Below are 70,943 nucleotides of genomic sequence, written 5' to 3'. Positions count from 1 at the left end.
CAAACTAATCAAATTTCTTTGGACAAGGTAAGTTACTTATGACATTGACAAACGATGAGTCTCACCTTTAATCTCTTATTTTCTTCAACTCTTATCATCTAGTTACCACACTCTATTTGAGTTTGTAAGTTTAATAGAGTATATGATGACTTTTGTCTAATGCATATAATACTAAACTAACAAGGATTTATACTTCTTCCTTGGAAGCCAAAACCCCAAACAATTATACAATTAAAATCTTTTCTCATTCCATTCCATGGATCACTTTATTCCCTTAAAAGCATCACATTTCCATAGAATAATACTTTCTCAACATATTCTCCATAATATCAAACCACAAATAGGTACCTAGCATTGAACCACATCAAAGTAATAATGCATTTCAAAGTTGACAAACCAAGAGAAGCAAAAATTATAGAGCAATCGTGAACGATTAATTAGTATAACTACACACCTCAAATCAAAGATCTTAATGATCAAAGCAAAAAATCATATGTCTAAGACATATTTTCAAAATTTCAGCTTAATTTGACAATTAATGAAGCGAGAATCTCATTTTTTCGAGATGACTCATACTAGAAAAATAGGGTGGTGCCTTATATTGGATAAGTGGCGCCTTATATTGGAAAAGTGGCGCCTGAAGCTACAACTCCATGGAACCTACTGTTTTAAAAGTGCCCACCAGTCCAAAAGTGGTGCCCAATGTCCCAAGTAAGTGGCCAGTGACCAGTGGTGGCCACAGTATAAGTGTTGCTTCGTGATGTTACAACACCACTCGACAATATACTAGAACTCTAAACTTTCTCTTTGAGCTTTTAATTAATTAATGTGACACTTCTTGAGTTCATCAGTATTTAATAAAACTCATAGTACTTTAAAATTCAAATTCTTAACTCAAAGGGTGTCAAATTAATTCAATTCAAAGATCTCACAAAAAATTCTTTATCAGAGACAAAAATCAAGACTTTTCATGCTTCTTACAACTCACAGTTGCAATAAAACATGTTGAAATCATTTATCTTAGCCAATATCACCAGTCTCACCATTTTTACTCTCATTCCAATCCTAATATCAAATTAGACATACCAAAAGAGATTCTACATTCAACAATGACTATCATATAAAATCCCACGAAATAAACCGTTAAATAAAAAACTTTCATCTCATTTTCAATAATAACAACCATAAAACATTTCAATTTGGTCATTCAATCACAATTTTAACTAGGAAAATTAATAATCACAAACATGTTTTATTTATACATAGAAAAATTACAAACATAATCAAACTATATTATTATGATCACCATTCATATTAAAAACTCTATTATCATATGCAAACTGAACAAACCTATGTACAAGAAGAAAATAGATTGAAGCAACAAAATTGTAGAAAATCAACTTACCTAAATAAAGAAATTGATTAATTGAATTTGAAAACTTGCTGAGAAAATCATTCCTACGTTTTCAAATATTCGTAAATTTGTTATAGAAATATTAAAATGACTGTAAATTTATGTTATAGAAATATTAAAATGACTAAATTCGTAATTTAACATAAATACAAAATAAAATTTTCACAATAATCACAAAATATGAATTGAAAGTATTGAATATTTCAGTTAATATATTAAATTACTGTATTCATCGTTTTAAATTTATATTTCATTTTAACAAATACTTCCAAACATTGGTTTATAGTAATATTTTTTTACCTAACATAATATTATTAATTTAAAAAAAATATTTCTTTCTAGCAAAATTGTATTAATTTAACTGTTCATATATTTATGATTTGATTTATTTCATTAGTTTAGTTCTGCAATATTATTTAATTATACTTAAATTCATAATAAATCATATTACTTTACAATGTTATTATTTTATCATTTTACTAATACGATTTTTATTTATTGTGGAAATATTTTCTTGAATATTAATTTAGTAATATTATTGAATAATTTAATAGTTACAATTAGAAAAAAAAAAAACAATACAAATTTATATAGCATTTTATATAAATGTATTTCTTTATTGATAAAAAATAAGTATCATTGTTATACCTCTAAATTAATTAATATTATTATTGTAAAGTCAACCACTTTATCATTATAAGACAATAGAATACATGTATGATTCTCTCAAAGTGAAACTGTGGAATTATATACATACTTTATGAATTTAAGTAATTCGAAAATATTTAACAATTTAGCATCACTATAAAATCATTTTCATTTTATTATTTTATAATTATTAATAATAATGTAAATTAACCACTAACACAAAAAATAATTTTAACCATATTATTTTAGGTTTTCAAGATTAGTTGAAGATTTAAAGTCATCAACGAAGACGTAGTCTGTTATCTCAAACAAACCTTAAAAACTGTGGGTTTATTTTATCTCTTTAAAATTTTTTGTTAATATTTTGTCTTTTACTGAAACCATGAAGAATGAATATATAATATAAAATACATAAATTTTTTTATAAAATTTTAGTAGTACGGATATCTAAAATAAAAGTAAAAAAATATAGAAAAATGGTTAAGAAATACGAAATAGATAAAAGAAAATATATTTTAAACTATGAATTTTTGAAAATTCTAAAATATTATAAAAAAACCTTTAAACAATAGTATTGTTACTCATTTCTAAAAACTTTTATATTTTCATCTAAAAGATTAAAGTTTTAGTCAGTAACAAGATAAAGTAAAATAAATTTAATAACTTCTTTTACAAATTTGACGTCACATAACACACTTTAGTGAGAGTTTTACACAAAAAAATGAAAGAAAAATACAAAAGCATTCATGCTGATTTTTGAAATTTAAAAAGAAAATTAACATCAAAGACTCTTTCTCAAAATATCAATTTGCCATTTAATATCTGTTAGCTCTATGACTAAAATTAAATTACAAATTAACATATTTTGTGATCCAACCTAAAGTTAATTTGGACAAAAAGATTTAAAAAATAGGTTAAATATGTTTTTCGTCTCCCAATTATTGGCCATTTTTGTGTTTAGTCCCTCTTTCAAACTATAGTACAATTTAGTCCTTCAACTTTAGAAAACTCTGGTTTTAGTTCTTTTTACCAAATTTTTTAAACTTTATTTACATTATAGTATTTGAATTTTTTACAAACGTGTCAAACAATGTAAACAATTCAAATACTATAATGTAAATAAAGTTTAAAAAATTTGGTAAAAAAGACTAAAACTTATAGTTTTATAAAGTTGAAGGACTAAATTGTACTATAATTTGAAAGAGAAACTAAACACAAAAACGATCAATAGTTAGGGGACGAAAAACATATTTAATCCTTAAAAAATTATGACTACTTATTTTTAAGTTCGACATAGAGGCACTCATATGATATAAATAAAATTTGTCCGACAGCTTTTACTTTTTTTTTTTTTCTGACGTTAATTATTCATTTTTCATACATAAAAGTAATATTGATAAATATTTTTTTGAAAGAAAAATGTGTCAATTTTCTACGTACATTTCGAGTGTCAACATTTTGTGGGAGATAATTACTATGATTTTCCATAAATTTAAACTAAAATCAGATATATTTTCTTACAGTATAACATTTATAAATAGCATTTACCAATTTCAAGTAAAATTGATAAAAATTAATCATGAGAAAGTTAATGGATTTTAAAATGATTATAAAATAATATTCAGTATTCAATAATATAACAGCAAACTAATTAAATAAATAAAATTTCCTTAGTTTTGGAGAGTCATTTCCTTTTCCTTTCTTTTCTTTTTCAAATTAGTTTACAGAGAGACGCAGTAAAGAATAGAAGACCGAAGATTCCGATGAGGATCAGTAGCAGTACGGACTTCCGTCAACTTTTCCGCTGAATCGCCAAATAAAGCAACAACTCGCAACTTTTCGATTCGCAGAGAGTAACGAGTGAGTGAGATTTTATGCTTTCTCTGGATGTTGCAATTTTGCCATTTTTTCAAATGCGCGGAATTTCATCTCAAATTGCTTGAATGAAAATGCTGGATCGCATCAGATCTTCTTCTTTTGTACGTGCATTTTGAGTTGTTGAACTCTTGCACATGAGCATACTTGGGAATTAGGATTTGTGTGTGTATACTACTTTTTTTTACTTACATTACATAGGGTAGGGTTACCTTGTGTGTTAGACATTTACATGCCGTGGTGCTGAATTGAATCTGAAGCGTTCTCAGTTTGTGTTTCTTGTGTTTGTATTTCGTGCTTCTTTTAAGTTAGGGCATTACTCTGTGCTGCCTGTAAGAATAATGTTCTATGACGCTACAGAAATAGCTTACTAGTTCTCCTAATTCTCTATAGAAAAAGTAGAAAGCGTGGAGAAGCATTTATTTCTTTGTTTAGGAAGTGGGAAGATTGCAAGGACAAAATAATTTGGTAAATGAATCTGGACTTTTTAGTCTTGATTATTTTTTTTGTGGAAATCTGGACTTGTTTTTGTTGTCTCATTGTATTTCAGAAGACTCAGGCCTTGTTTGGATAAAATTCTCCATTAACATTTATAAAAGAAAATAAAAAAAAAAAATTACACGAGTCTTTTCTTGTGAGCTAAAATTAACTTATGCATAATTCAAATCAACTTCTGTTGAAGTTAATATAATATAATATTGTTTTGACATATTACTCGTGCATAAGCCAAGTTTAGCTTCCGGAAGAAACTTCTTCATTTTTTCTTTCATGAGTGTTTATGTAAAGGTTTATGTAAGCAGGCCCTTATTCAGTAATTACTTGACGATTCTTCGTGGTTACCATACTACTCAAAGTGCTATCACACGAATCCTTTTAGTTATTTGGTTTGTGGACGCCCTGATTGGTTTTATTTATTGGGTTTTTGGTACTTATTAGAAAACCCTCCTTGAAAATCTATCAGATCCCTGCCGTGCCCTACAAAGAATTTAAAAATGGGACGTCTGAAGCTGCAAGCCGGTATCAATGCAATAGAGGAGGAGGAACCTGAGGAATGTGATGCTGCCTACCCTAACAAAACAACTTTGGCATGCATGATCAATTCAGAAATTGGTGCTGTTTTGGCCGTGATGAGGAGAAATGTCAGATGGGGAGGCCGTTACATGTCAGGTGATGATCAGCTGGAACACTCTCTCATTCAGTCTTTTAAGACAGTGAGAAGACAAATCTTTTCATGGCATCACCATCAGTGGCAAGCTATCAACCCAGCCTTGTATCTACAGCCATTTTTAGATGTAATTAGGTCTGATGAAACTGGTGCCCCAATTACTGGTGTTGCTTTGTCATCTGTTTACAAGATCTTGACTCTTGATGTGATTGATCAAAATACTGTCAATGTTGAGGATGCCATGCATTTGGTGGTTGATGCTGTCACTAGCTGCAGATTTGAGGTCACTGATCCTTCTTCAGAAGAAGTTGTTTTAATGAAGATACTACAAGTTCTCCTAGCTTGTATGAAAAGTAAAGCATCTATAATGCTGAGTAACCAACATGTTTGCACCATAGTGAATACTTGTTTTCGGATTGTTCATCAAGCAGGAAGTAAAGGTGAGTTGTTGCAGCAGATAGCACGATATACAATGCATGAACTTGTAAGGTGTATTTTCTCTCACCTTCAAGATGTTGGCAATACTGATCATGCGCTGGTTAATGGGAGCACTAACTTGAAACAGGAGGTATGAGAATCCTTCTACCTACTTTCAAAGGCTATATTTTTTTCCAATGATTATTGTTTTAGCTTCTGGGGAAAAAAACGATTCAAGGGAATTGGGTGGGGGAGAGGGTCATGCTTTTCTTAGTGTTTATTTTCCTACAGTTAACAGTTTGGCGATCAAGAATTTAGTATTCATAACATCTATTTGAATTTTTGTATTTGGCTATTATTCTTGCAGACTGGAGGCCTAGACAATGACTATGCATTTGGAAGTAGACAATTGGAGAACGGAAGTATTAGTTCTGAATATGATAATCAATCATCATCTACAAACTCTGCTCCCAATGTTTCAAGTGTTGTGAAAGCAACTGTGATGGATGAAAACACAGCAATAACTATTAGTTGCAAGGATGGTGTACCATATGACATGCATCTGATGACTGAACCGTATGGTGTTCCTTGCATGGTGGAAATATTTCACTTTTTGTGTTCTTTGCTGAATGTTGTTGAACATACGGGTATGGGTCCTAGATCAAACACACTAGCATTTGATGAAGATGTGCCTCTCTTTGCCTTAACTCTTATTAATTCAGCAATAGAACTTGGAGGACCTTCTATTTGTCGTCACCCAAGGTTGCTGAGCTTAATTCAGGATGAATTGTTCCATAATCTGATGCAATTTGGTTTGTCAATGAGCCCCCTTATACTTTCAATGGTTTGTAGCATTGTTCTCAATCTGTATCATCATCTTCGTACAGAGCTCAAATTACAGCTTGAAGCTTTTTTTTCTTGTGTCATTTTAAGACTTGCACAAAGCAGATATGGAGCTTCATACCAGCAGCAAGAGGTAGCCATGGAGGCCCTTGTTGACTTTTGCAGGCAAAAGACATTTATGGTAGATATGTATGCTAACTTTGACTGTGACATAACTTGCAGTAATGTCTTTGAAGACCTTGCTAATTTGTTGTCTAAAAGTGCATTTCCTGTGAATTGTCCATTGTCTGCCATGCATATTCTTGCTTTGGATGGTCTTATTGCTGTTATACAGGGAATGGCTGAAAGGATAGCCAATGGATCTGTAAGCTCTGAATATTCTCCAGTGAATCTTGAAGAGTATACTCCATTCTGGATGGTTAAATGTGAGAATTATAACGATCCAAATCATTGGGTTCCTTTTGTCCGCCGAAGAAAGTACATAAAGAGAAGATTGATGATTGGTGCTGACCACTTTAATCGTGATCCTAAGAAAGGTCTGGAGTTTCTCCAAGGAACACATCTTTTGCCTGACAAACTTGATCCTCAAAGTGTTGCCTGCTTTTTCAGATACACTGCTGGGTTGGATAAGAATCTTGTTGGTGATTTCCTTGGAAATCATGATGAATTCTGTGTTCAGGTGCTTCATGAATTTGCTGGGACGTTTGATTTCCAAGACATGAATTTAGACACTGCTCTGCGTCTATTCTTGGAGACATTCAGATTGCCGGGAGAATCACAAAAAATACATAGGGTGCTTGAAGCTTTCTCCGAGAGATATTATGAACAATCACCACATATCCTAGCTAACAAGGATGCTGCTCTTGTTTTGTCATACTCAATGATAATGCTTAATACAGATCAACACAATGTTCAAGTTAAAAAGAAGATGACAGAAGAGGACTTTATTCGGAATAATAGGCTTATAAATGGTGGCAACGATCTGCCTCGAGAAATGCTGTCAGAGATTTACCATTCAATTTGTAAGAATGAGATTCGCACAACCCCTGAACAAGGTGTTGGTTTTCCTGAAATGACACCAAGTCGATGGATTGACCTAATGCACAAGTCCAAAAAAACTGCTCCATTTATTGTATCTGATTCTAAGGCCTACCTTGATCATGATATGTTTGCCATAATGTCAGGCCCAACAATTGCTGCCATCTCTGTGGTATTTGATCATGCTGAACAGGAGGAGGTATACCAAACATGTATGGATGGATTTTTGGCTATTGCTAAAATTTCAGCTTGCCATCATCTTGAAGATGTTCTTGATGATTTGGTAGTGTCTCTTTGTAAGTTCACTACACTTTTAAACCCGTCATCAGTTGAGGAACCAGTCCTAGCCTTTGGAGATGACATGAAAGCTAGAATGGCAACTGTGACAGTTTTCACTATAGCAAACAGATACGGTGACTACATCCGCACAGGTTGGAGAAATATTCTTGATTGCATCTTAAGACTGCACAAGCTTGGTCTTCTTCCTGCACGTGTTGCCAGTGATGCAGCTGATGAATCAGAGCTTTCTGCTGAAACTGTTCATGGTAAACCTATTATGAATTCTTTATCCTCAGCTCATATGCAATCTATTGGCACTCCAAGGAGATCCTCTGGATTGATGGGTAGGTTTAGTCAACTCTTATCCCTTGATACTGAGGAACCAAGATCGCAACCTACTGAACAACAACTTGCTGCTCATCAACGCACCCTACAAACCATACAGAAATGTCATATTGACAGCATATTCACTGAGAGTAAGTTTCTGCAAGCTGAATCTTTATTGCAGCTAGCAAGAGCACTCGTTTGGGCTGCAGGGAGACCTCAAAAAGGGAGCAGCACACCTGAGGATGAAGATACAGCAGTTTTCTGCCTGGAGTTGCTGATTGCAATTACTTTGAATAACAGGGATAGAATTGGGATTCTTTGGCATGGTGTGTATGAACACATATCCAACATTGTTCAGTCAACTCTAATGCCCTGTGCCCTGGTAGAGAAGGCTGTTTTTGGACTATTGCGAATTTGCCAGCGGTTGCTTCCCTACAAGGAGAACATTGCTGATGAACTTCTGAGGTCATTGCAACTTGTCTTGAAGCTTGATGCCCGGGTTGCCGATGCATACTGTGAGCAGATTACTCAAGAAGTCAGTCGCCTTGTAAAGGCAAATGCTTCTCACATAAGATCTCAGCTAGGATGGCGTACAATTACATCACTACTTTCCATCACAGCTAGACACATAGAAGCATCTGAAGCTGGGTTTGATGCACTATTGTTCATAATGTCTGATGGTGCCCACTTGCTTCCAGCTAATTATGTTCTCTGTGTAGATACTGCCAGGCAGTTTGCTGAGTCTCGTGTTGGACAAGCAGAGCGTTCTGTGCGGGCACTAGATCTCATGGCAGGGTCTGTCAATTGCTTGGCACGGTGGATCAGTGAGGCTAAGGAATCAATGGAGGAGGAACAGGTGTCTAAGTTATCTCAGGATATTGGAGAGATGTGGTTGAGACTAGTACAAGGTCTTAGAAAGGTGTGTTTAGACCAGAGAGAGGAGGTTAGAAATCATGCTTTATTATCTCTGCAGAAGTGCTTGACTGGGGCTGATGACATTTATCTACCATATAGCATGTGGTTACAATGTTTTGATCTTGTGATCTTCACTGTACTTGATGACCTGCTTGAGATTGCACAGGGACATTCTCAAAAGGATTATCGCAATATGGAAGGCACCCTTATCTTAGCAATGAAGCTCTTGTTCAAAGTTTTTCTTCAATTACTCCCAGAATTATCACAATTAACAACCTTCTGTAAGCTATGGTTGGGTGTACTGAGCAGAATGGAAAAATATATGAAGGTGAAGGTTAGGGGGAAAAGAAGTGAGAAGCTTCAAGAGGCGGTACCCGAGCTGCTTAAAAACTCCTTGCTTGTTATGAAGATGAGGGGTATACTAGCTCAGAGGAGTGCCTTGGGCGGTGATAGTCTGTGGGAACTAACATGGCTACACGTGAATAACATTTCACCATCACTGCAGCTTGAGGTATTCCCTGAGCAGGATTCTGAGCATTTGCCGCACAAACAGGGTGAAACAATAGGGGGTTTGGTCACTGATGATAAGGGTTCTGTTCCTTCAAGTGAAACAGCAAGCCGGGAAGATGCTGGCGTTGTTGGTTAATTAGAGTTGCTATGTTGCTGCTACCAGAATCGGTCTTGCTGTTTATAATTATACACACGTTCCCTGACCTCAAGATACTGATTGTGCTGAATTTGTGGATCACATACGCATCCTAATTTTGTTTTGCAACTGATAGATGCAGAAGTATTACACGAGGGGAAGTATAGTTCTCAGGCAAGGACGTGCATGTTGATCTAGTGAAATCTGTCACCTCTGTCAGTTGCCATTTGCCCTTTCTCGTTCCCCATGGAAGCTTCTTGTTCCAGTAATTTAGATGAAATATATTGTAGCTTGAGATAGATTTCTACCCTTCAGCGGGGTACTGTATGGCTTCCCTTTCTACCCATGGAGCTGCGACGGGGATAGTAAAGCCTAATTTCGTTACTTTTATGCAAAACCTCCATTCGCTCTTACTGCAGCATGCATATAATGGGTATGACAACAGATAGTTCTGATTTTGCAGGCTGATTGTCTGATAAACCTTGAATCTTTTATGCGTGGAATCAGATATATTAATGTTTTGCGCCTTTGTATTTAGTATTTACATCTTGGTATTCACCTTTCCTGAGCCAAAATATCGGTCCTTGACTTTAGGCTTGCACACAGACTAGCATCTTTCCTTCCTAGTTCCCATGTAATTGGATGTTAAACAATGGACCAAAGACAGTGTTATTCCTAACAGAGTTACAGATATATAATATATATGCTTGAGTGATTTCAGAATTTAACTGTTCGAAATAATTTGGAATGGTGCTAATTGACCACTCCATTTTCAACTTACGGAATGCTTGTTAATTGACCACTCCATTTTCATTTTTACATTTTTACATTTTTACGCAAAGTTCAAATGTTACATGTACCGTGTGAAAAAAACGAATTTCCGACTTGTAGCAACTACTGTAAGCATTCGGTTAAGATTCCCATGTCGGGAAGTTTTTCATGGTGCTGCTTACGGGTTCTTCCTCTTAAAACACTAAGCATCCCAAACATTCATTGTTACTTTCTAGAAGTGTGAATGATTCTTGGCAAATCAAATATTGAAAGTTCTGACTGTGAAAAGTCGTCGAGTTTAATTCATTTAAGGTTGAATTATTTACAGTGTAATATTTGTACTTAATTCATTTAACTTAGTTATGACTTAATTAGTAAGATGGAATTTTCGATATAAGTTGGATAAGTGGTAGATACAAAATAGTAACAAAATTAGAATATTCAAGTAAATCAATAAATAAACTATCACTCTTTGGGCATGCCTACCTGTTCTGATTACACAAACTATTAATGAATAAGCTTGCAAAATATAACTTTAACTTATATATGGCAACCTTATTTAAAGCTTAGACTTTTTCTCAGTTAAACAAATACCAAATCCAACCTTTAATAAACCAAACTCAAATAATTCACTAATGACAAGAAAACTAGATCCTCCAACTACAAAACACGCGACGTCCTACAATAGTTCATAGTAGTTTTTTTTATCTAAAAAATTACTTCTTTTTTTCACAACTGTGATCACAAAGGATCGATCCATGATGTAGTACACACACTACAAAAAATATTGTAATTTCTAGCTGTCAAATTTACAGTTTTCCGAAGTTAAAGAAAATGTTTGTTTCGACGTGCATCACAAAGTTGATATTTTGGCAGTTTCTAACGGTCATCCGTGCGACAGTTGTAGAAAAAACTGCAAAACAAAACAAGTATTTGAATATCCAGCGTAGGATGTTAAAGAATTAGCCTGCACAGTCGAATGGAGAAGGAAATACAACAAGACCTTATTCAGGTTACGTCACCAAATCTATGGATGTTATAAAAGAAGAGAATAAACAACACCTTACCAAATCTTCTCCCTCTTAAAACCGTTCTTCAAACAAAGAAAACGACATTCACCGGTGCTTACTTATCCTGAACCTGTCCCATGAAATCCAAGATATAGTTAGAGAAAAAAGAGCATCTGTTACTGAGAACCATTCCACCATTACACAACATTATTCAAACATTTGCATGGTCTGCAGCTCGGTTCTCTGCTTATAAAGGCTCACCAAAGTAAAATTGAAACTTGAGCAACATCAAAATACATAGAGGAATCATCTTTACCACTGCTGGTGAGGTGGTGGCAGTTTCTAGTGTGAAAGACATTCACATCATATGAAGAGGCATAATGAGGGAAGGTCTTCCTGTACATGTGCTTGCATGATTGAAAACGGAAGCCAGAATATGAAAAAGCAAAGAGAAAACAATACATATCTAGATATTTGAGGCCATACAAACAAGTAGAAAATTTCCCTGAGAGATTTATTATTTAAAGTTGAGACTATATGAATATTTTGACAACTATATATGTACAAGGGTGGAAATGTTAGAGTAACACCTATAAGACTCACTATACTATAGTAATCTACTCACTATGCCGAGCAAATAAAATAGCTGATTCCTAAATAGTAATGGTTTCTTGAGGTCTGCACTTCCTAATCCTGATATGCATACTACCATTGTTTATGCTTCCACCCGCCAATGATTGGCAGCAATGCCTGCGCAATACCTGGTAAGTAAAGCCAAATCAAATGATTAATTTAACAGCAACTTTAAAACTCCAAATATATATGGAATTCAATTCTATTCACTTCAAGCGTATGACTATCATGAAAAGCTAAGAAGTTATAAATGCAAAGATGTTTTTGTTTCAATTGTGTGTGTTGAGCGAACAGAGTTAGAGAGGTACACTTTTCCAATATTCTGGGTCCAGCTTCAAGGCAGAAACTGTAATGCTTTCCACTTCCACGTTAGTAATGCCTTCTCTCGTGCACTTCCCTTCACTGCCTTCATGTCTCTTGTAGATAGTGACACTTCCACTTTTTCCCACTTCTGTAACCTCATCCAGGAAAAACACAGCTGGCTTCTGACACGGGTCAGAGCTCATTGGTCTCGTATTGAATGTGAAGGGGCCGTCTTTCCAACTTCGCCAAGTCCTAAATGTCTGCAATGGCATCTGCAAGTCTGATGCTATCAACAAAAATGGATATATTTGTATGGTGTAACCCCATGAGATGGATATTGACCATCTATGCTTATGATCATAGCAAAAACTTTGCTGCACTGTCCGGGCAGGGTCAACGTGGTATGCACTGACGAGCTTTTCCATTGAGTGAAATTGAGTCTGGTTTGGAAACAAGGAGTTCAATTGGTCAAGGTGATGGAGAGATACAAGTGGTACCAAAGGGTGTGCAGCTAGAAGACCATATGGATCCCCTCTTATGTCAAGCTGAAAGAAAAAAAGGACCATAAGTTTATTATGCATGAACTAGTCCAAAGATTTGCATTTAAGCTGAAGTAACAACATTTGAAACATGAACATGATTCTTTCTTCATACAAATATGTGTATCAATGTATAGCTTGTACCAAAAAGTACACAAGTGTAACAAGTGGAAAAAGAATATACCTGGTGGAATCCACCTTCTCTGGTAAGAGGCACCCCAATTTCATTCACACAGGCCCAAACCCTTTGATCAGAACCATAAAAGTAGTAGTATCTGCTTAGACAACCATCCATTATTTTGGCTAGTTGAGCAGCTAATGCATAACTGATTGCAAATCCACCACCACCAAATGCCATGTCATAAGAATGCATCAAATCTTGCTCAACACTCTCAGAACTCCCACCAATATAATACATCTGGTTGTGATCATATTTTCTCAACACAGTAACTAAGTTCTCAGTAAAGAACACAGTATCATCATCTCCCATTACAAACCACCGAACATTTGGCAAACCAAGTTTAAAGCTCTCATGAACTATCCGGGAAATCCGAACTGCAGACGCTGAATGCACATACTGGAACCGTTTCCAGCCCTTTGAGATTTGATATGGTACAAGCATGTCATCACGCAGAATCTTAGGCTTCTTGTCAAGCCAAACAAAACCTCTTGTGGTGTTTGGATTCCACCATAGTTTGCTGTAGTTGCTGCGGTCATGCCAAGTGTTAGATGACCCACCGATGCCAAACAGAATATGAGAGATGTTTGTCGGTCCGCTGTCAATGACAGAAGTATTCTGTACAGTATGTATATGCTCCGGTAAGGGGAACCATCGGTCTGGTTTAGCAAATGCTGAGTGGAGAGCGAGTGATATGGAGGCAACAAGGCACACAAGTATACCAAACCTTATTAAGAGTATAACAATATCACCAAGTCTTTCAGGGATAAAAGATACTCTGGATGCTTTAAGAGAATACTCGTGACAAAGTTCCAAGCGAGTGTGACACATCTTCTCCCTGCTACATTTGAAATAACTCATTAGCAAGAATTTAAACATGAATCATAACAAATCATAGAACTTGCAATTGATCAAAGTCAATGTATGAAACAATTCCATAACATTGCTACTGAGGATACTTCAAGTCATGAAAGGGTGTATGCTTACATTTTATCTATGAAATCCTCATTTCCTCAGAAAAATAATAATAATCCAACAAGTAGATGCGCCAAGTTTCATACTGAGCAAGGAGAGTCCTTAAACCTGACGAATTTGTTTAAACCAATAATTATTTTTATGTGCTAAAAGATGTAAAGATCAAAACCATTTATCCAGAGTAAGCAAAACTATGGTCTTTGTATGTTAAGAATATTGATGGTGAAATACTTGTCATATCCCTGCATGTTGATGATCTCTTACTTTTAAGGAGTAGTAGTAAGCAGATTGAAAATTTCAAGAAAGAAATAAGAGAAGTTTTCGAAATGACCAACCTTCGAAGAACGATATTCTTTATTGGTATCCAGGTATATCAAAATCAGAATGAAATATTTCTTTATAAAGAAAAAATGAAAATAAGTTCTCAAGAAGTTTAACATGGAAGAGAGCAAACTAGCTGCAACTCCAATGAATCAGAAGGGGAATTTTTACAAGGAAGATGGAGCTGAAAATGTACACGAAAAGCTATGCAGGAGTCTTATAAGCTGCCTAATGTATTCAATTGCAACAAGACCTGGCATCTTGCATGTAGTAAACTTGTTATCAAAATACACGAGCTGTGCTAGTAAAATTCATTTCCGGGCAGCAAAGAGAGTTCTTATATATGTTAAGGGTAAATTGATTTTGATATATGATGAAAATTTTAGTCTTCTTGGCTACTCTGATTGTGATTGAGCTGGATGTGTTGATGATATGAAAAGTACTTCAAACTATCATTTTAGCTTTGGTTCTGGAATTTTTTCATGGCATTCAAAGAAGCAATAATTCTTATCTCAATCTACAGCAGAAGTAGGATATGTGGCTGCAACTGCTGCTGTTAATCAAGGTCTTTGGATTGCAAAGCTCGTGGTAGATTTGCATATGGAACAACAGGATAGCACAAAGATATTTGTGGACAATCAGACTTCAATTTCAATTGCTAGTAACCCAGCTTTCATGCCAAAGCCAAACATTTCAAGATAAAGTTTTATTTTCATAGGGAGTCACAAAGAGAAGGAGAAGTGAAATTAATCTACTGCAAAACAGAAGAACAGAAAGCAGATATCATAACAAAGGTGCTTCCTAAGTTAGATTGGAATTCTTGAGGCAGAGGCTTGGAGTATGCAGTTTCAAAGTCCAGAAGGAGTGTTGATTGGATGACTCATGAAACTGAATTTTAATCTGTTGCTTTTGTTGGTCTTTTTAGGACCCGTGATATTCTTTGTTAATAAATTATATGCTTCATATACAGATTTAGACATTAAGTAAGGGTTATATTCTTTTATTCACTTTGTATAAATTCTGTTGTTGGGCAATCACTACATGGTACTCGGACACTGCTATTATTTTGCAAGATAATACTCACAGCAAGTACAAAACAAAGGAAAAAAAGTGGTCTATAAAACTGACCTTGAGAAGACGTTTGATAAAGTGGCTTTGCTTCATTTTGATGACTTACAAGTTTTGGCTTCCGTAGTTTTAATATCAACTAACTTTGAGACTTCCTCTTCTTTGTGCATTATTTAGAATGACAACAAATTAGAGAATTTTAAAACTTCTAGGGGTCTTAAACAAGGGAACCCCCTTTCTCCTTATCTTTTAGTTCTTTGATGGAAAAGCTTTCTCTGACCACAATGATTCTTTAGAAAAGAAGCTTTGGATCCTTATCCAAATTTATCATTTGGGGTGATGTTTTTCTTTTCTCAAAAGCAACTACCAAACAAACTAAGCTCACTGCTGCTACTTCTGATATTTTTAGCAAAGAATCCAGTTTGAAGATCAGTATTACTGGGTCTAGAGCTACATAAACTATGTATATCCATTGAAGAACAAAAAATAGATAGCAGACTATATCATCCATAGAGACTACTATATTATTGAAAAGGAAGGTTACTAATTCTCAGTTCATTTTATTATTGAAAAATTGCAATATAGACTTGATTCATGGAAAAATGAATTCTCCAACAGAACTGGATGTCCAGCTAGTTTTGTTTTAAATTGTCATTCCTACTTATTATATGCAGGCAGCATGGATCCCCAATGAGTACATGCCCAAACTGAAATATCTATTTGGGACAAAGTTGCTTCTCTAAAAGCTATTGGGAACTTGGGAATCCCCAAGAAAGATTGTCCAATACTGCACTACAAGTAAAACTGGTGTGGGACATGCAGCAGAACAAAAGTAAATTGCGGATGGATATTTTGACTGAACAATATATTTAAGGATCTAAGCTGAAGGTACTTATGTTTGGTGATCAATTATTAAAACTCTGGACAAGTTCTAGGATGAATATTCTCTTACAATTGGTGCTGGTAGTGTATCTTTTTGGTTTCATAAATGTTATAGAGATAAAGTGAATTTTAACTGGGACTCAACTTCACATTCTCCTATATTTCTATTTGTCCCCAAATTTCAGAATTAACTTTTAATCTTAAATATTGAACAATTCATGAATGGAAATAGATATTTATGAATGGTATAGTTTCATAATCCAATAAACTTCTTTAAGATAGGCTTTTAACAATATTTTATTCAATCTAACAAGTAGTTCATAAAAGGGCATCTGATGAGTTTTTATATCATGAGAAAAACCTATCTCTAGCCGAAACATCTTAAGCTTGCTACTCAGATTCTGTTCACACTCTTCCTACAGCACATGAGTACCTTTTTCTATTTTTCTCCATAGATGATGTTAATGAGAGATTGGAATGTTGATCTCAAGTCTATGTTAAGAGAGGGGAAAACCAGAAACGTAGAACATATTACAGTGATAACTATATTCTACATACTACAACCTCACTCTGCCCAAAAACCCTCAAGTTCACTGAAAATTTAATATTAATTACTTTGCTATCTTATTTTATTTTATTCATTTTTCTGTAAATAAACTAAACTGTATTGCACTGTAAAATAATTTCTGGAGAAAAGACAGAACAAGTAATATCATTTTCCATATATTTTTTGGGGTTAACAAACTGAAAAAGTTGTTAAACTGTATTCCTAAGATACAAGTACAAAAGTAAATTCATAAAAATAATTTTTTTTCCACAGTACTTTAATTTTATAGTAATGAAACTGGTAGTAACAGTACCCTTTTGCATAGTCATAATTCACATAAAATGCATTTCTTAAAATGATAAATTTAGATCATACCATCTTCCAATATGAAAAAAATGAAACATATTAAAGGATCAAATTGGAACACTTTTTTTACTCTTGGAAAGAAGCTTGAGTGATAATGTAATGAGGATATATTGTAGTTATCTTTAAAAATAGACATGAGAGAGGTATAAATGAAATTCCAACCATTACTGAAAACAGAACAGAAAAAAGTTCAAAAATTTCATACCTCAGTTTAAAGATCAAACTGGAATACTGTTTTCCCTTTTATTTGCTTATACAATTCTGCTATTGCCCTTTGCATCAAGTTATGATTTTCTATAACTGCAACCTGTTCTGTCTCTTATTCCTGAACAACTCCCTGCAATGAAACAAAATTATATAAAAAAAAAAAAATCCTAAAAATAAAAACATAAGGGTTAAAACTTCACATGAAAGGATGTTGATGTCGATGACCCCGATGATAATAATAGAAAGAAAAAACTGTAATGAAGATTCAGAAGAAAAACTAAAAGAATTGGAGATTTTGATCGTACTCCATGAGCAGAAGAAGGATAGATTCCCATCATTCAACAGAATTCTCCTTCTCCTTCTTCTTTTATGATTGTGTAGGTTTTTTTATGGTGCAGAATCCTCAGACCTTGTCTGAGATCATGATTTGCTGTTCACATTGCATATAAAGGAAAACATTGTACATTTACACAGAAGAAGAGTGAGAGGAATGACTCAATTTTGTGTTGGGACCTTGAGGGGTCGGTTATGGAACATCATGGTAATGTGTCATGTAATATGCTCTCTTGCATCATCATCATCATCATCATGCACTCACACTGATACACATTCATATAAATTTGCTTCTAAAAGGTTGTTCTTCTAAGTGTCTTTTCCTTCTATTATTATTTTTTCAAACAAATGCTTCTCTTTTTTTTTTTAAAGCTAAAAGTGGTATTGCCACCACTAACAATACATGGCATATATTCTTCATCAAATAGATAAAAAGCTTCTTTTGTGGTAATCAAAATGTCAATTTCAATAAAAAATAATTATTTTTGCGTCAAAGTTACATTGATGTCTAATCATAAGAAAACATAATACTTTTAATTAAATTTTAAATTGATAAGGAAATATATAAAGAAGAGTTAGGTTCATTTTGAAATGACGCGTGGCTTTCATCAAAACGTGACACTTTTCTGACAGTGTTGTGTGAGATCCGAGAAAAGGTTGAGTGAGTGTCAGACTTACAAAACTCAGTTGTTAGTTAATACTTCTCTCCACCTTCCATTGGATCACTTACACCTCCAAATGTATATAATTTTAATTGAACGTTACCATATACTAAAATCAAAATCGTTCTCATAGAAAGATTAAAAATATATTTAATCTTTATTTTTATGATATAGATATATAACAGAAAATATTATTTTAAATATATTTAGTTTCTAAAAATTATTTTTGCAGTGTTGTTATTATACCATAAAGCATGTGTATCTTTCCTTTTCGTAATATTGTATTATTTTCTACTGTTTTTTATTTAACATGATTACTCTTATAGGAAAAAAAAAGCTTAAGTTATCTATTTTTTATTGACATCATGTCAATCACTTGTGGCATAATCAATTGGATTTTTTTTTTTAAAGGCTTTGATATAAAAAATCAGGTAAATTTTAAGAAGATGTAAAAAAAAAGCAATGTGTTTTTTAGAAAAATTAAAAGACTTTTGTTATTATAGTTTTTTATTTTATAGATTTAGAAATATTTAAATGATTGCAAATGATATGATATAACCGAATTTCAAATAACACGATAAGAAGTCTATAAACAAATATCTTTCGATTCTCAAATTAGCAAAAGATTTTGGATGAGTATTTTTTAATAAAATGTTGTGATTAATATTTTATACTCTCATACTTTATTAAACTATTTTAAATCTGACGATAATATATATTTTTAATTAGATAAATACAATAATAATAATTGAAAAACGGTTAAAGAAAACAACAAATTAGATCAATCACATTAAACAAATACATAAATAACAATAAATAAAAAAAAAACACTTTTGAAGTGGTTTTAAAAAAGTCTAACAATGTATATTTTTTGAAGAAAAGAAAAATATTGTGTAAAAACAAATTGCATAATTAATGAGAGGGATATTGGAAAAGTATAAGAAAGATGACAACAAGGATCAGCAACCAACCCTTTTTATCATATGTCTGCTAAGCAACACCTTTCACCTTTTTCTCATTCCTACTTTCTTTACCTTTTTCATCTTATTATATTTATTTATTAACCACTCGTTATATTTATTTCTGATCAATCCCATAATTTATAAATATTTTTACTCTTAAATAATAAGCATACAATATAATAGCATGACCATGATGTTTTTAACAATGTCTGTACTTTTAAGGTGAAAACAAGCATGTTGATAGAGACTATAATTTAAACGACAGCCAACTTACTAAATTTTACATATTTTTCATATTATTTATCTCACAATTATATTTTTTTCATATTTCATGTCATATTATGTATATATATTTAAAAAAATAAAATTGTCTTTTCTCGACCCTTCCGACAATGCTGAGCTATGGTGTGTGTTAGTTGCAGAGGCAATGAAGTTCCATGTACACTATCGACAAAACATTATACGGATGCATACATGGATGCGATTGATGTTCATGTCATCCATGCATTACCACATTATTCACATTCCATGCTCAATTTTTATTTTTATTAATTTGATTATGGTTATTATTTATCGGTTAATTTTACTTCTACTCTTGACATCTATTATCTATCACATCTTCTATCAAATAATAAACACCACTGTTTCTTTTGAGATATATTGCTATCATACTTACGTTTTAACACAATTAAGGGGGCATGTTTTATTTTATGTGATTTCAATAATGATTTGGCTTTAAATTTTCACAAGGGGTGGTTTTTTTTTTTTTTTTATGAATCAAGTGTCATCCATTAATTAGGTAAGATTTTAATATTTACTTAAAGGAATTACCCTTTTGAATAGATATATGTTGATATAAATGGAATAAGAATCAAATTTGAATGACATAGTGTTGTTTGAAGAATTTCGTGTTTGAGCATTTGATAAGGCCGTCTCCTTGAGTTGTTGTAGGTAGTTCATTGGTTGTAAGTTCTTGCATGTCAAAATGAAGGACCGAGATGTTGGATTTTGGTTTTGTGTTGGGCTAAGATTGGTGAAGGTGGGGTTCAACAACCATTGCTATATTAAAGCGATGGTTTATTGAATGCTGTGAGTAGGTGATAGTTAAAAGTCTTACATTTATTTGTATAAAATTGCATCTTCAAATGGTGGAAGCAACGCATTGGACTTTAGGATGATTTTGACTAATGTCATTTGGGTAATTGCTAAACACACCTCCTTCGTTGTTAGGTATACAGTCCCTCTCTATATTTGCAGGACTTAGTTTATGTTGAAAGTTTACAGCTCTAAAAAAAGTAGGAAATTAATAGCTCTTGTTTTTTACGAAAGGACCATACACTAAGAGTTCAACGTATAATATTAACTACTGAAATCGTTTTTCTTAGTTTCTAAATGTGTCATGTCATCGTTTTTCAGTCTTTTTCTCTAAGGCATCTAAGTGTATAATATGCTTTAAGATTGTGATGATTTTGATTCTTGATGGTACGAAAGACAGGTTGCTATTTAATAAAGGATCGAATTTCTATCGAAATTAGGAAATATTTACCTATAATTTTATTTCTTTTGATATTTAAGTCCACATGAGTTATTAAGTATTTAGTAAAGTTATCTTTCATGTTATAGAATAATATAACAAAAAAATTACACGAGACTCTTCATACAATAACTAGATGAGTATAAAAAATATTTAATAAATCATTTCATCATTGATTAAACAAGTATAACAAAAAATAATAGACAAGTCTGGAAATACATTAATTAAACAAGCAAAACAAAAAAATTTGACGACTTTAACAATATAAATTAGACAAGTCTTTCTGTACAAAAATTATATGAGTTTATTAATACACATTAGGCAAGTTTGTTCATTCACTTATTAGATGAATCTTGTAATACGATTAGACGAGTATGTTCGTATATTGATCAGATGAGTATAACAAAAAGCATTACACAGATCTTGTAATACACATTATATGAGTATGTTTTTGTAACACACATTAGACGAGAATTTAAGAATATATGTTAGATAAAACTATTAATACACATTAGATGACTTTATCCATTATATGGTTAGACGAGTCTTGTAATATACATTAGACAAATTTTTCCATATAATAATTAGATGAGTCTAACAATATACATTAAACGAATGTATCCGTATATTGATTAGACGGATCTAACAATATATGTTGAATGAGTTTGTCAATACATCAATTAAAAAAATCTACAAATCAACTTTTCTACTCATAAACTAATTATTTTTTGTAACAAGTTAACTCTATATAATACATATCCTTTATATTTGTATAAAGTGAACTATATATTTTTACACATGTTTTATACATTGTATTTTTACAAAATCTATTATTTATATTTTTATAGAAAATTGACTTCTTAAATCTATAAATTATTTTTAAAGTTAATTTTATTTAAAAGTTAATTATAAACTTAAAAATATTTATTATTATTTTTCTCAGTCTCCAAAAACTTTTTTAATAAAGTGTGTAAGCACATTTTTAAAACTAGTACATAATAAAACAATAAGATAATAATAATATAACAGAAAGATATAATAAATTATCATATTAACGGAATTTGATAGGCATAGACTAGTAATCCCTCGCTTAAAACGTTACTAGACCTGTTTGGACAGAGTACATAGAAATAATGTTACTGATTATACACTTTAGCATACAATCATAAGAGGTTATTCCCAAATATTTGTTCCTACTTTTTCAATTGGGCCACGTTTGTATATTAGCTACACTTTTTTCTAACTATTTTATCCAACATTTTAAAAGACTATGTTGGAAAGGGTTTATTTGTCTTTTGCATATAAAATAGATAATGATATTTAGACAATACTTTTTTAACAACATTTAAATATCATTTACATGTCATTATATGATTAATTTACAATAATATTTATGATTATTATTATTATTTGTAAAATAATTTTAGATTAATTATAAAATAATCATAAATGATATTGAAATATTATAGAAAAATTATAGGATAAGTATGATTTGAATTTCTGACGTGAATTGGATTGAAAGATGATGACATTATCTAGTTTGGTGTGTGGAATATTAAATTTATAATAAAATATAATTAGCAAAGGTACATGGTTGATTAGCAAGTGTCATGTCATGTTCAATAAATGTTGAACACATGCATACATCACTCACCTTTTGATTTTCTGGAAAGCACTTATTAAATTGATGATCTATGACAGTACTCTCTCACTCTGCAGAGCTAGGCATGCTAAAAAATAATTTCCTGTACTTAATTAATTAACAACTATTATGCAGACACTACTTACACGAAACCATTCATCTTTTTCTAATAAATTTCCATCTCATTATTTTTTTTTTTCTGGGAGCACAATTCATTATACAAGGTCTCAAATAAAAAAACAATTCAATCTAAAGGCTTTTAAAAAGTCAAAACAACTAAAATTACCATAAAAAATTCACTGAAACTGCAAAGTTAAAACTCAATTCAAAGTTGTCTATAATAAGAAAATCAAAACCATCACAATACTAAAACTAATTTACGATAAAAAATATATAAATTAGATAAATATATTCATATTCTAATTACATGAGTTTTTTTAATATATTAATTAAAAGATTCTAACAATTCTTATTATATCAATCTATTCATACATTAATTTATATTTTTAGTGAATTAATTTTATATATATATATATATATATATATATATATATATATATCTTTTATATTTGTAAAAATATTATTCTATTTTTGTACATGTTTTAATTTTTATAATTTTATAAAGTCTTTATATTTATATTTTTATTGACACATTGACTTTCTAACTTTATAAATTATTTTTAAAGATAATTTTATTTTAAATTTAATCATAAACTTAAAATATTTTTTATTTTTTATTGATCTATAATTCTCTTTTAATAAACACACAATCTAACATTAACCGTGTGTTGGCAGAAATTTAAAACTAATTTACCATACTAAAATAATAAAAAAATATAATATTAGGTCCAATTTACATCCAATATTAACTTCTTTTATCTTTATTTTCAACTTTTACTTCCCAATTATCAAAGTAGAACTCACGTTTGTATGAATTTAATTTTCTTTTACTTTAATTTTATGTTCTAAAAATATGTACACCTAATTTTTATACTTGAAGTCAATCAATTCAAATTATATATTAAATCAAACTAAGAATTAGATAAGATCTTTTTGTTAAAAGTAGCTCCTTCAGTACATGTGACTCAAGATTAATTAAGAAAGATAGATAAATTAGAGGGAACACTAAACAATAACGTATTATAATATAAATACAAATAAAATTTTAAAAAATAGTCATCGATAAAACAAATAGTGAAGAATTTATAAAGAAGAGTTAAAAATCAAAGTAGCAACAGATTTATCTAAGAAAATTTACAATTAGCAACCTAAATGAAATTTAAATTATGTTTTTTGGATAATGAGGTAAAGAACTATTCTTTCACATTTTTCACTAAATTATTATCTCACGTTCAATTTCCGATACAGCTTTTATCAAACTCTTTGGTAGGTACAAATCGGTCGTCTATGAAAATTGTCACCCATTGATATAAGGTGCTCTGGAATTCGAGGAAGTGTTCATTTTCTTATAAGAGTTGACCACTCGATAAATTGGGAGTGAGTTGACCACTATGAATATGAATTTAACAACGATAAAATCAATTGTTTATGACATATTTAGGAAGTAATACAAAATTCAATTCTTTTTAATGTTTCATAATCTTTATGAATATTAATAATGAATGATGATAATCTTAAGCTCAATTTATGGATGCCATTTTAAGCCCTAAGGGTCCAAAAAATGTATAAAACAACATTGATGGATGCCATCAATGTTATTAGGAAAACAGGTAATTTTGAACAATTAAAAGGCTGGTGATTTATAATAATAAGAAAACAAAATCCAAACACAAGAATATATACGCATGGACTTCCAAAGGCTATTGAAATTAGTAAGATTTTTAAAATATTCAAATTCATGTTATTTCATTAGAAAAATCTTGAAGTATTTTCACGCACAGGAATACCATTAAGCTATACTTCATCCAGGTATACTTTTCTCTAATGGTAATTTTATGGATTCAAATTGGGTTGGGGTCAATGATTATGGTTGATTCGTGGTGTATTTTGGATCATCCCTCAAAAAACAAGTAAAATTTTCTAACATTTTCTCCACAGTTTCTAACATTTACACAAAAGCTTTATCACCTACTGGTTTTCTTCCATTTAAATCCAAGTTGGGAATTCCAGACACCTATTATTCTGTGGGGATCTTAGCTATATAGTTAGTTTTCAATAATTGATAATGAACAACAATATCAGAATCTGTTAGTTTGTTTTCTTTTTATATATGTTATGTTTTTGCTGTGTATATAAATGAACTTTCCAACTTTTGTATAGAATATTTTACTGATGAATAACACTAGTTGTTTGATGCTTCTTCTTGTCTCTTTTCTTCACTAAACAAGTTGAGTCTGGATTACTACAGTGTATCAATAGTCTGCAACCGTCTTTAGAAGTTTTATTAGATAACTTTCCAGTTCATATAATCTCTTTTCACTGTCATATTTTTCGATTACTGAATGCAACATACGTCTTTTCGTTTGACCAACCTGTATATACGAAATCACTTTCATGAAACTGAAAATTAATGTTCTAGACCAACACCATACTATCACAAAGTTCTTAAAACTTGTTTATTACTTAGAAGCATGTCTCAGAAATATAGTTTGAGTGAGTTATTGATTTACATGCTGGATTTGGTACGGATGAAGGCTTTTCATCCATTTTCTTTATTGCAATAGCAGATATGTTGATCGTGATTGATCATAAGTTTTGGAAAAGCAACTACATTATAAATTACGACAGTGTATTGCTGTTGAAATTCAATATGAAATAATATTATATATATTTATATGTAGTTGTCGTATCTTAATCGGCTTCCAGATCCACGTGTGCAGGAAGACTAGCATGAAAACATAGGTAGCAGCTCCATTGCCTTATGTCAGCAAAAATGGTAGCTAGGCACATCCTTCTTCACTTGGTCACTTGTACAAGTCATTAGTTCTTGCTTGAGAACAAGGATTAGGTACTAATAATGTTAATTTGAATCACTAGCTTGTGGGGCTCGGAGTGCATAATTAAATTTCTGATTAGTCTAACCAATAATTGAAATCCTTCTTAATAAATAGGCCCCTGGTAACTATATTCTTCCTCAACAAAGTCCACTAAACATTAAAGAAATAAAAATGACAAAGAACCTAAAAATTAGTTAATACCAATTTGCTGTGCATGATGACACGGATAATTCGTTTGAAAACATAGCCGATGAATATACATTATAATTGGAAGATGTTTCAACATTTCAAAGATAAACAAATATTGTTTCTTATTAGCTTCCTTTTTTTAATCTTTATTTATTGTTTCTTATACTACTTTAGAAGAATTGAGTGAAATCGAAATCAACTTTGGGCTACCTATTTAATCTGCCCTGAATTGACTAGTTCGTGTGTTTGTCTCAATCGTGTGTGACTGAGAGACAGGGAGAAAAAACTCAATCATACATCATTAATTTGACTTCTTAATTTGACTTGTTAGCTTAACGTGATCTGCGAGAAAAAGCCTAAAAGATTCTTTGAGTGTTTCTGAAAGACAGATGCAAGAGGAAAATGTGTTTAGATAATCCAAACAAAGCGGTGGCTCTTATATATAGCTCCTTCTCAAACTTAATATATCATTTGTTCATGGATGACAAAAAAGAATGGCTTCAACATTAATTAATATTCAAAGAAACTGTCATATATAGACTGTATTTTTCTGAGCTTTAGCAATAACTCAAAAAGTAATTAGTTGCCCTTTTCTGTTGTTGAGTTTCCATGCACGTTGGTATATAGCATTATTTGAAACACAACCTGTATATATTGTAATTAAAAATGCTTATAACATGTAGGAAGAATTAATTGTTTTATGGAGATTGTGTTTGTTTCTTTGCTCACATGCAATTTGTGTTCTTTATTGTGATGAGGGACATGGAGTAATGAATAAAGTAGTTACTATAGTGGAACAGAAATACTAGACACGAGTTTAAATGAGTGGTACTTTGTGTGCGTGCTACATAGTAGAAGTTATTATGAGAACACTGGACAGTGTAACAGTATTACGTACCATGCATATGGGTTTGGTGGAAGCTTCAGAGAAACAGTTTAAATGTATTTTCTTACTCTCATAACCGTTATCTCCATCATCCGTGTGAATCAAATATGATGCTAGACAGTTGCATAAATGGGACCCTCCCAAGACTGTGTTGCAAGTAAACCAAGCAAAAAAACAACAGAAAAAGCTTCAGTACTAAAGGCAAGACACAGGGCTTATAACAAGGCCTTTTCAGATAACCTTTTTCTCTTCCCCCATAGATTCTTAGGTTGCTTTCAAATATAATAATAACCAGGACATGCAACCCTAAACTATTCATATTCAACTCCCTCCCTAGCCAGCCTTTAATTTTCTCTTTATATAAAGCTTCTTCCACCTCATCTCTTTCTCACTTTCATTCTTATCATCATCTCCCAACAGGTTTTAATTTTCCTTTTGCCACTCATAAACATGGAGGAGTCTCAGTACTTGTTGTGGTTCAAGAGAAAACAAATCTTGAACTCACATATTCAACAACCATTTGGAGCCCGCATCAACAACACCAACTCATCATGGGAGGAAAGAGCTTTTGCAGAAGATGCTGCTAGGATACTTGGTGGGTGCATATGGCCTCCAAGATCTTACTCGTGTAATTTCTGTAAAAGAGAGTTTAGGTCTGCTCAGGCTCTAGGGGGACACATGAATGTTCACAGAAGGGACAGGGCTAGGCTCAAACAAAGCCTTGTTCACCCTAATGAATCCTTTCAACATCTTCACAAAAATGATTGTAAGTCACCAAGTGCTCAATTTTCTCAAGAGATGGAGCTTCTCTCGTCTAGATAATATTGTTGCCTTATATAATTACTCTAACCCTTTCAGGTTCCGTTGCAGCAAGCAAAGCCTCATCTTCTAGGCCCTCAACTATATCCACTCAAGAAAATTGTTATCATCAGCCTACCATGTCTCCTTACTCTTCTTCATTTAGCTGGGGACATCACCACATGGGGTCTTCTGATTCAGAACCAAAAGGGTCTGCAGTGAATGGAAGGGAACAGTTTTTAAAAGGTTCGGATTGCAATGATTATGTTGAAACAAGTTTGTCTGTGGGACAAAGTTCAGTGTTTGGCCAAAAGTTACCAATTGAATCATATGGGGACGAAGCTATCAGTTATAAAAGATCAAAGACTTCTATGCCTCCTTTGCCTGTCTTCCACAAGCCATGTTCAAGTGATAGACACCTAACTTTTCATTCTGCAGAATTCGTACTTGGACTCAAGCCTGGAATGGAAGACTTAGATCTTGAACTCAGGCTGGGGAAGCCACAGAAAGTTATTTAGTATATAAGACAAACAGAAGAAGTTGTAATGGAATGTCAGTGTTTACCTTTATTTTTTCCCCTTTCCTATTAGAGGTTCATAGAAAATAGGCCAGAACCTTCCTCGCCTAACCTAAAGCCACCTTGAGTAGAATTCTTAGGTTTATGTTCATGAGATGTTAATTTCAATACTAATGTTATATCTAGTTCCATGTTACTATTTTTTTTTTCTTCTCTTGAACATGTTGATGTTTCCACCTTTCTCTTATGAGCATAAAATTTACGCGTAATGGTTTGTTTTCACATTTTCGTAGTATAACAAAGAGAAACATAAAAAAGGAGAAGAAGTGTAAGATAAAACTTCCATGTGATGAATAGAATAAAATTGAGTAACTATTGTAAAAAGGAATGAATAAGAATAATCTTAAATAAGAATAAGATTAATTTTTCTTGAATTATTAGTTTGGTTACTGCATGCAGTTCATCATTTGAAAGCAAATGACAGATGTTGAAAAATACAACACTATAGTACCTTCAACAATATGTAAATTTGACCATCTCAAATGTGATAGTTAGATTTGAGCTACTAAAACAAGTTAGTGGAAATTGAAAATCTTATGTGCTAGGGTTTCACAAAGAGGGGCAATGCAAAAACAGACAAAGAAATCCAGACAAAGTTGTTTCTTTTTTTTTTCTTCAAGAAGAACAGTAATTTCTTAGAAGTTTGTTTTTTAGATACAGTATACTCACATTTATTTGTGGTGAGAGGAATCAAAGAGATGAAAATTGAACTGTAAGGTAATAATTAAAGTGGGGAAGAACTGACAGTAACTGACAATTAGAAGTCACTTCAGCTACATATATTCCAGGAACTAACAGTAGTCACATGCATATAAACCTGCACAAAATTATGAATAACCTTTTTACACGGATCATTACAAGTGATCGCTCACCCACTTACCACTTCACCTCATCATTCCCATAAATTCCATATGGTTCAGTTGCTTTCCACATGCTTTTTCCTACAAACACTTCCAAAAAACCAACCAACCACACGGAAATTGAATATTAACACAAACAGCACAGCCAAATATTAATTTAGTTTGGTAGAGAGGGAAAGGTCATCACATCATTGGCCTTATTAGCGTGTCATTGTTTTTACTCTTGGTGTGATGTGTATTTTATATATATATATATATATATATATATATATATATATATATATATATATATATATCCATGTTAGTTATAGTTATCCCTAAAAATGTCCACTTCTTATCTTTCAAATATTTCGAAGCCCGAGACTCTTCTGCTCCCTGTAGTAACTTAAAAACAGTGTTAGCCACCTTATTGTGACACCGACCGTTCCTCCAGAATACACGGGGACGTCACAGTCTCTTCTTTTCAACCTTTCTTTCTAAGGAAATTTTATGAAATATCGCTTTTATTTGACTTCATGTTCTTTGCAGTCTGCCAAGAGCAACACATACACACAGAACCAATGCATTTCTGTCTACGATCAAGGGGGAATTCCAGCAATATACCCTTTTCACCATGTTTGCTTTCCCATTATGGACTAACATATATACACATATATTTTAATTCTTAAGATTGAACATTCGCACAACAGATTAGAAAAGCAAGTTTTCCATAGCAACTTAATCAAGCACAACTCTAATATAATTGTACATGTACATGTTAAATATACTCAGGACCAGTATCTTATGCAAAAAGTTTAACTCTTCATTTACAAGTTAGAACAGTAAAAATTTATATTGCATTTCTTCCAAAGGTTGGTTTGGTCTCTGACCGGAATATTTAAGCATTGGAGTTTTGTTATTTAAACATAAAAAAAGAAAAAAACACTGAGATTATAATGTCAACACTGCATATAATTATCTCAAAAACATGTAAGAAAATGAAATAAACAACGTACGTTTTGTTATTATCTCAATTTTGTTCTGATTTTTCTTTCCTTGAGCGGTGCCGTGAAACTAACTTTGTGAGACTGTAGCAACTGATTAAAGCCATTTGGATAAAAGTCTTTCCCTCGGTTTAAGCTTTCTTTCTTCTCCTAAAAACTTGCTCAGAGCTGATAGAGGAAGTGGTGTTACTGACTCAGTTTGCAAGTACGTGAATAAAATTGGTGTTTACTTGGAATAGAAATTATGGTTAATTAATGCAGCATTTTGGTTTTGGCAAGGCCTGATATCTGGCTGAATCTTATGTTTGAATTAAAGTATAAAGATGTATATGCATGCAGCAGAGAGAGGTCACATGGGGATGATGATGTGTGTGTTTCTGTTTTTATTTGGTGTATTTATTGTGGGAATTCAGATTGATACATGTTCCCCACTTTAGCAAGTTTGTTTACTTTATTAAGGGTGCTTCGATGTATGCAAAGTGTAGTGATAGTATTTTGTATAGCTAATTGCTATATACTGCTGAAGTTTAAGAGTGTCTATAGAGATTGGAATTGTAATTGTAGGTTCCTAGCACGTGTGTGACTATGCATTAGGATTGTTTGTAGGTTCTGGCAGTGAAAACAACTACACAGACATTTCGTCGTATAATTAATCTATTCATCGGTTGTGAAAGACGATTTGACAAATGACACTTCACAAGCTCATTCTCTCCTTCCTACAATGTCGCTTTACTCTTCCATCTACAAATTCAAACCTTTCAATTATAAAATACTTCTTTCAATTTGACAAAAGGGAAGGAAGAATAGGGGCTTCTACAATCTGCATGCACGTGATGCCAATTCTAAATTGCAATCCATCTCCTCCGTGACTACAATAGCTTTTGTAATTTTCTAGCTACCTAAACCTACTCATGTGATTCTGCCACATCATTTCCCTCAAAATTCATTAGCTTTGAAAATACTTGTTTGCTTCTTTATTGGAAAAATAAAGGATATCAAGAACTTTCTTAACAAAATTATTATTTCTAGTTCGCTTAAATAAGTCAAATCTCTTAGGATTAGTTCATCTATACTTTGTGACTCAAACTCAAACTTTTTGTTATTGGGCCCAAATGGGTATGGGAAGAAAAGTTATTGGGCCCATCCAAATACACATCATCACTACCAAATCTATGTGCCCAATCAAAAACATACACGTTTTCAGATAAAGATGACATTTTTCTTTGTAAATATACACGGTCTCCATCTTCATGATCACGACTCACAAAAAAGGTAAAAACTGAAGCAAACAACAATGGCGAACCCAGAGGGTAGTAGCAGAGGTTCAAGATGGTCACTTAAGGGAACCACTGCTCTCGTTACTGGAGGCACACGTGGAATCGGGTTCTTTTTTTCGCTTCTCGCTCTCGTTTATGTTTTTATTCTGTTTGTTGCATCATGCATGAAGTCAATTGGGTTTCTTGAATCCGGGGTTTGAAAAGACTTAAAGTTATTTTTCAAGCTGATTTTTTTTTTCTGGGTGTGATCTGGTTTCACTTTTGATTCAGGCATGCTGTGGTGGAGGAACTGGCGGAGTTTGGTGCGACGGTGTACACTTGTTCCAGGAATGAAGAGGAGCTGAATGCACGCTTGAAGGAATGGAAAGAGAAAGGGTTTTTGGTTTCTGGGTCGGTTTGTGATGTGACTTCTCCAGCCCAAAGAGAGAACCTCGTTAAACAAGTGGACTCTGCCTTCAACGGCAAGCTCAACATACTTGTGAGCCTTTCTTCTTTCTTATTTATATATTTAGAAATTGGAAAATTTGTCTTGTATTTGTGTTTGAAATAGTTTAGAATAGTGGGCAGGATAATATTTGTGTTCAGCTTTATAAAAAGTCGTCACTGACATGAAATCGATCTCTAACATTCATGCGTTCAAGAAAAGGAACTGTTGGATGAAGATCAAATGGTTCACATTTCAGAGAAATATCTTAAAATTGGATTTGGCAAGACGAAAGAAATTTGAGTTGTTCCATCATCCACCGATTCTGAATAACCAAATGAGTGAAGTGAATACAGGAAATCCCTTGCTATAGTACTATATATGTAATCTTAGAGTATGTGATAATAATATGATATATTTAAAATCAAGAAAATTATAATGTCAAGATGAGTGTTAAGTGAATGAATGTACCACTTACTTATGGTGTGTATTGCTGTATTATGCTATCATGAATTTTAGTAACATCCTGGTAAAACACCCAGTTTATAAGTGTTTGTTCTTCATCCTTTTCCTGTGGTATATGCACTCTTAATTTGCAAGTGACTTGTAAAACAAATAAATAGTCGCAATTTCTTGATATATTTTGCTTAATTAAGACTTTCTTATTGTTGTTTGAACCATGCAGTAGGTAGCATTAGTATCTGAACAATACAGTTAATAATTGAAAACATAATAAGTTGGCTCTATGAACATCTTGTGAGCTTAGGTAAACAATGTGGGAACAACTGTGAGGAAACCAACAATAGAGTATACTACTGAAGATTATTCAAAATTGATGGCAATTAACTTGGACTCTGCATACCATCTCAGCCAACTTGCATATCCTCTTCTTAAAGCATCTGGAAATGGAAGTATTGTGTTCATTTCCTCTGTTGCAGGTCAGACAAGCGTAGCTTCTGGAGCCATTTATGCAGCGAATAAAGGTGGGTTGATGTGTAATTATGTCATCTCGGGCTTTGACATAGATTACAAACTATTTTGAAATATATTGACGAAATAGATTCAACGTGCTGTTTTCTTCAGCTGCAATTGATCAGCTTTCTAGATATCTTGCTTGTGAATGGGCGAAAGACAACATAAGGAGCAACAGTGTTGCACCCTGGTATACCAACACATCAGTTCATACACAGGTAGTGCTCTATGTTTGATTTCGTTTAAAAACATCACTTCGAAAACTATATGTTGTGATACATACAATCCAACCAGACAATTTTTTAGGTTATTTTAGAAATTGTCTATGGGCCCAATGCAATCATCATGGCATAAGTGTAGATGGTTGAGATTCCACATTAAAAGGATGTTTCGTGCTAACAAAACAAATTGCTGTGGCCTTAGTTTTTAAGTGGTGATGGATTATCCCTATACATATCATGTATGTTAGCATGATCATCAGTATAATAATTAATATCAAATAACATCGATGCTAATTGTTATCATATATCTGACAGTTGCTTAAAAATAAGGAAATTGTTAACGAGATAATATCTCGAACGCCAATAAAGCGAATTGCAGAAGCACATGAAGTGTCATCCTTGGTGACTTTCCTTTGTTTGCCAGCAGCTTCTTACATCACTGGACAAGTTATTTGTGTTGATGGAGGATTTACTGTGTATGGATTTCAACCCAGCGTGAGAATTACTTGAAAGAAAAATGCATTTTTTTTATTGTTAGATTATGTGAACAAAAACTTTAGTTTTGGACCTCCTATGATCAATATGTTTTGAATGGCGAATTAGTTATGTTAGTATTTTAAAGATAAATTTTGGTAGATATATTCAATAACTATAAGATTATGGCTGCACTCTCCTTACGTCTCGTTCAACATATCTATAAGCTATCTGTTAGAATATTTGTTAGTGTCAAGTGCCGTTACCTAGCGTGCTTACTAGGGTACTTAGTGCGGTTCTTTGGACATATGTAACGGGATCGAAGTGGCTTTGAAGTCTCAAACGTGTATTTTTGATGCGTTCAAGTCAGTAAATTTTTTTTAAGATTTATGAGTATGAAATAGTGAATATGAGAATAAAGTTGTTATTCTTGATAGAATAACAGTTGAATTTATAAGATTAACATAGATGTTGAACTTATGTTGTGATATCAAATAATATTAAAATAATATTTATCCTAAGTAGATGATACTGATAACATGGTGCATAATAAAAAAAAATGATATTTTAGTATAAATGATACCTATAATATTAAATTATTGAGATTAGTAATAATATGTGAATATTTTCTAATAAATTTATTTTGAGCTCTTGCAAAAATGAAGAGGTTTAGTATGTTTTGTTAGTATATCTATTAGGTCCGATAATTATACCTAGTTTAGCTTTTTGTGTTTTCCTCCTTCAAAATATATTATTTTGGTATATTAAAAAGATTTTTAGTATATTTTAAAACATCAAAATAAATATGCATAAGTTAATTTTGAAACAAAACATAAAATAACAAAAAAAAAACTTAAGGCCCTGTTAACGTGAAGAGAAAACATTGTTGTAAAGAGTCTTTTGCAAATCTATAAATTAAACAAATTCTTTTTATGTTATATTAATCAAATTTTACACTAATTCTCACAAAATTTATTTTTAAATTTACTCTCACTTACTTTCAAATTCGTTCAAATAAACAATAATTAATTCACTTCAAAAATTTTCAAATTCATTCACTCACTTTTCTCTAAATCCTTCCTCGATAGTAAACACACCCTAAGTGAAAAAAAAAATTCTAAATTTATAATGACTTAGGTTGTGTTTGTAAGTGTGGATTTATTATTACTAGGAATTGCCGATGACAACAGACGAGAGAATTTGAGATTCGTGTCTAAAGATTTACAAGTAAGAAAAAGTGTTAACTTGTGGGAGAAACTCATGATACTGTATCGCGATTTTGGTGAAGATTTGTGAGTGATAAAAATAAGACACATAAAAAAGCTATTTAAGAAAAAAAAATATTGAAATGATTGGAATAGATTTTGTGTATAAGAGAACTTATTCTCATGTATGCATGATTGATTCCCTTGCTTTTAACCACTCAAAGAATCAATTCCAACACACCCAGAATTGATTCCCCTTCAATGCTCACTCAACTTTGCATCCATGGCATTCCACAATGGTGTCACACTTCCTTGACCACCATGGACTTGAAAATAAGGTGATGTTAAATCAAGAGTATTATATTATTGTAAAATACACAAATCACCTACAAATATGATTGTTGTTTATTCCTATTGTCAACAATTACAAGCATTTGTCAATCCGGTCTACAACCTCTTTAACATTTTCAACACTTATGTGGTTCAATTTCATCTATTCAAAATAAAGATTATTAGTTTCCTTATACAAAAATGAATTCATGCCTGACCCTAGATGCAATATAAAGAGTTAAGAAAGCCTATTGCGAATCATATCCATGATGAAATGGACCACCCAATTTCAAATAAGCCAAAAAAAATGTTCTTATTATAAAAGTGAGTGTCATAATAGAAAAAATTATCCATTTAGAGAGTAGTCAAACTTCATCACTTCTGAACTTATTATAAAACTTTAAAATTAATACCACCATTTAAAATATATTTGATCTTTTTCCCTAATAATATATTTGTTACTTTTTTTTCTAAATTTTTAATAATACATTTCAAATAAATTTTGTATGCTTAATTGTCTTAATAAAATATGTTTAAGAAATTGGTGTAAGAGAAAAGAAAAAACAAAATAGTCATATTGATTAATGAATATTTCATAAATAAAGAATTCAATAAATTTCCACACATGATAAGATATTATCCGTTTTAGATCAAGTTTTCATAGTTTTAAGACCTTTTATTATTGTAGGTATATATGTGTATATAAACTCATGATCAATCCTTCTTTTACTCGATGTGGAACTTTGTTTACATCCCAACACTTAATACATCATCTTTTCATAATAATAATAATAATAAAAAAAAAAAATAATCTATTGATTAATGTCAAGCTAGAATTATCATTATTGACAACTATTTCTAGTTTAGTGAAATCGTATAAGAGTCGTACGATTTCTTATTGGTAAAATCGAAAGATTGGTACAAGTCCCCATATTCGTAATTTTTAAAAAATATATCCATTTTCTTAATTAAAAAAAGTAATTACAGCAAATTGATAAAAAAAAATCGTACAACTGATACGTAGTCCTTTTCCAAAACTAAAAAGGAAAGATGGGCCTAATCAGCAGTGACAACAAGACACAAACAAGCCCCCACTAATGGGCCCATATGGACATCAGCACCACCAAATATCTAAGGTGGTTGATTCGGCACGACATAAAACACTTTCCTTTATCTTGGTCAGAACTCACAAGATAAGCAAACAACAATGGCTAACCCAGAGGGTAGTAGCAGAGCTTCAAGATGGTCACTTAAGGGAACCACTGCTCTCGTTACTGGAGGCACACGCGGAATTGGGTTCCTAATTATTTTCATTTGTTCCTCATTTCTTTCTACACGTTTTCTCTTTCTCTCTCTCTCTGGATTCATTAGTTGCATGAATTGATTTGGATTTCTTGATTCTGGGGTTTGTTATAACGACTTGAAGTTGCGATCTTTGCATTCTATTTTTTTATGGGTGTGATGTGGTTTCACTGTTGATTCAGGCATGCTGTAGTGGAGGAACTGGCAGAGTTTGGTGCCAATGTGTACACTTGTTCCAGGAAGGAAGAGGAGTTGAATGCATGTTTAAAGGAATGGAAAGAGAAGGGGTTTTCGGTTTCTGGTTCGGTTTGTGATGCGTCATCTCCAGCCCAAAGAGAGAATCTCATTAAACAAGTGGCCTCTGCCTTCAACGGCACGCTCAACATACTTGTGAGTTTTTCTTCTTTCTTTCTTTGTATATTTGGAAATTGGAATAGTTTGTTTTATATTTGTGTGGAGAGCAGTTTAGAATAGTACGCCCCATAACCTTCAGCTTTACGAAATGTCATCTCTAATTTATAATTCATGGAATCGATCTCCAACATTCTTGTATTCATGAATAGGATCTGTTGGATGAAGATCAAATGGTTCACATTTTAATTACATATCTTAAAATTGGATTTGTCAAGATAAAATACGAGTCATCTAACCATTCTGATTGGCTAAATACAATCTTAGAGTTTGTGATTATAATATGACACAGCTCAAGATAGTACCACTTACTAATTTGTTTAGTATTAAATTTCAAAACATTTTGGAGCTCCTCCTCTACCTACCCTGTCATGTAGCCTGATTCAACTCGACAGCTCTGCCTCTGTTCAGGATAGTAGCAGGATAAACAGGGTGTTCAGCTGTATTGATGACTCTATTTTATTTTGGGATACTAGTTACTGAATTTGTTAGAAATTGATCTCATGTATTTCAATTCAAACAGGAATTTCATTATGATGTGTATTGCCGAATATTGTATCATGTATTGTAATAACATTCTCATAAAACACTCTGTGCTAGTGTTTGTTTTCCATCCTTTTCTCGTCTTACATGCACTCAATTTACAATTGGTTACTGGCTTATAAAATAAATAAATAAATAAATAGTTTCAATTTCGTGATGTATTTCGCTTAAACAAGGCTTTCTCATTGTTGCTTCAAATCCATCCTGTAGGCAGCATTTTATCTGCACAATATAGTTAATAAGTGAAAACATAGTTATAACTTTGCCCTTTGGGATTATTTCAGCTTAAAACTGTTAAAATTAAAAATGTTCAAATAGCTAGACTTGTTTCTCTTATGGGCAAGATTTCAGCACATGATAAGTTTTGTTTCTATGATCATCTTGTGAGCTTAGGTGAATAATGTTGGAACAAACGTGAGGAAGCCAACAATAGAGTATACAACCGAAGAATATTCAAAATTAATGGCAACTAACTTGGACTCTGCATACCATCTGAGCCAACTTGCACATCCTCTTCTTAAAGCATCTGGAAATGGAAGTATTGTGTTCATTTCCTCCGTTGCAGGTCAGAGAAGTATAGGTTCTGGAGCCATTTATGCATCAACTAAAGGTGTGTTCATATATAATTATGTTATCTCCCGTTCAAACATAGATTGCAAACTATTTTGAAATATATTGACAAAATAGATTCATGGTGCTGTTTTCTTCAGCTGCAATGGATCAGCTTACCAAATATCTTGCATGTGAATGGGCCAAGGACAATATAAGGAGCAATAGTGTTGCACCCTGGTATACCAAAACACCACTTGCGGAAGCTGTAATGCTCTTTCACCCTGTCTATTTTCTGTTCCATGAGGACTAATAATTTGTTTTTGTCGGTCCTGTCAATATATATATAGTCTGTGTTTGAAGTTTTAAATTCATGCTCCTTTCAAGTTTTAACTTATGCATTCAGCAACATAAGAGTATTAAGATAAAAAGAGTGTCTATCAGGCTTTACACCCTCTAATTCTTTATGTTATCGTATGAGGAAATCTAATTAGCCTGCATATTGAGATACCTCATTGAAGTGGGTTAATGTTAAGAACTTTAGACAGGTCCAAAGCAATCATCATGACATAAGTGTGCATATTGGAGAGATAAGATAAAAGTACTGTAGGAGTTGAGAGGGATAATAATTTTCATCCATTAAGCTAGTTTTTGGGTTGAATTAAATCCAATTATGTATAAGATGATATCAGAATCTATTAAAATATCCTTATAAGCTTTCTATGCAAGGTGTCTATCTAGTCTTCCAAACCTTAAGGTTAATTTTGTACCAAATCCAAAATTCTAAGAGAGCACATGAGTATTTGTGCTAACAGTACATTGCTCTGTCTTTGCTTTTTAAATGTTGGTTGTTAGATATATATGATTATTAGATATCTTAGATAGATATCTTATCTTTTATTTTCAGTTACTTTGTTATTATTCTTTATTTTATATTTTAGATTTAGTTTATATTTTCTTTATTATAAATACAGTATCATATGTATATTTTCTATACAAGGAAAATTAGTCTCATATATTGTTTTTCACTACATTCAATATGGTATCTAGAGCTTAAGGTTTTTTTGAAAATATTTCATTGCTCCTACCATTGCAACTGTTGCCACAGTCAGGGTCGTTGCCCTTGTTGTCCGCCACCATCACCATCTGTTGCTAAAGCTTCAGTTTTGACTGACAAGCACATAATTTTGCTCGTCTCGGCCAAGCAACCCCAATATCGTCGATATCGTTGCCATTAGAGTCCAGACATGCTCTCACACATTGAACGAAGTTCACAAATGTCGTCTTTTCTAGTCGTGTGTTCTTCGTCTTCTTCGACTGTGATCACTATTGACTTGTTGCGGCCTCCTCTCTAAATCTGACCTTATTGCCTTGATTGGAGAACCTTAGATTCTTAGGGTTTCTCTTTCTATCTTCTGATTATCTATGACTTCTTCTATTGCTATCTCTTCTAATCTCTCTTCTACCACCAATGTGTCTGACTCATTCTGGGTTGGTATGTCGTCTTCGTAAATCCTTATATGGTCTAAAACGGTCTTCTAGGACCTAGTTTGGAAAATTTAACAATGTTGTTCAACAATTTAGTATGACTTGGTGTGAGACATATCATTCGGTAGTTTATTGTCACTTGAGTGTTGGATGTGTCTACTTGATAGTATACGTTGATGACAACGTAGTGACAACCATGAAATGTCGCATATGAAACAACATCTTTTACAACCATATTCAGACCAAAGATCTTGGCAAACTCACATATTTCTTGGGTATTGAGATAGCACAATCCAACGATGATATTGTTATATCTTGAAGGAAGTATACATTAGATATTTTGGAGAAAACTGGGTTCATGAATTCAAAATCTATTGACACACCCATGGATCCTAATATTAAACTATTACCAAATTAGGGGGAGCTTATGTCAGATTCTTAGAAGACTAATTGGAAAATTGAATTATCTTACAATTACTCGTCCTCAGATTTCCTTTACAATTGGTAAACCAATTTCTTAATTATTATTGGAATATAGTCATTCGTATATTACGGTATATTAAAGGATCTTTTGTATATTAAAATAGATTAAAGGATCTTCTGAAAAAGGGATGTTAGATGGTTACAATAATCATACAAGAGTTTTTTGTTATTCAGATGCTGATTGTGCATGATCTCCTTTGGTAGAAGGTCTACATCCAGATACTGTGTATTGTGTATTCCTTGGTAATAACTTGATCTCTTGTTGTAAAATCTAGTGTAGAAACATAATATATTATGGTCTAAGCCTCTTGTGAGTTTGTTCGGCTTGAGCAATTATTTAGAAAGTTACAATTTGGAGATATTACCTAAATGATACTCATTTGTAACAAACAGTTGTTCTTCATATTAGTTCTAATCCTCTCTTTCACGAGAGGAACAGATACATTGAGACTGTCATTTCATTTGAATATTAAGACTAAGTTTGTTAATTTAAGTGATCAGTTAATATATAATTTTACTAAATTTTTAGGATGATTTAGAATTAATTATTTTATTATTATTTTTTATTTGTATGTTAGGTTTAGTCTATTTTTTATTATAAATACAATATTTTATGTGTTTTTTATATAAGGGAAATTAATCTCAACTTTTTTTTACTGTATGTATGTTAGCATGCTAATTGTTATAATTTATCTGGCAGTTGCTTGCAAATAAGGAATTTGTTAACGAAGTAATATCTCGTACGCCAATAAAGCGAATTGCAGAAGCACATGAAGTGTCGTCCTTGGTGACCTTCCTTTGCTTGCCAGCAGCTTCTTACATCACTGGACAAGTTATTTGTGTTGATGGAGGATTTACAGTGAATGGATTTCTACCCAGCATGAGAATTACTTAAATTACTTGAACCAAAATGAACATTTTTATTGTTGGATTATGTGAAGGAAGCGGTGCCCACTTTGATTGCTGATTGAATTATTTTAGTAGTTTTAAAAATTTAGATGGTCATATTCGGTGCCATCATTGTAACATAATGGGTGCACTAGGAGCTCCTTACACATCTTTCAAGATATCTATCTATTAGTATCTAACTACTGCCAAGTGCCTTAACACTGTATTCCAACATTATTGTGCTTCATCTGTCACCGACTGAATCAAATGCAGATCTTCCAACATGTTTGACTCTTATCTCAAATGTAACCAATCACTAATATTGATTAATCTTATACCAAAATACATTTAACCTCTATCATAATAGGACTTGTATATTGATTACTGATATGTGTTGGTTCTCTTAATATTGAGGTGGCAAAGTAAATCATGGCTCATGTGTTGATCTGTTAGTATGGGTTAATTTGTTAGTATAGGTTGATCTGACATCTTAATATATTAAAATTATATGTTAAAATTAGAGGTAGTGACGTGAGTCAGCATGTCCTATTTTGATTTGTTCCATATTTGGTTTATAAAACAAAGGTTGGATTGGCTTGCTTTGTATGAGAAATACAAACTAATTTTTCTTATTTGTCATGCATAAAGATGGTTTATTTTTTAATTTTATTATTTTAAATTAACAAGTATAATATATTACGTTAAATTCTTTTTTATTAAAAGGGTTAAATATGTTTTTAGTTTCTATAATTTGGAGCGATTTTGGTTTTAGTCCCTCTTTCAAATTAAGGTATAATTTAGTCTTTCAACTTTAGAAAACTGTAGTTTTAATCATTTTTATCAATTGTTGTTTCAAGCATGTTTCATTATAGCATTTTGATTGGATTGTTTATACTGTTTGACACATTTTTGTTCCAATGTTAATTGAGAAACGCGTTTGAAACAACAAATAAAATTAAAAAAATTTGGTAAAAAGGACTAAAACCAGAGTTTTCTAAAGTTGAAATACTAAATTGTTTAAAAGAAGGACTAAAACCAAAATCGTCCCAAAATATAGAGACTAAAAACATATTTAACTTTTAAAATTATGAATATTATTAATTATAACGGGGAGGTTACTCAATTAATAACTCTTATATTTAAATACATCTAATGATTAAAAGTTGCCATTGTTACATCATGAAGCATTTCACTTTTCATTTACTATTAAAAGTATATAATTTAGTTTTGTATTTAAATTTATGCGAGCTATACAGGTCCGCCTGTTTCGTGCGAGATGGGTTAAAACGGACTAACAGACTTAAAAACTTAGTTCGTCTCTCACTCGTGATCCGACAACACACACACAAACAAATTTTAAAAAAATAAAATAAAATTGAATTAGATTGTATTTTAACTTCTTTTATATTTATAAAACTTTAACTAAACAGTTGATTTTGTATAATAAATATAGATATGTTTTATTTTTAGTACAATAGATAGTTATATTTTTAGTATAATTTTAATCCTTTTTAATTTTAGTAATAATCAATACGAATAAGTATACATGTTTATTAATAAAAGTAAATTTTGAAGAAGTTAAAGATTTCTGAGTTTAAAGAAACAAAAAGAGTAAAAGTTTTTTCTTTTAATGTTAATGATATATCAAAGTTAACTTTTTTAAATAATAAATAAGGATGTTATTTAAGACAAAATGTATTCAACTACTTTAATTAATTATTAATAAACAATAAATAAAATTAAAATGTGTACACTCAAATTATAATTTTCTATTGATATTAAAGAATTTAATATTTATTATCCTGAATCAAGTATCTACTTAAAATTGTTATCTAGATTATATGTGTTTAAAGAAATATATTTAATTAATAACTCATTTTACGAATATTTAATGTAACATATAGCATAAAAACTAATAAAATAACAGATTTATTAATAATATCTGAATCAGAAAATTTGCAATATAGAAAACTGTTATTATAGTTATTTCAAGATATAACTATAGTAACATAAAATATATAGATATAGATTTAAACCTATAATTAGAGTTTTTTCGTTCATAGTTTAAGAAAATAAAATTTCCTTAAAAATTTGTTTAATATGTTTTAAAAGACTTCACATTATAAATAATTGTATTTAAATTTATATTTTATAAGATCCTTTCCCACAAACATTCTGATATCATGTAATTTTATTTATAATTTTAAACTTTATGTCATTTCAATATCTTTTCTGTCAGAAGAAAGTGTTCAAAGATGGAAATATTAAAACAATGTAACCAATTACTACATGGTAAGGGGAAATCCTTGAGCTGTTTGGAGTTTATCGCCAATTGGATTTTGGATGACCAACCAGACCAGGTTTACGTTCACGCTATCTTTTATGTTGCACACAACTTGTTTGACTAATTTACTCTTCAAATTTTAGTGTTCAAATTTCAAACCAAACTGTGAGTTTTTCCTTTGGTGAAAAACGAAAAAGAAAAATCCAGAATCTGTAGTGTTCTCACAGAAACCCATCTCGCCAACCTTTACTTCAACTGCTATCAGTGACGTGCCATGGTTATATTAAAAAGCTTGACTTCTCAGTTTTGTTCATTTATGTTATGAAAATGGATAAGGATGTTACATGGTGTTGCTTTCAAAGGTGCTATCTAATAAATCTTGAGACCACTTATCTCTACCCTTCCATATTTTGATACCATTTGAATTTTAGCCAAAAGACTTATCTCTTTCCCTATCTAGGTTTTCAGAATTTTATCATATCTCAACTTTATTCATGGCTGAGGTCACTTTTTAAAGCAGTGAAAAACAATAATTTAAAACAACTTATTTATTTAGCTGTATTTGTATTTTAGATTAAAATAAGTTTAAAATTTTAACTCATTACTTCTCATCTTACCTAATATTTACCGTTTCAATATATAGCTATAGCGAAAATTAAGGTTATAGATTGATACTTTTTAATTTTAATTTGATTGTTGGTTATTAGTTCAAACCACCTTGATCTATTTTTTCTTTTCTTATTTAAACATTAAAAAAGACACAAGGCATAACCAAATATACCCATTTATCAAATAGCTTTTAGTTGTTGTTTTTTTCTTTTTTGTCTCATACAGCATGTGAGGTCATGGCTCTGACACAGTGTATTTAGTATATAGTGAATTGAAATAATTTTGATGAAGAAAATGATTGAGAAAAGAGATTAGTTATAAACACTTCTTCAGTCCTATAATACATATAATAATGAATAATATAAAATAGATACAATTTATATATATTATTTATATTACGTTATTATATTGGTTTAAAGTTGATAGAAAAAAAAATAGAAGTTGACGTGTGAATGGAGATAAGATATAGCAGTAGTGGAACAAACTAAAATGTCTGGTATTTGGTTCTAAATTTGTGATGAAGTGATGATCGATGTGAAAATGACGATTGATGAACAGACCAGAATTGGATCATGGATGGCATTGGCCTAGATAAAGACACTAAGCACCCATTGTGCCATTTTTTGTTACATACACAACCTGCATCTGTCACCCTCTTAAAATAAATTAACTATATGAATTTTATTATCTAGTCCCTCAAGTTATTTTGTCTTCCTTTTTTAGAAGCATCTACTTTGTTGTAAGATGTGTTTTGTTCGAGATGTTTTTCTGGTTCCATTCTCACTTTTTTGGTGGCTTACAGTAGATTCATTGCAAAAGTGGCATCATTACTTACGTATTGGTGGCAGTGATCCCAATTCCCATGCTCATTTACAACACACACCAAAATTTCATTCAAACAAAACCAACGCTATCTCAACAACTCGTACACTGTACACACAATGTCATTTTGGTTATTACTATATCAGCCTGCAAACTATTAAAAAAAAAGCAACATTCATGACTGAATTGATAAAATTGAAAGGTAGACATAAAATAATTACTGTCTTGAAAATATAATAATAAAAAAATGATTACTGATTCTGAAGTAAATTTTCCTGTGAGAGGGACAGTAGAAAAGAAATAATGTTGGCGGTGATGTTTCAGAGACATTGGCATTCGTTATTTTTGTCGCCATTTGCAGACATTGATGTGCCCCACTCCTGCTCCTGCCGCCCTCTTATAACTTTTTTTTATTCCTTTTCTTTTTTATTTTTATTTTTATTTATTCAAGTACTTCACAAAGTAATTATTTTTCTCCAATACAAAACACACTTTAATCACCATTATAAGCTCCACAGAAGGTTATGTATTACTGTAAATACAGCAGTTAACTGTTGACAGAAATTAGTGATGTAGTAATGTTTTGATGTTTTTAAATCTGTGATGATTCGAAAAGAAAAACATGGAGTTGTTGTCCATGAGAGGTTGACAATGCATGTTGTTATTGTTAACAGTGGTTGATAAAGTAAAAAGGGAAAAGAAAAAAGGAGAAAGGTTGTGTGATATAAATGCGTAAGAGGTGGGATTATTGGGAGAAGTAGAAGAGTGAATGAAGTTGAGAAGGGAACACAGGAGCAGTAAGAAGATGAAGAAGAGAAAGAATGCATTTGATTTAGGTGTGGAAGGCCCACCCCCACGCGTCACTCCAGCCACCATGCTACCAAGTACCACTTCCTCAATCACTAACCTGACCAACCAAGCCACCAAGGAACGAGGGTAGCAGAGTAAATTCATGTTTTTTTCTTGCATATCTCGAGCAACTTGCTTGCTTCTCTTCTTTCTCTCTCTAATATTGTTTTGAACAAAGCTGAGTGAGTAGGTGACACAACATCAACAAGTGGATGGAGTTCTGCTTGCTTCGGAAGTTGAAAACTTTGAACACAACACAAGAACCGCTTACCAGGGAGACACCCCAAAACCACTCCCTCCTCAAAACCGCTTACCCTTCTTCAATATTACTTCTTCCTAATGCATATCATATCATAACATAACACAACCATTATTGCTATTGCTGTTGCTTGTTGCCACCATCATCTTCCTTCTCTCATAAAATATATATATATATAAAAAAAACAACGATAGAGGACCCCGCTCACTCTCAAGGTACTTCCCACTGTTTCTATCTTCTGCCCGTACTAATCTGACCCTTTTAGTGGCATAGATTGAGGTACAATTACAAAAGCATATTACCATATTACCGTATTATATCCTTTCTGCTGCTACAACAACCCCCCGAAAACACTGCGTTTTTGTCAAGAAAAAACACCTCATTCAACTTCAACCTCAACTACTCCTTTCTTCTCTTATCTTTCCTCTACTTCTATACACCCTTTTTTCCTTCAGTTTTCCTGTTGCTTCTTCACCTTAGTTAATTTTTGCGACACACTCTCAATTGGGTGGATGTGACTACTCCTGTTTACATGTGTGGTTAGGGTTTACATGCAAAAAGCATGTCTTTCGAGCTTAATTGAGACAGAGATCTGAACTGTCTATTTTTTCTTATCCCTCTGTCTGTTTTGAACATAAAATAAAGGGTTGGAGTCGAACATGGCGAATCGGTGGTGGGCTGGGAATGTGGGAATCATTAGAGAGCAAGAGTTGATGGAGAACAATAACAACGCCAATACTACTCCGACCAATAGCAGCAACAGCAACACAAACGCCAACACCAACACCACGGAGGAAGAGGTCAGCAGGGACAACGGAGACGACCAGAACCAGAACCTCGTAAGCCATGAAGGTTCCGAGCCCGGAAGCGGTGGTCGGAGGCCACGTGGCAGGCCTCCCGGCTCCAAGAACAAGCCCAAGCCGCCGATTGTCATAACCAAAGAAAGCCCCAACGCGCTCCGAAGCCACGTGCTGGAAATCGCCAGCGGCAGTGACGTAGCAGAGAGCATCGCCGCCTTCGCCAACCGCCGCCACCGCGGCGTGTCGGTCCTCAGCGGCAGCGGCATTGTCACCAACGTCACTCTCCGCCAACCCGCCGCGCCCGCAGGAGTCATCACCCTCCACGGAAGGTTCGAGATTCTCTCCCTCTCCGGCGCCTTTTTGCCCTCTCCCTCGCCTCCTGGCGCCACCGGACTCTCCGTCTATTTGGCCGGGGGGCAGGGGCAGGTCGTTGGCGGCACCGTTGGTGGTTCTTTGGTGGCCTCCGGGCCGGTGATGGTGATCGCAGCAACATTCGCCAATGCTACTTATGAGAGGCTACCGCTGGAGGATGAACAAGGTGAAGAAGAAATGCAAGTGCAACAGCAATCGCAGCAGCAGCAACAACAACAACAATCTCAGGGTTTAGGTGAACAAGTTTCAATGGCCATGTATAATTTGCCTCCTAATTTGCTACACAATGGTCAGAACATGCCTCATGATGTGTTTTGGGGAGCTGCTCCACCTCGTCCTCCACCTTCCTTCTGAGCCTCAGCAACGATGGATTTGCTTAATCTTACTGACATGTGAATTAAGTATGTTAATTTTTCTGACGGTTTTTCTTTGTAAGCATAAGACTAGGCTGTTTTTTTGGTTCGTTTGGGTAATTTTTGCTTCTAAAAAGAGACTCGAGTCAAGCAGATGTTTTATTATTATTACTATTATTATTGTTATTTTCTTTTAAGAAACTTTGTAGTAGCACTGGTTTGCTTATTTGTTTGTTTCTCTTGTGTCTAATGGATCTGCTATTTTTGGTGGAAGAGTTTTGATTATGATTATGTGTAGGTAATAATAAGGATGGAGTATGAAATGGTCCGGAATAAGAGTGGAGCTAGCTAGCTGTGTGCGGGAATTTGTGGTAAGCAAACGTGTTGTTTGACTCTTCCAAGTAACATTTAGTACTTCATTGAGTAGATGAAGTTGATGGATAATTGTAGTGTGGAAATGGCATTAATTGGAGTCTATGCCGCATTGAATGTTTTTACACTTGCTACATTTCATATGGAGATGGAACAAACTTTTCTTTAAAGAGAAGGGAAGGGGTGACAGTGATATGGTCGGGTTCATCTCCTTTTCCCTGAATGAATCAAATCACTCTCATGCTGTTTGTTTGGACTTTAGAATAGACCATACTGCTTAAACTCAGTCAACATTATTATGCCTCATGTAGAGGGTAGTGTCAAAAAAAAAAGGTTGTCTGGGTGTAGTTCCCCTTGTTTTTGTTTTTGTTTTCTAGGTTTTACGGGCTTTGCCTTTTAGTATTTTCTCAGAAACAACCTGCACCCATTAAAGTTGGACCCCATAATGGATAATATTATTTATGGTCTTCGCCTTTCGGTTTGTGTCACTCGTGCTTAGAAACTCATCTAGCCACCATCATTTCATAAATTTTTTAGATAATACTTATCGATGGACATCAAGTATGGGATGGGTCGCATCATTGTGTCCACTGTATTTTTAATTCTTATGCATTCATCGGACCGAGGCTGTTCAATATCTTGTACCAGTCCTTTTTCATATCTTATTTTTGCTTGCTTTCTTCCTCAATTCGTTCATCAATTTGACACTTTATATATTCTCATTTTCATATGTTTTGGAATATTGAATGTGGGAAAACTGTAACTTCTTCCATGTTTCATCTGTGGTTGAAATCCTTGCGCATTGTTAACACCGTATAAATGTCATACATTAATTGAAAAAAATATACTGTTAGCCATTGGGTTTGCTTCCACTGCTAGGTTTTTGTTTCACAAAAATTAAACTGGGAATATAAATATTAGAGAAATGTTACTAATAGACCAAATTTTGCAAATAAGAGAGGAATACGAGATCTAATAAATGATACAATAGAGACAGACAGACAGAAAATATGGCTACTCTATACCAAAAAATAAAAAGAAAAAGAAAAAGAAAAAATCTCAAACATTAACTGCTGCTCATTCTAGAGAATATTTCTATTAATTCCGTAGTATACAAAATTGATACATGCCATTAGTGTATTATTGATATTTTTGTGTGATACACCAAGTGCAATCTGTAACGATCGATTTTAACTTTTATCAGATAAATACTATACCAACTTATGCAAACCAAACGAATAAGATGTATAGTATTTTTTTTTTCTTTTTTGTACTGTTGTAAAGTAGTAGAAACAAAGGAACCTTTGTAATCTTTCTGTGATGCTGTTCCCATGGCACATTTTGCTTCTAAATTAGTGTTAATCCATCACTTTTACTGTGGTTTTGTTGAAACTAATGTGATTTAGGGAGTGATATAGTGATGAATGGAGTAAGTATGACTATGACCATTCCTTGAGGAGCATGAAATATGAATAATACTAGGCTAATTAAGTATCTTTGCAGCATGTGTCCTATAGTCTCCTTGATGTTTGTTGTAGGCTTGTAGGGTATGAAAGTGATAAGGGAAACAGAGAAGGATACACACATTTCTTGAAATTGAAAATTCAAGCATGTAAATTAACGATATTATTGGGGTTAAGTTTGTCTAATATGATCAAATAAAACCCTAGGCCACTAGAGCAATAGTTCAGACGACAGCCTGGTTTTCCACTACAATAGGCAAACCATATTATCAAATACATCCTCCCTTGGCTAAAAAATGCTAGCTGCTTAAAGACAACCCCTTCCCCCTCACAAAATAAGTATGTATATATGTGGTTAAACCTTATTTAGGACACTCATTTGTTGGATTTCAATCTGTTCAACTTTTAAGAAATTGATGTTTCGGAGAGTTATTGATTGGGAAAACCATTATATAGAAATCAACTTTCTATCAGTAATTTTCATCATGGAAAAATCTTTTTCTATTGGGAGAAGGAAATTGTTGTTTACTGAAGATTCCATCTAGCCTTTATCTACTTTACTAGATTTCCAGATGCAAGCAACGTACAATGAATGTTAGGTTGGTGGATAAGAAACACACATAAATCTGTGGGAACAATTAATACACATGAATTAATTGCGTATTTATGTTAGCTAGCTAGTGGTTGCGGTTCTATTGACTAATTGCTTTTTTCTGTCTGGTGTGACTAACTGCTTCTGAATTATCACAGGAATTGTCTGATAATATACTTACGCTGTTAATAATCATTTTATACAAAGTTTACTTTGGCATTCCTTGTAATTGTAACCCAAAAAATAAAAGGAACTTCATGTATGTCTTGGTTCAATACTTGGATCTTGCACTGAGCAAGGGTTGGTTGAGGGTTGACACCAGTCCATGGTGAAGGTTGGTGGCAACCCTAAAATCAAACACCTGGCGTACATGTAGTGTATGATAGAAAACTGGAGATAAGATAATGCCTCTACTCTGACCGAATAGTGGGAGCTTGCCCTCTTACCTAATCAAACACCTGGCATGCATGGCAGAAAACTTTAGATAATGCCTCTGAATATATATATATTCCTTTTTCTTACCAGAGTTTAACTATGATCGTCTCAAATGTTTCTATAGTAGGGTTTGTTTTCTTTGCATAGTTAGAGTAAATTACTGATGACATAATTGTCTCTGCTAAAATGTGAATGATTTGGTTAGTGGCGAAAGAGAAAGGAAGAAAACAGAAATAAATAAAAAAACTGATTGGTCTAATGGTCACAGGAAAAAAGATTATAGAATGTAGCAAGATATTTGGTGAAATAGGACTATATTGCTAAAATTAAGATAAAGAAAAAAATAATAATAATTAGACAATATTGATAATATTTTAATATGTAATTAGTCTAAAATTATTTCATAATCAATAATAATAATCATAAATATAATTATAAATGATGTTTAAATATTTTTTTAAAAGAATTTATTTAAATATCATTATTCAAGAAATTGGATTGAATACATATAATGTGAGATTTTTTCTTTTTTCTTTCAACATGCATGATTTATTTTACACTCAAGGTGATCATATTCAAATTCTAGATCCGAGTGATATCGTGTTCAAATTATAGACTGAGATGTAAATGAAGAGAAGACATAAATGATTTTCATAAATTGAAGGTATCATGTGATAATAAAAATGAAAAACAAAAAATGTGTAACATGTGAAATTAGTATTTCAGTAATGAGATAAATATCATTCTATTTTACTATTCAAAAAGAAATACCCTGTTCGATTTTATTTTCAATTTTTATTGTATCTATATATCCATCCATAATCATACATTACTCAAAATGACAATATCTATCTAATGTTGATGGGTCGAGAGAAGAATTTATTAACATATACCATTACATTGAGATATGTATTCTTATGAGTTGTTTAATTTTATTTTCCAAATAAACTTAAATTTAATCTTAAATTCTTAATAATTTCTTTTTTTAACGACGAGTTATGTACATTATTTATTTTAGTATAAATATTTCTAACCATAAGTATTTTAATGATGACTTTTTTTATATTCATCGAAATATACTCGCACGAAATCTTTGTTAAAACAACTTTCGATATAAGAAATGTTCACATACAAATTAAGTAATTTATGTATTATATAATTATTTCAGTTTTTAAGTAACTTAGATAAAATTAAGATAAATGCACAAAACACACTATTCAGGCACTATTTTCTTCTCTTTTTATGGTATCCAATAGCCATCATAAAGTTGCTATTTATTGGTCAAATATTAATTTTCCATTTCATCAAAACAGCTATCAGTCTTTATCACAAATTCACATCAAGCAATAAAAATTTCTTAAAAAAAAAAAAAGTCAAAGACGAATGAAGTAGGCGCAAAACATTAATAAAGAAAACAATACTATAGAAAATTTTAATTAAAATAAAAAATGTATAAAAAAAATGTTGTGCGAAAAATCAAATCAGGATCATCTTTGCTTTGCAATTTTTTTAAATTGTTATTTTTAAAATTTCACTTCCAAAATTTTTAACCAAACAGCATTTTATTAAAATAATGGATTATTTTAAATTGCTACATTAGGAAAATCTAGTATTTAGTTCGTTATCTTTGATTTAGGTTAGGTTGGAAGATTTATCTTTTTCTATCAAACCCAAACCAAAGTTTCACTTTCCTTTAATATTTTTCTTTTTATTACACACACATACATATATATATATATATATATATATATATATATATATATATATATATATATATATATTATTTGTTCATACTGGAAGTTATCATTTTGATATAGTTTTTGTTTTCATCTCTTATAAAGAGGACCACCATGGATATATTTTTTGTAAAAAAATTAGAGTATCTCATCTACTATATTTATTATATTCTTTATCAATAAAAAAGTTAACTTTTAATAAATGTATAGTTGTAAAATTTATACAAAAAAATTAAAACTATATGTTTGTTAAAAAGAAAAATATACGGTAGAAAAAAAATTAAATATCTTTCTTTCTTCATTCAATATTCTAAATGTCACTAGCATGTTTCACATCTATTAAAATTGTTTATAATTGACTGAATCAACTACTCCTTAATAAACTATATCTCTACCTATCTTAGTTCTCTCTTAATTATTAGTCTTCCTATAAAAATCTGTAAATATAAATGAATTTGTATTTTATATAAATATCTATTCACTCAAATATTCATATATGTTATATACTTTATAATTTTTTTAATTTGTATTTAATTGAGAATCGATTTTTTTTATAAGTACATCTCCTTTCCATGTTTATTAGTTTAATCCTCGTATATACAAGTTTTGCTAAACTTTTAGGTAAAAGCTCTATTTTATTTTTATCCTTAGTTTATATAGAAATTGTGAAAAATAACATATAAAAGTATGTTAAAGTTTTACACAACTACAAGTAGGAAATGGACTAGATGATAAAAATAGAAGTATTAAAATAGGTTATAACTCACTAATTCGTCAAAACGAATGAATTGAGTTGAGTTGGAATTTTCTTTTTGTTTAAATAAGTCTGTTTTGACTTAACAGTCCATTTTACTTTTTATTATTTATTTTTAAATTAAAAAAGAAAATAAAAATAATTTAAAAAAATATTTTTTTATATTATATTTCTGTAAAAATATAAATATAATATATTATTATAATTTAAATCATTAACTTTTAAAAGTTAAATTTTAATTAATTATAATAACTGTAATAAGTAATTTAACATATAAATATAATAATTATTTTAATTTATCTAATTAAAAATATTAATTATTAATAAAAGTTTAAAAATTATATGGTTAAATATGCTTTAAATATTTATTTATAAATAGATGTAAAAAAATTTAACATAAAAATTTAGGTACTCGAAGCACAATAAAATAATTTATTATAGACTTATATACTTGTTATTACATTTTGAATCAATATGGATTTTTATCCAGAAAAGAATAATTTTTATTTTCCGAAAAAAATCAATATATTAGTATGTATTTGTTATTTATAAGAATTAAAAAAAATCAAAAAGACAATTTGCCTGGTAAAATTCACTCAAGATTATTATTGAATTTTGAAACAGCTAGATGTGATATACATCAATATACTTGTAAGCGAAAATAATTAATTTAAGAACTGATTTTTGCCAATTTTGAACAAACGGTTTTAGGATTATTAATATTAAAACTTTAAATCTAACTATTTATTTGTAGAATTTATCGTCTCTTTTGATATTTTTAAAAATTGTCTATATTTTTTCATTTGTTAGCTTCTTTTAGTATGATGTCATCAATTAATTGATATTTGGGATGTTTCGATAAAATATGCCAACGAAAAAAAATAAAATCAAAAACTTATATAGAAATATTTTATATCGTCAATTATTGGTTTAAGAGAGGCTATTTGATCAGCATTAGAAGTTTAAAAAGAAAATCCATATCGTATTTAGGGTTCTTTTCAGCTCGTTTGAAATGAAAATATTTAAAAATATCCCTATCATGAAATTTCTACTATTAAAAATAAACAATAAACAAGTGAGATTAATATAAATAAAATATTAGTTAAAAAAAGATGAGGAAAACCGGAGCATACAACATATCCGATGCTATCCATCTTATCTTGTTTGCCAACTCTCTGAATTAAATAGCATTATAGGAATATCTTATTATTAAAACTACGTACCTTGTTCTCATCTTTTTAGGAACTCTCCTAAAGTAAAATATTGTCTAAGGGTATTTTTGTAAACAAAAATATACGAAAAAAAGAATAAAAAAAATATCATTTTCGAAATCCCAAATAAGTGAATTAAAAGTAAAATATTATATAAATTATTCTTTTCTTTATAAAAAGTTAAAATATACTAGATTCATTAAAAAAAAATATTTATTTGTCACATCTTTTATCAAGAAATAAGTATATATATTTTCTTTTGCAGAAATAATTTTTTCCGTCAAACCAAAGGCCAAAAAATTCAGCAGAAAAGGAATTGATCGATCCAAACGAGGAAGAGGATAAAATAAAAGAATATAAAATTGAAGAATACGAAATAGCGCCAAAGCAATCAACAGGGTTTTTATTCTGTGCTAATCCAAAAACCCTCTTAGTTTTACGTTGCTGCCACACTCTTTTTTTGTTTCGGTATTCTTCGTTTCACTTTTATTCGCATTATAACCTTTTATGATTCTGCTTGGTCCTCAAAGTTTTTATTTTTCGCCCTCTATTTTAGAGCTTCCCTACACTTGATCGAGGACATGGCTGCTGTCACGGAATTTGGGGTATCTCAATTCCTGCAGGTTTGTTTTTACTCCCTGTCTTTGAATTTGGGGTGTTTCATGTTTTGATGCTGTTATAGCATATTTTGATTCGTTTAAGGTTTGTAGCTTTGGCATAGGTTGTTTTTATTTGTCAGTTTTTCGTTGATCACTTGGTGCAGCGTGTTAAACTAGCAAATGAAGTGCAGCTATGTTTTATGAGTTTTCCCTTTCCATTTGTTTTTTCCCTCTCCTTTACTGTTGTAGTAACATATTGCGATGGCTTGCAAGTTTGCATGGTTTACCTGGGTTTGCTTTTGTTTTGGTTATATCTTTGTCGTTGACAAGTTGGTGCACTATGTTTAATTTGGCAAATGAAAATGCATATTTGTTTATGGGTTTTGTGAACTTGTTTCAGGGTACTTCGAGGCAGACACTGTTTTTGAAGAAGCAGCCTCATAAACATAGAAGTCACATGCTTTGGGGTACGCTTTGGAATAGGAATTGGGCTCTGGGATCAACTCGAAGAGCTTTGCCTTTAAGTTGTCAGGCTCATGAAAATCCCAGAGCAGTGGTTTCTGGTGGTGTGAACAGTTCTGTAGAAGAGCAACCTGGTTTAGTTGAGAAGCCTGCCTCGGAAGTTGTTCATTTATTCCGAGTCCCGTTTATGCAAAAAAGTGCAGCTGCTGAGCTTTTAAAGGATACTCAAGTGAAGATCTCTGATCAGATCGTGGAAATACAAACCGAGCAATGTTACAATGTTGGCCTTAGTTCACAACTTTCTAGTGAAAAATTTTCTGTCCTTAAATGGCTTCTTCAAGAAACATTTGAGCCCGAGAATCTGGGAAATGAGAGCTTTCTTGAGAAGAAGAGGAAGGAGGGGTTGAGTTCAGTTATAGTCGAGGTTGGTCCCAGGTTGTCATTTACCACAGCGTGGTCTACTAATGCTGTGGCAATTTGCCATGCTTGTGGATTGACAGAAGTGACCCGTTTGGAACGGTCAAGGAGGTACTTGTTGTTCACCACTAGTGAATTGCAAGGTCATCAAATAAATGAATTTGCATTTATGGTGCATGATAGAATGACTGAATATGTTTATAGGCAAAAACTAACATCCTTTGAGACCAGTATTGTTCCTGAGGAGATTCGTTATATACCTGTTATGGAGAGGGGACAAAAGGCATTAGAAGAGATTAATCTAGAGATGGGTTTCGCTTTTGATGACCATGATTTAGAATACTACACCAAACTTTTCAGAGAAGACATTAAGCGGAACCCAACAAATGTGGAGTTGTTTGATATTGCGCAATCCAACAGTGAGCATAGCAGACATTGGTTTTTTACTGGAAAGATTTTCATTGATGGACAACTCATGAATAAGACTCTAATGCAAATTGTGAAAAGTACTCTGCAGGCAAATCCAAATAACTCTGTTATTGGGTTTAAAGATAACTCAAGTGCAATTAGGGGTTTCCCAGTAAAGCAGCTCCGACCAGTTCAGCCTGGCTCATCATGCCCGTTGGAAATTGCAGTACATGATTTAGATATCTTATTTACAGCTGAAACGCATAATTTTCCATGTGCAGTGGCACCTTATCCTGGTGCAGAGACAGGTGCAGGAGGTCGAATTAGAGATACACATGCTACTGGAAGGGGTTCCTTTGTCCAGGCAGCTACAGCTGGTTACTGTGTTGGGAATCTCAACAGGTCAAGCTTTTATGCTCCATGGGAAGACCCCTCCTTTACTTATCCATCAAATTTGGCACCACCTTTACAAATTCTTATAGATTCTAGTAATGGTGCGTCTGATTATGGGAACAAATTTGGAGAGCCATTGATCCAGGGTTTCTGCAGAACTTTTGGAATGAGACTTCCTAGTGGGGAGAGACGAGAATGGTTGAAGCCAATAATGTTCAGTGCAGGTATTGGACAGATAGACCACCTTCATATAACAAAGGGAGAACCTGACATTGGGATGCTGGTTGTCAAGATTGGAGGCCCAGCTTATCGCATTGGTATGGGAGGTGGGGCGGCCTCTAGCATGGTTAGTGGGCAGAATGATGCAGAGCTTGATTTCAATGCTGTGCAACGTGGGGATGCTGAAATGGCTCAAAAACTATATCGCCTTGTTCGGGCCTGTATTGAGATGGGGGATAAAAACCCAATAATCAGCATTCATGATCAGGGTGCTGGTGGGAATTGCAATGTTGTAAAGGAAATTATATATCCAGAGGGTGCAGAGATAGATGTCCGTGCAATTGTGGTTGGTGATCATACAATGTCTGTTCTAGAAATTTGGGGGGCAGAGTATCAGGAACAGGATGCAATCTTGGTGAAGCCTGAAAGTCGTGATCTCTTGGAATCAATCTGTAGCAGGGAAAAAGTTTCAATGGCTGTTATTGGAATTATTAGTGGTGACGGACGTGTTGTGTTAGTTGATAGCCTAGCAACCCAACAGTGTATTTCAAATGGACTTCCTCCACCCCCACCCGCAGTTGATCTTGAATTAGAGAAAGTCCTTGGTGACATGCCTAAAAAATCTTTTCACTTTAGTCGGGTGGTCTATGAGCGGGAGCCACTTGATATTGCTCCTGCTATTACAGTGATAGATTCTTTGAAGAGGGTGTTGAGTTTACCATCTGTCTGTTCAAAGCGTTTCTTAACAACAAAAGTTGATAGGTGTGTTACTGGTCTAGTTGCACAACAACAAACTGTTGGTCCTTTGCAAATTCCACTTGCTGATGTTGCCGTTACAGCTCAAACCTTTACTGATTTGACTGGAGGTGCTTGTGCCATTGGGGAACAACCAATCAAAGGCTTGTTAGACCCCAAAGCAATGGCTAGGTTGGCTGTTGGAGAAGCACTAACAAATCTTGTATGGGCAAAGGTCACTTCCCTTTCTGATGTCAAGGCTAGTGGTAATTGGATGTATGCTGCCAAGCTTGATGGGGAAGGAGCTGACATGTATGATGCTGCCATATCTTTATCTGAAGCAATGATTGCACTTGGCATTGCTATTGATGGAGGGAAAGACAGCCTTTCTATGGCAGCCCATTCTGATGGAGAAGTTGTCAAGGCTCCTGGAAATCTTGTTATCAGTGTTTATGCTACTTGTCCCGATATAACAAAAACAGTGACTCCAGACTTAAAACTTAAGGATGAAGGTGTTTTGCTTCATATTGATTTGTCAAAAGGTAAGAGACGGTTAGGTGGATCTGCTCTTGCTCAGGCATTTGATCAAGTTGGGGATGAGTGTCCTGATCTTGATGACGTTCCTTACCTTAAAAAGGTCTTTGAAGGTGTTCAAGATCTTCTTACTGATGAACTGATATCTGCTGGCCATGACATCAGCGATGGTGGGCTGCTTGTTTGTGCCTTAGAGATGGCATTCGCTGGTAATTGCGGATTTAATTTGAACTTGACATCTCAAGGTAACAGCCTCTTCCAAACACTCTATGCTGAAGAGCTTGGGTTAGTTCTTGAAGTAAGCAAGAAAAATCTGACTTTGGTGATGGAAAAGTTGGGCCATGTGGGAGTTTCAGCAGAAGTCATTGGTCAAGTAACAGCCAGTCCATCCATAGAAGTTAAGGTTGATGGGGAGATTTTCTTAACAGAAAAAACTAGCATCCTTAGGGACATGTGGGAAGAGACTAGTTTTCAGCTGGAGAAGTTCCAAAGACTGGCATCTTGTGTGGATATGGAGAAAGAAGGACTAAAACATCGATATGAACCCTCATGGGATCTGACCTATTCTCCTGTCTTCACTGAGGAAAAGTTTTTGTCTGCAACTGTGAAACCTAAAGTGGCTGTGATTAGAGAAGAGGGGAGCAATGGAGATAGAGAAATGGCTGCAGCTTTTTATGCTGCTGGTTTTGAGCCATGGGATGTTACTATGTCAGACCTTCTCAATAGAAAGATCTCTTTGCAAGAGTTTCGTGGAATTGTGTTCGTTGGTGGATTTAGCTATGCTGATGTGCTTGATTCTGCAAAAGGTTGGTCTGCTTGCATAAGATTCAATGAGCATGTTTTGCAACAATTTCAGGAGTTTTACAAGCGACCAGACACTTTTAGTCTAGGTGTATGCAACGGGTGTCAGCTAATGGCTCTGTTGGGTTGGATACCTGGTCCACTAATTGGGGGTGTGCATGGTGCTGGTGGTGACCTATCACAACCAAGGTTCATCCATAACGCGTCTGGGCGGTTTGAATGTCGCTTTACAAGCGTTACCGTACTGCCATCACCGGCTATGATGTTCAAGGGCATGGCAGGTAGCACAATGGGTATATGGGCTGCTCATGGTGAGGGAAAGGCATATTTTCCTGACGAAGGTGTATTTGACCGAATAGTTCATTCTGAGTTGGCTCCTATCAGATATTGTGATGATGCTGGGAATCCTACTGAGGCATACCCTTTCAATGTGAACGGCTCTCCTTTAGGGGTAGCAGCTATTTGTTCCCCAGATGGAAGGCATCTCGCCATGATGCCTCATCCAGAGCGATGCTTCTTAATGTGGCAGTTCCCATGGTATCCAAAGCACTGGCATGTGGAGAAGAATGGGCCTAGTCCTTGGTTGCAAATGTTCCAGAATGCAAGAGAGTGGTGTTCTTGATACCACTATATGTTTTTTGTTCTTTTATCTATAAAGCTCTTGTGCTTGTTTTGCTGACGAATTTATCAATAATTATTGGACAGGTCTTGGCAGTTGAAAAATATCAAGATTCTTGATGAAACCATTTTCGGTCCTAAAAATATTTGTACTTGAACAACCGTTTGTTACCAATATGCACACTGATTATAGGCTGTGGATCTGATGACTATCAATATATGCACATTGATTATAGGTGGTTGATTTGATAAAAACTAGACCAGATGCCATGGTTGTGAGGATGGCATAATTTTTAAATTAAATTTGTAAAATAAATGTCTGCAACATAATGTTTATTTTTTATGCAATCATCCCGTACAAGTGAAGTTTAATTGCCGCTTTAGTTTTTTTATTTATACACTGCTATGATGTTGCTTGGTTGGAATATGTTGGCAGGTAAGGAATAATGGCCAAATATTATTACTGCTTAGTGACTACAAGGAGTAAGTTCACTCAGTTCTTTGTTAAATCCTCCATTTGATCTGGTATTAAAAGTAGTCTGAGTTCTATTCCAATGCATTCTGTTGGAATATTGGTAATAGAGATCAATTATTTTCTGAACAAAGGCAGATAGCTAAATAGGTCTGTGATGGCTTATCTTCGAATTCCTGATGAAATCTGTCAGGAACAGTAGCTTATGTTATTGTTGACGGAAAATGGTCTATGCCTTCTGTCATTGCTCAATCGCATCCTATCGTATTTGAGCAAATTGTTAACGCTGTAATTCCTTACTTCCAGACTGAGGATTTTAGAGGATGGAAGCGTATATATTTGTGTTATAGTTCCTTGGTCAAAAGGTCACCATCCAAAACTTTTCTTCTATGGAGACTAATGCATAACAGCCATTCCTGCTGAAGAAAACTTGAAAATTAGATGTAGCATCATTCTGTCGAGGTGCTGTCATAGCCACTCTGAGGAAACTTCAGAGCATCTTTTCTTCATTGTGAATCAGCTTCCAAGCTTTGGAGATGGTTTAGTTCTGGTGTGCACATTAATAATGATATTATTTTGTGGAGGCATTGTTTAGAGATTCAAATGCCTGCTATCATGGGGTGTTTGGTATTTGCGAGTTATTCCTTATGTATCTTTTCCCTTCTCTCTGCCCTTGGTTTGAGAAAACAATAAAATTGTAAAATCACTACTTTAAAGTCATCTTCGGCACAAGTATGTTTTATTTTATATGAATTTCACTGTATCACATTATTTTAGAAGTATTATTTTAAACTTTTGATGTAAATAATTTACTAATTTTCTGCTCACGTATTAATTTTTTCAAACTGAAAAGAGTAGTTCTTTCATTTTTATCCTTCAGAATCTTATGCAAAATTAAAAGTGTTAAAATTTATATCACATCAAGTTTCAACTAAGAAGATTCTTTATAAAATTTAGATTATTGTTCTTTTATGTCTTAAAAAAGTAGGGATTATTATCTGATCAACATTATCATTTGTGGACCATTTAAAATTTTCTAATATTCATTTAAATATAATTTGATGGTCCTTTAATGCTCTGGAAGCTAAGTTATCAGTCTATTATTTAATTAAAATTTTAATAGCTCTTTTGCATAATAATTTTTTCCAATTTCTTATAGTCTTTTTTTTTTCTATTAAACGAATCAGGTCACTATAATTATTTTCGTCAAATTTATAGTAATAATAATGTTATTATATTGATACATTATATTCATTATTTAACAAGTGGTCTTTAGTTGACAACATATTTTTTATTACTTATATAATATGTTATTGTTGAAATGTTACTTTTTTAAAAATAAAACTAAATTAAAAAATTTTAAATAATAAGGTGAAATTTAAAAAATTACCGTAATGATAAAAAAATTACAAAACCTAAACTAAATGAGAGTAACAAGTATAGTGCATACTCACAAAATTTATCCCTAATCAGTGGAGTATTTCTTTATTAAATCATAGAAAATCTTATGGACCTGGTACTCTCTATTCGTACTCGAGAAAAATATATTTATTATAATTTATAATTAAATTTTTAATTCTTTGATTAATTTATCAATAAGCTAAATATTTCTCTTTTTCTTTTTAACCAAATTAACACTTATTATTGCTGTGAACTGTACTATATCTACTATTAGACTTGTCATGTCAATCCAACTTGTAATACAAAATTATTTAACATATATTAACAGTTTGTGTTAAGGAATATTAAAAAATAGAATAGACTAACAACTTAACATCTTGGTACATCACACATAGTCATATTATTTTAGTTACACGTTTCAATTTTATAAAAGGACTTTTTTTTTTTTTTCATTTCTTAAATATAATTTTGAACTTTTCTTATGATAACTATTAAAAAATACATATTAAAATTACTTCATCCATTAATTTAAGAAGGGTATTACTAAATTTTACTTAATCTAAGATATAAAAGTACAATATACATCTTCAAATTTTGTATCTAATTAGTCAATCGTGACATCGTTCAAAACATTCACAAGATCGAAAAGAAACATGATTATTTCCATTTATTATCTTTCCATATTTCATCAACAAAATAAAAAATAAATAGAGCAACAATGATTTAATAATTTAATCATATAAACTTATGTATATCAATTAAAAATAAAAATACTCATGCGTACATATATGAAAAAAGTTAAAATTATGTAATTTTATTCATACATTAGTTTAGACATAAATTTGTGTGTTGTTTAAATCTTAAATATTTATTGACATGTTATAAGTTGGATGAGTTATTTTTTTATTGAACAAATAAGTTTTTGGTCGAACAAACAAATTTTTGGTTAACCGAGAAAACCTTTGGCTAAACAAGCATGATCTTTTTTCTGATAAAGACAATTCTTTAAATTTTTTTAAAATAATTATTTTAAATATTTTTAAATACTAAAATTTGTTTATCTATCATCATGTGATTATATTCTATCAATATAATGGGTTGAATGTTATTAAATCTGATAAGTGATCAATGAATGATAACATTAATGATTGAATTAAGATGAAAAGTATGTGAATGAGAGTGTGTGATGTTTTTTTGTGATATAATAACATGTGGTATGATAATGATAATAATAATAATAAATAAATAACACATAGATATAAAAAAATTCTTATAACAAAGAATAAAAATATAAGATAAAAAAAAAAAAAAAAGAACCTGAGTTAAGAAACTCATAGTGTTGTCTTTATATAGAAAATGTTTCCAATGCATAAGACAAATAAAACAATATGTACTCATCTATGATAATACATTAACCCATCAGAACCATTGAATGGAGATAAGGATTTCAAACCTCATTAACACTAATGTTCTAAAAGATGACATGGAATAAAAGATTAAAACCCTTTTATATGAACGGTTGTGCTTGTTCTGCATTTTCGCTTGCAAATAAGTTGCATTTATAGGTATATGAGAGTAAATAGTAGTAAATAGAGTAATAAATCAAACTAAAATAAAATAATAAATAATAAATAATAAAAAATATGAATAAAATAAAATAAATGTAATAAAATTTAAAAAATTCTTCATTCATAAACAACATTTATCTATAAAATTAATAATTCATAAAATAATGAGTACGCAACAATCAAATATTTTTTTAGGTTATATTAAATATTTTCAATAATATTATGTTGAAATGTTTGGGTTGTGTATTAAATTTGGGATTCTAAAGAAGATAATCTTAACTCTAATTATATTGGATTCACATAGGAAAATATTCAATCATGAAATAAGGAGATTCTTTTGATCTAGTCTATGGTGTGAGAATGAACTCTCTTTATTAGGTTATATTATAAGAATTTAACATGTCATATGAGTGAAGTTAGTTTTTACCATGTAGTTTTCTTGTTGGTGACAATGTAATAATATAGTATGTTTATAAATTTCTGAGTCTAATTTAACACACGCATCTTCTAAAATTATAATCAAGTATTTTTAATGTATGATCACAATATATGATATGGATAACTTATGACATGAGAGGTAATCAATGAGTGAAAGTTAAACACTTAATTTTGATATATGATTAATAATCGAACTACAATGGTCTCCTTTAATATACATGAATGAGGTGCAATTTCTAATTCATGTATGATTTAAAATATAAATATATGAAAGTTTCTAAATTTCTAATTTATTCAATTTTGTTTCTGTTTATAAAATATGAATCATAATATTACACTAAAATAAATGATATTGCTAGAGAATAGTATCAAAATTGATGCTGAGAATAAAGAAAATGTATTATATTTTTGTAGTTATTATTTTTTTCTTAAAAATATATATTTTGATTCTCAATGAGGGAAACTTTATTTTGAAAAAAATAAAAGGTATATATATATATATATATATATATATATATATATATATATATTATATTTTGCAAGTACGAAAGAAAACACCTTAATATAGATGAATTTCATTTGTTTAAAGAAAATTATATTTTGACTGTAGATGAAAATAAACAGCCACTTTATAATTGTATTTAGAGTTATAAGATTGACTTAATAATAAAAGTTAGAAGAGAGAGTAGGAGAGATTGCGAGTTTAATTCCAAAACTAACATTTGAAGGATTGAGAATTATAAAATTGGTTTGAAAGAGAAAATGAGAGAGGTTATAAGTTCAACTTCTTCTACTAACAAAAAAATATTAACAACTGACATTTTTCAATAAAAAAAATCTTTACAATTGTATTTTAATGATATAATATGTTTATATTTTAATCTAATTAAGAAATAAAAGGTATGTATTAAAGTATTTGCATAATAAGTTATTATCGTTTATTTATTTCCAGAAGTCAATTATGAATACTATGCAGTTTGTTTGACGCAAAAGTGAAAATACTAAACAAGCTTTTTAGATAATTAAACATCAATTATTTGAAGTGATGTGATTATCTATTTTTTGTGTTTTTTTAATTTCTTTTCTGTTATTCCGAAGTTTATCAGTGGAGAAAAACTAGTGAAGATGTGAGTTTCCTTTAATTGCAAAAATGAAGAATGTTAGCCACACACAACAGGTAGAAGAGACAAGGAGAGAGACAGAAGCATGTTATCATCATACAGTCCGTAGATGTAATAGGGCTCAATCACCTTCATGAAATTGTTAGAGACTCACCAATTTAATTTCTGTCCGACCAATAATAATTCATCTTTTATTTTTCTCCACCTGAAAATACCAACATTTAGATTCCATGAAAACTGAAAATTGAACTCATTGGCTAGCATGTGGGGTCATCAATACCATCTTTACGTAAGTAAAAGACCACCTCAAATATTATGGCACTTGAAAATTCTGATATTATTACCATTTATGATTGGTTATCAAGATTCAAGAGCACTGAAACGACGATAGTCTCCTTCAAGACTTGTGTGGCAAACATATCTCCTCAATTCTGGTGGAGATAGAAAAAGCTGCAATAACAACCTCAAAATCTAGGACTAAGAGGGACAAAAAACCTTGCAGGAACAGTATTTTGCCACGTGGTAGCTTATCAATCTTCTATGTGTGGATGTCCGGCTTCTGTGACCAATCCTTTTGTGCTCAAGCAACTACTATAAGTCAGACGTAGCCTTTGATCATTAGCCAGCTAGCACTGAATCTGCAGTCGAAGAACAACCTTACCCTTTCTCTCCACAACTCCAAACACAACACTTCCATGGCTGCCTCCGTCTCCACTGTCGGAGCTGTCAACAGAGCTATTGTACGATACCTTTCCTACTTTCTTACACTTGTTGCCTTTTTTATGTCTTCTTTCACATGTATGTTTATCAAATATAAAAAAAAGGGTAACTTAAAAGAGTGTCAGGGAGGGCTTTCACATGCGTATATTCCACATGTTTATTCACCTCACGTAGCCGTGTGTCATTTCCAAACATGCTGAGTTCAGATGATTGCTGCTTTTAAGCTGGTGCATCAAGGTGTTTGATGTGCATGTTTGCCTCATCATTGTGCCTCATATAACATTACAATCTTACAAAATTAAAGATTTTCAACTAATCATTTATATACACATGCATCAGTTTTTTGTAGGCTTATGTATTAAAAGCTTATGTATAGTTACAAAATGGAAACATAGAAAAAACATTATATAAGATCTAAAATGTAGAACTTTCATATATAAATATTAAAGCAAGAATTTAATTAAACCAATCGTCGTATTTGATAGATAAGAGATTGTGAAATAGTGAATTTTTTTAGTAAGGAGAGTATGAAGAGTAGTTAATGTGATGTGATATTGCAGTTGAACCTGAATGGATCAGGAGCAGGAGCTTCAGCTCCCACTTCAGCTTTCTTTGGCACAAGCTTGAAGAAGGCTGTTGCCTCAAGGGTCCCTAACAGCAAGGTGACGAATGGAAGCTTCAAAATTGTTGCTGCTGAGAAAGAGATTGAGGAGAGCCAGCAGACCAACAAGGACAGATGGAAGGGTCTGGCCTACGATATCTCTGATGACCAACAAGACATCACAAGGGGGAAGGGTATGGTTGATCCTCTTTTCCAAGCTCCAATGGATGCTGGAACACACTATGCCGTCATGAGCTCCTACGAATACCTTAGCACTGGACTCCGACAGTGAGTGCACTTGCTCACATAATCTCTAAACCGTTGATTTAGTGTTTCCTTCTGTTTTTGTCTCAAACTTACCATCATGATATGTGCTGCTTAATTTAGGCTTGACAACATAAAGGATGGTTTCTACATTGCTCCTGCTTTTCTGGACAAGCTTGTTGTTCACATCACCAAGAACTTCATGACCTTGCCCAACATCAAGGCATGCCACCAAACATGTTCTCTGCATAAATTGCACTTGAACTTTTGTCAAATTAGATGACGCCATTCATGTTTTTTTTTTTTTCAATTCCTTTTGCAGGTTCCTCTCATTCTTGGTATCTGGGGAGGCAAGGGACAAGGAAAGTCTTTCCAATGTGAGCTTGTCTTTGCCAAGATGGGAATCAAGTAAGTTCTTGCTGAACTACCCCCTTCATGATCTCCCAAACCACATTGAAATATAGCTAAAGTAATTTTATATATAAACTCGTTTTGACTTTACGCAACTTTTGTGTTGAACCCACCTTATTCTAGATATTTTACATGCTTGAAAATAAACACGTCCAAGCATAAATCATTTCACTTCAAATTCATTTTCACAAATCCCTCACTCAAATAGAGTAGAAAGTGTTGATATTTTGCAAAATTCATGCTTCATCAAAGTTTTGAATTATTTTGTAATCAAGGGTCACAAACATTGTTTATATTCGTTTGTTTCAATTGTGATTCCATTACAGCCCCATCATGATGAGTGCTGGAGAGTTGGAAAGTGGAAATGCCGGAGAGCCAGCAAAATTGATCAGGCAGAGATACCGTGAAGCTGCAGATTTGATCGCCAAGGGAAAGATGTGTGCTCTATTCATCAACGATCTTGATGCAGGAGCAGGTCGTCTTGGTGGAACCACCCAATACACTGTGAACAACCAGATGGTGAATGCCACTCTCATGAACATTGCTGATAACCCTACAAATGTGCAGCTTCCTGGTATGTACAACAAGGAAGAGAACGCCCGTGTGCCCATCATTGTCACCGGTAACGATTTCTCAACGCTGTATGCTCCTCTCATTCGTGATGGGCGTATGGAGAAGTTCTACTGGGCACCAACAAGGGACGACCGCGTTGGTGTTTGCAAGGGAATTTTCCGCACCGATGGTGTTCCTGAAGAGGACATTACAAAGCTTGTTGACACCTTCCCAGGCCAATCTATTGGTAAGAACTAAGAACCAAACACTGTAACACTAAGGTAGAAGAATTTGGTGAGTGACATTTTAAAATCACACAACATAATATATATAAACAATGTTACACATTTACACAGTTAACTAATCAGAAGTCAAATCATGCTAAACATGACTTTTTAGTTACTGAACGAATCACTAAACCTGTCGTATGAGCTAAATCTTCGTAGTAATAACTATTTTAAAAGTCATATAAAATGCAATTTCTGATTAATTGATAGTATAAAAATGTTTTACACCATGAATGCCTAGTCATTAAACTCGTATTTAAAATAGAACAAAAGATGAGCTAAAGAAAGAACAATTTGATTCCATTGAAGATGATAAAACCAAGGAGCATTTTGATTAATCACAATAATATCACCCTTGTTTTGAAATATTGTACAGAACAAGTTAGAACAAGAAAGAGAAGATAACAAATACTAATGCTATACCATCCCATGTTGTGCTGCAGATTTCTTTGGTGCACTGAGGGCCAGAGTGTATGATGATGAAGTGAGGAAGTGGATTTCTGGTGTTGGTGTTGATGCTATTGGGAAGAAGCTTGTGAACTCAAAGGAAGGACCTCCTACCTTTGATCAGCCCAAGATGAGTCTGGACAAGCTCTTGCAGTATGGTAACATGCTTGTCCAAGAACAAGAAAATGTGAAGAGAGTCCAATTGGCTGACAAGTACTTGAATGAGGCTGCTCTTGGAAATGCTAACGAAGATGCTATTAAGAGTGGATCTTTCTTCAAATAGACTTACCGGCATACATGATTGCAGGTTTGCATCAAGCTTAATCTTCCTTAAACTTGCAACAATAATGTTTGGCTCAATCTTCAAATCTCACTTTGATCTGAAATTCTTCTTGCATTGTTTCTGTGCAGGCAAAGCAACCCGGCAAGTAAATATTTCTGTCACTGATGGTTGTACTGGTTCAATGGTCCAAGTGCTAGCAATTGTGATGGCACTTGAGTATTACATTCTTAGCATTCTCAATGTGTTGTGTACAAAGAGAAGATGCTAAGTTTGAAATAATTTTACTATATGTTTCTTATTGGACTCTTCTCTATAATTTTGGGTTACAGTTTGCACTTAATGAATCTGGTGCCTTTTCCTTTTGTCATATATACTCGATTTTTATTTTTATTTTTGTCTGAGGTGCATTCATATCTAGCCACTATAGCTTCGTTTTCGAAGTGCTGAGGCTTTGAAAAACTTGGAGAGAGATCGAGTTCAGATAATAAACTGTTAAAAAAACGTCACAAATCATAAACATTAACAATTGCAACATTCAAAGGAAAAGAAAAACATTGATATATATTATTTCTTGTATACCCTTCAAATATAAAGCACCTTGATCATGAATACCAAACATCGTTTCCAGAAAGTGATTAAGTTTGGAAAAATATTGACACTGCCGAAAAGAATCATTTGAAAAATGAGCACAGTTGATGCAGAAGTATATAACAAAGGCAATGAGAGTGCTGTAAATTTTGTCCTTCAAGAAAAAAACCCTTTTAAACAAAATTCTAAAACATTAGTCGGGTGAAGAAATTAATAAGAGAACATCAAGCTCGTGAAAAAATCAAGCATCTTTCTACTATGCTGCTATATTACTTTGAATTTTAAAGTCAAAAAATCAAAGCAGAAAAAAAAAGGGTCTGATCTGTGTAAATACTATTCACAGGTCATGCACAATCACCTACGTACATCTCTCTATGCTAACAAGGTCCACGTGCAAACAAATAAATTGTGGATACTAAATTTACAAAATAAATGTTTGACACCCAAAATCCTATTACTTACGAGAATGAGAGAAAAATGTAAGTACAAAAGTGGGGTATAGTAGGTATGAAAAAAAGAACAGAAGAAAAATAATGTGTTAGCTATACTTGTAAAAGGAAGAGATGTCTTAATATCATTCCTCTAAAAGAGGATAGGAGGAGATAGTCATGAATAGGAACAAGACTTTGTTGTTTGAGAAACCTATATAATGATGGTTTTATAATGTTTTTCATATAAAATTAATTGATAATTCTGTTATAATATAATCAAACTCTAATGTTTTTCTCTTCTACAAATGGTGAGGAAATATCTAAAAAGGTATAAATTCTAAGTTGCCACAAAGCAACAAGAAATTTCATGCATAAATGAGTAGGGTGGAGGCTAGGCTATATAGATTATGTGCATGTAAATCTTGGCTAGATGAGACAGCTTTTCCAAGAGCCAGAGAATAGTAAAGAGCACTAGTGATGTGTGACTTTCTCATTATCTGTGTCTATGCAATTAGAGGAAAAAGAAATGGAAAGGTAGACAAATTTTATTGAAGTATTCACTTTTTGTTTGGGATGAGAAATGTAAAACAAAACGGTATTTTCGGGATTCATAAAAATCTCTCCTTCCTTTCAATTGCCATGTAACAAGGAGGGGTGATTGGTATATTTTTTTCTTCATATTTTGTTTAAAAGGTTTAATCACATTATACATTATAAATTGAAAATTAATATATATTTTAATGATAAGAGAAAATAATAAAATAAATATTTGGGTTTAAACTAATTTTTAATTAATGTACGAATATTTTGATACATAAGTGAGAGACAATTTATTTTCTTTTTTCTTTTTTCTCTCCATTTAAACAATTTTTACAAATTTTATTTTTATTCTCCATTTTTAAGTTTTACTCTTTTTCTCTATTTCACTTATGACGTGAAGGAGCATTAGAGCAAGCACTAAAGTTTGGGTGGAGGTAGTCAAATTTGCCACGAATAGACAAGACGTGCAATTTGACACAATTATATCTGGGTAGGAATTTGGATTGGTACAGTACACATTAAAAGATGCTTTTCATAATTACATGCAACTGTAATTTTACCAACACACATCTTTATAAAAACAAGTAATATGAGTTTACTCTTTTAAGTTAATTCATGAAAAAAAAATGTGCATATTGGTATGACTATTAGAACTAAATTTGATTGATTTGAATTAAATCAACTTAAAAAAACCCAGAAATTAGTTTTTTTATACAGCTTCGACTTTTAGTTCATTTTGTGTTATATATCTTTTCTGTATCAGATAAATTCAAAACATCTGGCTTTTTAAAGTGAAAAGTATACCTTAAAAGATAAAATATGATTTATAATATCACTAAGCTTATAAACTAATTAATATGAAAAATGCATAAACTATCTTGTCCAGAATTGTTCAAATCTTTTGGATATACAATTGTACTAAATACTCCAAAAAATTAATAATTGAAATATTAAGGGTTAAATATGTTTTTAGTCCCTATACTTTGAGGCGATTTTGGTTTTAGTCCATTTTCAAATTATGGTACAATTTAGTCCTTCAACTTTAGAAAATTCTGGTTTTAGTCCTTTTTATCAAATTTTTTTAACTTTATTTGTTGTTTCAAACACGTTTTATTATAGCATTTGGATTGTTTACACTGTTTGACACATTTTTGCTTCAATGTTAAGTGAGAAACGTGCTTGGAACAACAAATAAAGTTAAAAAATTTGGTAAAAAAAATTAAAACCAGAGTTTTCTAAAGTTGAAGGACTAAATTGTACCATACTTTGAAAATGGACTAAAACTAAAATCGCCTCAAAGTATAGAGATTAAAAACATATTTAACCCAAATCTTAAATCAGAACACAACTTCACCCTCATAAATGAGTAATTCCATTTAAATTTGATAATCTCAAACCTTTTGAAAGAACATGTAATTACCATATCAATGTTGACCTGTTTGTACTTCAACTCCAACCCACAGATATATCACCTATAAGTCGGTTTCCCAATTTGGCAAGCAAGTAAAATTGGTGTAAAGCCAAACCTAAGTACACCACTCTATTATTTTGTTGGGTAATGATACATAGACAACATTTTTTGACAACATTTGAACATCAATCATACATGTCATTGTGTGATTGGTCCAAATGACACAATGACACTATCATGAACCAATCACACAATGACACGTATGATGATGTTCAAATGTTGTCAAAAAATGTTGCCTAAGTATCTTTATCCTATTTTGTTATGTTACCTGCATGTTCTGACTTTCATGGTGTCGCTTACACCAGAAGACAAGCCCCCGAAAATGACAGCTTTCTTTGCTGAGTTGGAGATGCTCCATGTTTAATTATATCTAATATTCTGAAACATATATAATCCAGAATCAAACTCCTGCATATCAAATTATAAATCATGATAAGCTAACCAACTTTCTTTTATATTATTCAATATCACTATAATTTAAAATTAAGGAAACCAAGAGATAAAGTTCTGATCAACGGAAGTTGTAAAGAAAAACAATTGACATCAAATATTCACATGCTATACACGTTCAGCTAGACTACTTAAAAAGAAATTCATGGTGGATAACACATTTTATGAGAAAGGGACCATAAGAGGAGATACCAACACATAAAATAAATTGTATAAAGCTGATACAGAAAAAAAAAGGAAGTGGAAGTGGGCGATGATGATATTCAAAATGGTAAAGCTGTGTTAAGTCACAATCTGTGGTAAACACCAAACATGTGAGAGAAATCAATCAAACAAGTAATAACCACGTTTCAGTTTACAATCCACACACTCTTGAATAGTACATCACAGCAGAACGCACTATTAATTTGAGTTTACATAATGATTTATACAAAGAATATGAAATATGTAACATGTGTGTACAGTTTTTTTGGTTGCTCTGCCT

At 32.3% G+C, this 70,943-nt stretch overlaps 9 protein-coding genes across 20 annotated transcripts in view; 8 read left to right on the top strand and 1 right to left on the bottom strand.

Annotated features, from left to right (window-relative positions):
- Positions 1–3,746: 3,746 nt before the first annotated feature.
- On the top strand, positions 3,747–9,980 carry LOC106757622 (ARF guanine-nucleotide exchange factor GNOM). 2 transcript variants are annotated; one of them, XM_014640337.2, is made up of 3 exons: positions 3,747–3,922; positions 4,899–5,670; positions 5,887–9,980. In XM_014640337.2, exons 2-3 carry the CDS (start codon positions 4,930–4,932, stop codon positions 9,565–9,567), a joined length of 4,422 nt encoding a protein of 1,473 aa, XP_014495823.1. In that variant the 5' UTR covers positions 3,747–3,922; positions 4,899–4,929; the 3' UTR covers positions 9,568–9,980. The 2 variants fall into 2 exon arrangements, with proteins under 2 accessions (XP_014495823.1, XP_022635124.1); XM_022779403.1 differs by having other exon boundaries at positions 4,874–5,670.
- An 843-nt stretch (positions 9,981–10,823) lies between these two features.
- On the bottom strand, positions 10,824–18,012 carry LOC106756810. 6 transcript variants are annotated; one of them, XR_002667393.1, is made up of 8 exons: positions 17,673–18,012; positions 17,366–17,497; positions 13,989–14,084; positions 13,008–13,839; positions 12,290–12,829; positions 11,665–12,109; positions 11,406–11,478; positions 10,827–11,251 (listed from the first exon to the last, which is right to left on the bottom strand). XR_002667393.1 is itself a non-coding variant. In XM_022779402.1 (6 exons), coding segments are annotated over exons 3-6 (1,482 nt in total). In that variant the 5' UTR covers positions 13,991–14,084; positions 17,366–17,497; positions 17,673–18,012; the 3' UTR covers positions 10,824–12,001. The 6 variants fall into 6 exon arrangements, 1 of the variants encoding a protein (XP_022635123.1); XR_002667394.1 differs by having other exon boundaries at positions 10,826–11,251; positions 11,406–12,109; positions 13,008–13,842; XR_002667392.1 differs by having other exon boundaries at positions 10,826–11,251; positions 11,406–12,109.
- An 8,673-nt stretch (positions 18,013–26,685) lies between these two features.
- On the top strand, positions 26,686–28,022 carry LOC106757531 (probable transcriptional regulator RABBIT EARS). Its single transcript, XM_014640201.2, has 2 exons — positions 26,686–27,298; positions 27,391–28,022. Exons 1-2 carry the CDS (start codon positions 26,983–26,985, stop codon positions 27,846–27,848), a joined length of 774 nt encoding a protein of 257 aa, XP_014495687.1. The 5' UTR covers positions 26,686–26,982; the 3' UTR covers positions 27,849–28,022.
- A 2,949-nt stretch (positions 28,023–30,971) lies between these two features.
- On the top strand, positions 30,972–33,333 carry LOC106757583 (tropinone reductase homolog At5g06060). Its single transcript, XM_014640267.2, has 5 exons — positions 30,972–31,133; positions 31,298–31,505; positions 32,218–32,434; positions 32,535–32,641; positions 32,960–33,333. Exons 1-5 carry the CDS (start codon positions 31,045–31,047, stop codon positions 33,152–33,154), a joined length of 816 nt encoding a protein of 271 aa, XP_014495753.1. The 5' UTR covers positions 30,972–31,044; the 3' UTR covers positions 33,155–33,333.
- Positions 33,334–35,799: 2,466 nt separating this feature from the next.
- Positions 35,800–40,614, top strand: LOC106757582 (tropinone reductase homolog At5g06060). Its single transcript, XM_014640266.2, has 5 exons — positions 35,800–35,949; positions 36,138–36,345; positions 37,303–37,519; positions 37,620–37,726; positions 40,130–40,614. The coding sequence occupies exons 1-5, from the start codon at positions 35,861–35,863 to the stop codon at positions 40,322–40,324; spliced, it is 816 nt and encodes a 271-aa protein (XP_014495752.1). The 5' UTR covers positions 35,800–35,860; the 3' UTR covers positions 40,325–40,614.
- A 4,458-nt stretch (positions 40,615–45,072) lies between these two features.
- LOC106757961 (AT-hook motif nuclear-localized protein 15) lies at positions 45,073–49,624 on the top strand. 5 transcript variants are annotated; one of them, XR_002667389.1, is made up of 4 exons: positions 45,073–45,355; positions 45,786–46,713; positions 46,964–47,036; positions 49,251–49,624. XR_002667389.1 is itself a non-coding variant. In XM_014640830.2 (2 exons), exon 1 carries the CDS (start codon positions 45,800–45,802, stop codon positions 46,664–46,666), a length of 867 nt encoding a protein of 288 aa, XP_014496316.1. In that variant the 5' UTR covers positions 45,362–45,799; the 3' UTR covers positions 46,667–46,713; positions 46,964–47,765. The 5 variants fall into 5 exon arrangements, 2 of the variants coding, with proteins under 2 accessions (XP_014496316.1, XP_022635122.1); XR_002667391.1 differs by lacking the exon at positions 45,073–45,355 and adding an exon at positions 45,401–45,419; XR_002667390.1 differs by lacking the exon at positions 45,073–45,355 and having other exon boundaries at positions 45,362–46,713; positions 46,940–47,036.
- Positions 49,625–53,554: 3,930 nt separating this feature from the next.
- Positions 53,555–58,712, top strand: LOC106757614 (probable phosphoribosylformylglycinamidine synthase, chloroplastic/mitochondrial). Of its 2 annotated transcripts, XM_014640328.2 has the most exons (3): positions 53,555–53,696; positions 53,785–53,851; positions 54,228–58,712. In XM_014640328.2, exons 2-3 carry the CDS (start codon positions 53,810–53,812, stop codon positions 58,416–58,418), a joined length of 4,233 nt encoding a protein of 1,410 aa, XP_014495814.1. In that variant the 5' UTR covers positions 53,555–53,696; positions 53,785–53,809; the 3' UTR covers positions 58,419–58,712. The 2 variants fall into 2 exon arrangements, with proteins under 2 accessions (XP_014495814.1, XP_014495813.1); XM_014640327.2 differs by having other exon boundaries at positions 53,555–53,851.
- A 5,326-nt stretch (positions 58,713–64,038) lies between these two features.
- On the top strand, positions 64,039–67,348 carry LOC106757684 (ribulose bisphosphate carboxylase/oxygenase activase, chloroplastic). Its single transcript, NM_001317275.1, is given in 7 exon segments — positions 64,039–64,154; positions 64,695–65,023; positions 65,123–65,222; positions 65,322–65,407; positions 65,737–66,209; positions 66,693–67,003; positions 67,108–67,348. Coding segments are annotated over 6 exon segments (1,320 nt in total). The 5' UTR covers positions 64,039–64,109; the 3' UTR covers positions 66,980–67,003; positions 67,108–67,348.
- Positions 67,349–70,657: 3,309 nt separating this feature from the next.
- The window catches only part of LOC106756731 (L-type lectin-domain containing receptor kinase S.4), a 2,490-nt gene continuing 2,204 nt past the window's right edge, over positions 70,658–70,943 (top strand). Inside the window, exon 1 of the mRNA XM_014639280.2 lies at positions 70,658–70,943. This exon is cut by the window's right edge and continues 2,204 nt beyond it. Within this exon, the coding sequence (XP_014494766.1) occupies positions 70,912–70,943 (32 nt within the window). The 5' untranslated portion in view covers positions 70,658–70,911.

The sequence above is a fragment of the Vigna radiata genome, chromosome 3 (assembly GCF_000741045.1).
Source record: "Vigna radiata var. radiata cultivar VC1973A chromosome 3, Vradiata_ver6, whole genome shotgun sequence".
Taxonomy (NCBI): domain Eukaryota; kingdom Viridiplantae; phylum Streptophyta; class Magnoliopsida; order Fabales; family Fabaceae; genus Vigna; species Vigna radiata.
This window is presented reverse-complemented; position numbering and strand designations above follow the sequence as displayed.

Bases quoted from the DNA above. Each gene is read 5' to 3' on its own strand.
- LOC106757961 (XM_014640830.2), top strand. From the start codon at position 45,800: ATGGCGAATCGGTGGTGGGCTGGGAATGTGGGAATCATTAGAGAGCAA.
- LOC106757622 (XM_014640337.2), top strand. From the start codon at position 4,930: ATGGGACGTCTGAAGCTGCAAGCCGGTATCAATGCAATAGAGGAGGAG. The intron at 5,671-5,886 runs GTATGAGAATCC...TTATTCTTGCAG, and splicing joins GCACTAACTTGAAACAGGAG to ACTGGAGGCCTAGACAATGA.
- LOC106757614 (XM_014640328.2), top strand. From the start codon at position 53,810: ATGGCTGCTGTCACGGAATTTGGGGTATCTCAATTCCTGCAG. The intron at 53,852-54,227 runs GTTTGTTTTTAC...AACTTGTTTCAG, and splicing joins GGGTATCTCAATTCCTGCAG to GGTACTTCGAGGCAGACACT.
- LOC106757583 (XM_014640267.2), top strand. From the start codon at position 31,045: ATGGCGAACCCAGAGGGTAGTAGCAGAGGTTCAAGATGGTCACTTAAG. The intron at 31,506-32,217 runs GTGAGCCTTTCT...TTGTGAGCTTAG, and splicing joins ACGGCAAGCTCAACATACTT to GTAAACAATGTGGGAACAAC. The intron at 32,642-32,959 runs GTAGTGCTCTAT...TATATCTGACAG, and splicing joins ACACATCAGTTCATACACAG to TTGCTTAAAAATAAGGAAAT.
- LOC106756810 (XM_022779402.1), bottom strand. The intron at 12,830-13,007 runs GTATATTCTTTT...TTTTTCTTTCAG, and splicing joins GAGAAGGTGGATTCCACCAG to CTTGACATAAGAGGGGATCC. The intron at 12,110-12,289 runs GTACCTCTCTAA...TTTACTTACCAG, and splicing joins ACCCAGAATATTGGAAAAGT to GTATTGCGCAGGCATTGCTG.
- LOC106757531 (XM_014640201.2), top strand. From the start codon at position 26,983: ATGGAGGAGTCTCAGTACTTGTTGTGGTTCAAGAGAAAACAAATCTTG. The intron at 27,299-27,390 runs GTAAGTCACCAA...TAACCCTTTCAG, and splicing joins ACATCTTCACAAAAATGATT to GTTCCGTTGCAGCAAGCAAA.
- LOC106757582 (XM_014640266.2), top strand. From the start codon at position 35,861: ATGGCTAACCCAGAGGGTAGTAGCAGAGCTTCAAGATGGTCACTTAAG. The intron at 37,520-37,619 runs GTGTGTTCATAT...TGTTTTCTTCAG, and splicing joins CATTTATGCATCAACTAAAG to CTGCAATGGATCAGCTTACC. The intron at 37,727-40,129 runs GTAATGCTCTTT...TTTATCTGGCAG, and splicing joins AAACACCACTTGCGGAAGCT to TTGCTTGCAAATAAGGAATT.